The 72,089-nt window shown below is 40.9% G+C and overlaps 1 pseudogene across 1 annotated transcript; it reads right to left on the bottom strand.

The window, feature by feature from the left end:
• Window positions 1-38,710: 38,710 nt before the first annotated feature.
• On the bottom strand, window positions 38,711-65,317 carry LOC310824589 (cytochrome P450 3A27-like; annotated as a pseudogene). The gene is made up of 12 exons: window positions 65,303-65,317; window positions 47,732-47,787; window positions 45,245-45,344; window positions 44,998-45,111; window positions 44,381-44,469; window positions 44,122-44,270; window positions 43,673-43,800; window positions 43,481-43,550; window positions 43,102-43,265; window positions 39,777-39,996; window positions 39,411-39,573; window positions 38,711-38,827 (listed from the first exon to the last, which is right to left on the bottom strand). The product of its transcript is annotated as a cytochrome P450 3A27-like (transcript).
• Window positions 65,318-72,089: the final 6,772 nt, after the last annotated feature.

The raw sequence follows: 72,089 nt of genomic DNA, 5'->3' as shown, positions 1-72,089 counted from the left end.
ATTACCTAGTAGGCCAAGGAAGACTTCCATTGGATAACCAAAGAATGCTCACCATAATTGAGAATCATTTATTTACATCTTGTCAGTCCAAGTACAAGTAAATGGCTCCAAACTCATTGGACAGCATTTCATCATACAGCAGGACAATGACCCAAAACATACTGCCATAGGAACTAGGGAATTTTTCAGGGCCAAAAAGTGGAAAGTTGTTGACTGGCCAAGTCAGTCTCCAGATTTAAATCCTATACAACATGCATTTCATTTGCTCAAGAGGAGACTTAGGGCAAAACATCCTAAAAAAACAACAACAGTCGCTGCAACATAGCATTACCAGAGAAGATACCCAGCGTCTGGTTGGTCACAGACTTTTGCACTTTTGCATACAAAGGATTGGGGACCAAATACTAAACATGAGTGCTTAATTTAGACATTTGATAATGCAAAAGAAGGAAAAATGCTTGGGCACCAAAATGGCTAGAGCCAGCCCTGATTAACAGAACCTTTATCGAGCGCACAACATCACATTAATGCCCATAGGAAGAATGAGAATAGAGTATCAACAAAATAACCAATTTAACACAATTTAAAACAACATACGTCTGTAAGTTTTAACCATACGTTAACGTGCGTCAAGGACAACGCGGGAGAATGATGCCCGTGATGGGCCTAACCCAAAACTCAAAGAATATCTCGCTGTCCCTCTCCTTAAATATCATTCCCAACAAAGGACAAGGTGTTAGATACATTACAATAGCAAAGGAATTGACAAATGGTGAAAGCTGAAAAATCTGAAACATAGTCAAAACCTTAGACTTGCCAAAATCAAGCACTGATGAGCTCAGCAATCGCAAATGGCTGAGGCTTCACTGCAAGATGCAAACCACTAGTTATTCTTAAAAAGGATAGTCAGGTTACAGTTTGCTAAGAAGTACCTAAAAAGCCTGCAGAGGTGTGGAAAAAAGTCTTGTGGACAGATAAGATGAATATTATCAGAGTGATTGCAAGAGGAAAGTTTGGAGAAAAAAGGATCTGCCCAAGGTTTACAGCATACCATCTCATCTGTGAAACATGGTGGAGGGGATGCTATGGTTTGGGCATGTATAGCTGCCACTAGAACTTGCTAACTTATCATAATTGATGATGTTACTGCTGACAGCAGCAGCAGAATGTATTCTGAAGTGTACAGAAATATCTTGTCTGGTCGAGTAAAAGCAATGCTTCCAAATTCATTGGATGGCGCTTCATCATACAGTAAGACAATGACCCAAAACATACTGCCATTGGAGCTAGGGAGATTTTCAGGGCGAAAAAGTGGAAAGTTCTTGACTGGCCATGTCAATGTTTGGATTTAAATCCTATTGAACATGCATTTCATTATCTGATGGTAAGATTTTGGGCAAAAAGACCTGGCAAAAAGATGGCTGGCCTGGCAGAATATCACCAGAGAAGATACCCAGCACCTGGTGGGGTCAATGGGTCCCAGACGGTTATTGCATACAAAGTATTGTCGACCAAATACTAAATATGAGTGCATAATTTCGACCATGTATACCAATACTAGACAAAAGAAAAGAAAAGAATCTAGCAAAAGCAAACTATGTTCTGACAGGGTTTGACTCATCTAATACGACATCAGATCTGGATAGGTTCCTTGATTTCCTCTGAAAGGTGACATAGGCTTGAAAACATGTACACAACATCAAGAAGAAACCATTGATTAAAGCCAAATCAATTGACAGAGGCATGGCAGAAAATGTGTGTTGTCTCTTTAAAAGAAATGTTAAAAATCTCTTTGTTTTCCCTGAATGAAACAAAGCACAGGTGTTTAAAAGGCCAGCCCCACCCCTGATTACAATGATCCACACATGGAGACAGCCAAAGCAACATAGATCAATAAGACATTCCACATGTCACACCAGAATGTGTGTTGGCAAGAGTGTGCCCTTATAGCCAGGATCCACTCTCTGGTCACATCTCCCTGATGTTGGTTATGAAGAACTTTATCAAACGTTTGGATTTGAAATTAAACAATTACTACAAGGTTAAAGTAGAGATTCTCAGCTTTTATTTGATGGTATTTGTATACACATTGGTTTCACCATTTAGAAATTACCCCACTTTTATGCATTATCCCCCTATTTCAGTGTACCCAAAAGTAATGGGACAGACTTATCAAATGTCTAAATGAAGCAGTCATGTTTAGTATTTAGTGGACAATCCACTAGTATTTAGTGGACAATAACTGCCTGAAGTCTGCAACCCACTAACCCCACCAGACGCTGGGCATCTTCTTTGGTGATGCTCTGCTAGGCCTGTACTGCAGCCATCTTTAGTTGTTGTTTGTTTTGAGGTCTTTTTGCCTAAATTCTTATCATTAGGGAAATGTAATGCATGTTCAATTGAATTTTAATCTGAAGATTGACTTGGCCAATCAAGATCTTTCCACTAGTTGCTATGGCAGTGTTTTGGGTCATTGTTTTATTGTATGGTGTGGCTCCATCCAATGCATTTGGAGGCATTTGCTTGCACTCAAGCAGACAAGATGTTTCTGTGCACTTCAGAATACATTCTGCTGCTGCCATCAGCAGGTACAATCATCAATTAAGACAAGTTAGCAAGTTCTAATGGCAACTATACATGCCCACACCTAACACCCCCTGCACCATATTTCACAGATGAGGTGGTATGCTGTAGATCTTGGGCAGATCCTTTTTTCTCCAAACTTTTGTCACTCTAGTCCATGATAATATTCATCTCATCTGTCCACAATATCTTTTACGAGACCTCTGCAGGCTTTTTAGGGACTCTTTTTTAGCAAACTGTGACCATCCTTTTTGATGATAACTAGTGGTTTTTGATGATAAATGTGTCTTCCTCTTAGTTATAAACAAACCAGAATTAAGTGCATAGGTCTATGTATGTATGGATGGATGGATGTTCTCATTGGAACAGCTGGAAGACTTTCTCTGCATCCCCGAAAAAACACATGTACGCAAGCACGCACAAACACACGCACGCACGCACGCACACACACACACACACACACACACACACAGAGGCATGTTTAAGATATGCGTAGCCCATGTTTATTAGTTGACTTAGTTGTGGGGTTAGTTTAGATACAGCGCACGATGCAACAAACAGGTATAATATCAGCACACCTCAGCATTGCTACACCCACGTGCCACCCCAGGGAACTGGTACCCGTATAGTTAGATATGGTGCTGGTCCCACACCAGAGAGAACTGGTATGTTCCAGATCATTATACGAGGTAACTAGGTAGTAAATTATTAATTACTAGAAAGTGCTCAGTAGTCCTAGGCAATGTTCCCTCTAAGCTGCGCGCCTGCGCAATCGCGCACTGCTCGCACATTCTCAGCGCACAAGAAAATCTATGCAGCGCATAAAATAAAATTCACCATAAACGTATTAATTAATATCTAAAATTAGACCTAATCTAATCTAATTAATTAGACCAATAATGTGTTTTTTGTACCATTTTTCAATGTAACACAGTGAGTGACAGGTGTCCAGCCAATGATACGATACGGTTTACTTACGCTACGCAGCCAATCATAGCATTGATAGTGCTTGCATATGTGCCCTGCCCATACGCACCATGCAGGTTAGCTAGCTAACAACAATGCGGCGGAGTTAACCCATTTGTGCCGGATGCTGCGCTACGCACATTTGAATTTGCCGCCAGTTGCTGCGTAGCGCAACTGATTTTCAGATGTGCACAGCGTGCACATCTGATGTTGCTCACAGTGGTCCTCAGTGTGCTCAGGGAGCTTGTGTGTATGCCCAGACACATGAAAAATTAGAGGGAACATTGGTCCTAGGGCTACAAACACAAGCTGACCAACCCTCCTGCTAGTGATGGGCAAATGAAGCTTTTGTGAAGCACTGAACCACTTGTGCCAATTGTTTCGAAAATGGGTTCATTACTCGAAGCTTCAGTTACAGTGACCTCTCCTGGCGAAGTGCAAGGCTGCAGTCAAATTAGGCAGGCTAGTTGGTGGACAGGAGGCTTTTAATTACACGCACGCACGAACACACACACACCTCAATGAGCAGTGTTGGAGAAACTACTTTACTTTTGTAGAAAAGATCTTTTGTTCTGAAGCATCTTTGCTTTGATCAACCTTGGATTTAAAGTATTGTAACGACCCTGTGAAAGGCCCGTTAGCAATTCCGCCAAGGGAGTTACCGCTCTTGGTGTTGTGGCTAGCGCGGCCGGTTTGTAAGCGAAAGATTGCGAGTTCGATACCCGCTTAAGGCAAGCTGCTCTACCACGCCGTTCGCTACAGCATCTTTGCTTTGATGAAATTCTTTGATGCACACACACACTAAGACTGAATATCATGTTCTATTTACAAATAAAGATTGATGAATGTGTGTATTGTGTTATTGAGGAGAGAGTGCTGGGGAAAATATGGCATAGGTTGGGTGTGTTTGTGTAACTATGGCAGGGGGTGATTATGTGGGATGGGGAACACTCAAAGATTACAAGAAGAACACTCAGAGAATACAAACGCAATACCAACAACTCAACAGCAACAACGCACCTACTACGACAATCCACAAATTGTGCATTGTTTAGAGCGGTTATAAAGTGTTGAGGCACTCAAATTCAAAACTGTCGCAACCTTTCACCTGTCAGAATCGAGACGAGGCAGTGCCAGTGAATCACCTGATTGGACCGCGAACCAGTCAGGTGATTCATTCAGGCAACGAAGCAGTTGCTGCTTCGGACGTCATATGTCACGTGATATATGACGTCCGAAGCAAGCTTCGAAGCAGTGCTTCGATAAAAATTGTTGGTCAGTGTTTGAAGCACGTATCGAAGCTTCAGTGTCAAACTGCCATCACTACCTCCTGCAAACAGGGTGCTAATATTTCTCAATATTACCTTGTCAAAGCTAGCCAAGGTTCTCAGCTGTCCGGAAACAACAAGTAACTTAGTTAGCCGTCTGTCCCAAGTGCTAGCTGTAGCCTACACATGTGACCTTGCAAGTTCTAATAATAACCTGAGGAATTATCGTCGAGCTAGGGTTCAACAATAACAAAGAATTGAGAGCTCACAGGTTAGCCTGTTAGCTCAGAGAGTTAACAGGTGCTCAGAAGGTGAAAATCATCGTTGAGCTGAACCGTAGGATTCTATCAGAGACAATCTAACGCCCCGTGAGAATCATAGGCTGAGGTGTAGCCAGCTACAACAACACAACTACAGTACACTTTTCAACCTAACGCCCCATGAGAATCATAGGCTGAGGTGTAGCCAGCTACAACAACACAACTACAGTACACTTTTCAACCTAACGCCACATGAGAATCATAGGCTGAGGTGTACCCAGCTACAACAACACAACTACAGTACACTTCAGACAGTCAGAGAGTGAAGAGTGGAAAGGATGAAATGGTGCGCTTGTAGCATCCCTTTATTGGGACAGGTGATAGGCGTTGCTATCACTTGCAAGTGTGTACGAGGTGTGATTCTGTGAATCAAGATGTAAGTACAGTGCTCTCGGAAAGTATTCAGACCCCTTCACTTTTTCCACATTTTGTGATGTTACAGCCTTTTTCCTCATCAATCTACACACAATACCTCATAATGACAAAGCAAAAACAGGTTTTTAGAAATTGTTGCTAATTTATTCAAAATAAAAAACTGAAATATCACCTTTACATACGTATTCAGACCCTTTACGTTTTTTGTTGAAGCACCTTTGTCATTATTGCGTATTGTGTGTAGATTAATGAGGAAAAAAAATAATTTCATCTATTTTTGAATAAGGCTGTAACATAACATAATACGGAAAAAGTGAAGGGGTCTGAATACTTTCAGAATGCAGAGTATGTGCCTGTTATAGTCCCATTGTGTGATTGGTGTGTGTACTGATTTCTGGCACAGGCCTTAACTGATCCAACAAGTTCACCAATCATCAATGGTGTGATATGAAGTTGATGGATTTTAATGTTACATGCTACACCAGTGCGTGTGTAAAGTGTTGACATTGCGCGGCTGCTGCAGCAGCAACGCAAAATGATTCTTGGAGTGCTGGTATCAATGCTTTTTGGACGCTTAAAAACATATTCAATTAGTTTCATAGTATGGTAAAGTAATAGAAACATAGATTATAGAAATACATACAATAGTGGTACCTGTATGAAAAACAAAGTGATTGTCCTCGTTTATATTTGGAGGTAGAGGACAAACCCCAACTCTAAGATATTCAGACTTGACAAGACTCTCAACATAAAACAATGTACAGAATCCATAAATTAGAAGTTCCTTGCAGAAACAGACTGGGAGGCTATTTCTTCTGCATCCACACGTGCAACTGGTCACGTTTCTGGTGTAAGAGTAAATACTGCCATCTAGGGTTTAGAGATGGTTAACAGGAAATGGATACATTATTTTACGGATGTACTTCAGGCCTACGTTTGAGTAATTTAGCAGAAGCTCTTATCCAGAGCGACTTAAAATAAATAGCTACATCACGGTCATCACAAGTAAGACTTTCTATAATAATAAATGCCACAAGCAGTCACAGTGGTAGAGAAAGGAAGTCAATTTAATTTAATGTTCAACTTAATTTATTGAACTTAAGACAACTATATAAATTGATTTGTTATGTATCCCTAAATAGCGGCCAATTGTGTTGAGGGTTCCAGGCTAACGGTGTCGGCATGTGCAGTCCCCTGTCTTATCTCTGCACCCCCACACGCTCTCAGCCAGGGCCACATCAACAAGGCTTTTGACAGAAAGGCTCGTCCCCTGGTTTGCCTGATTGTGTACCAGCTGAGCCATCAGAGGAGTCGCTCTCAACAAGAACATGAGGGTTGGGGCATATCTGGAGCCATCGTTCATCTGAAATTAAAAAAGTAACATCAGAGGGGAGTGCAAGGTGAGACAAGAATTGGACAAATTCAACTGAGAGTTGAAGGTCATGGACTAAATGCTATAGTAAAGCTAGCAACAATCACCTTCATCTACTTAGTCTATAGGTTCTCTACCATCTCTCTAATCGTCACCATGCTCACCTTCTTCAATGTCTCCCTCTCCTGTTCTAGCTTCTCTTTTTCCAGACTCTGTTTCGCTCTTTCTTCAGCCACCATCACCAGGGCCTCTCTCCTCTTGATGGCCTCTATCTCTTTTTCCATCTGTTTCTTATCCTTTTTAAATGTCTCCTTCTCCTTCCACATCTTGAGCATTTCTCGCTCCACATCCTGCCCGTCTCTTTTGATTTTCATCCACTCCTTCTTTATCATTTGCAACTCTGCTCCGACCTTCTCTGTCTTTCTAAGCATCTCCATTGAGGTCTCCTTTTCCTGCTCTAGCTTCTCCTTTTCCTGGCTCAGTTTAAGTCTTTCTTCGGCCTCCATCACCAGGGCCTCTCTCCTCTTGACTGCCTCCATTTCTTTTTCCATCTGTTTCGTGGCCTTGAGAAATGTCTCCTTCTCCTTCCACATCCCGAGCATTTCTTGCTCCACCTTCTGCCCGTCTCTTTTGATTTTCATCCACTCCTTCTTTATCATTTGCAACTCTGCTCCGACCTTCTCTGTCTTTCTAAGCATCTCCTTTGAGGTCTCCATCTCCTGCTCTTCCTTCTCTTTTTCCTTGCTCAGCTTAAGTCTTTCTTCGGCCTCCATCACCAGGGCCTCTCTCCTCTTGACTGCCACCATATTTTTCTCCATCTCTTTCTCCATCTGTTTCTTGGCCTTGAGAAATGTCTCCTTCTCCTTCCACATCCTGAGCATTTCTTGCTCCACCTTCTGTCAGTCTCTTTGGATTTTCACACTCTCCTTCCTCATCATATTTAACTCTGCCTCTGCCTTCTCAGCCTTTCTAAGTATCTCCTTTGAGGACTCCTTCTCTTTCTCAATCTCCATCATGAGGATCTTGATCCCACTGTCCATCTCCTCCCTCTCCCTATTGAACTCATTCCTGTCCTCCTGCAGTCTTTCTGCCTTTCTGGCCAGGATCTCCTCCTCCCTCTGCCTAACTTTTTGGTCCCTTCTCTTTTGTTTCTCATATTCCTCTATCTTTTTCTCAAACTCTGCCTTCTCTGTCTTAATCCTCTCATGCTCCTTCCTGATATCCTCAATACTCATATATATTTTCACCTCCATTGTTTTTATGCACCTACAGTAGATAGAACACAAACAAAAATGATTGAAATAATCTCCACACACCCATACTATAATGCAACAGGAATGTCAGAAAGATTCCCCAAATGAGAAAGGGATAACAATCTTTGAGTTTGCCCTTCTGAATCAGTCAACAAATACCAGTACACCGATTGGCAGCAAAGAAATGTTATTATCTATAATGTGCGTTCGGCTGGCGTCATAATGGGTTTGGAATGACTATCATGGTAATTCACTGGCTAACAACTCTTATCAGCGTTCGATGCAATGGTTCGAAGTGACTTGGTCCTGTCAGAGGCCTATGTTAGAGTCAGCAAAAGCTTCCAGTGTGGGTTGGCTGGCTATGTTTGTTGACACGCCTTGAAATATAGCCTACAATTGTGGTCAACAGGTCAAATATCAGTGGCCATATAATGGGCACATTTTATTAACTGGAATCGGCCTGGTACAGGTAGGAGCCTATAGGCAAAGAAGCAGAAGACCTCCGCAAAATTAAAATAGCCCTAATTCAATTCATGCATTTAGGTCTCTAATAATAATAAAAAATATATTTGATTTGGAATGTGTTTTTCATTTGTAGCCGACAATTTCAAAGCCTGTGCAGTTGAGTGCAATAGACACACAAACAAAAACACAAACAAAACACTAACAACAACAAGAGGACAGGACCTAAAGGAAGGCCTTTCTAAAGATGTGAGTTTTTAGGCATATAGAAATATCCAACGCTGAATTCGACTTAATGGGAATATCATCTCCTAGTGACAGATATCTCTCAGTGACATTTTTACGCGTCCCTTGTCCAAATGCTGTAAAGGTAGTCGGCCTATGCCGTCTCAAGTATTTACAAATACAAGTGTTATAAAACTATACTATATGTCAACTATACTACATCTCTGGCCTACATTAGCCTACCTCAGTCAGTAGGCTGTGTATAAGCGCCGAATCTTCCGGTTATAATCTCTTTATATCTCACTCTGGTAATACTGATTGCACAGGTCTCAGGTTGCGTCTTAGCTCGTTATGCCACTGAACTAAAAGTTCAAGAACTTTGTGTATTATTGCAGAACATTCTCAATTCTGTGTACATATCAACGTCATAATGATACCAATAGCAACGCATTTTGGGTGGAATCCTAACTCCAAATCCGCGCGCGTAAATCTTGCATTCATGTCAATGGGAAATTGATTCGATTTACACGCGGATCGGATTCCACTGCAATACACATTTAAGTTTAAGTTCATTTGAATTTATAGTGCATTTTACCCACAATATACGGCTTACACAAAAGTAGCCTACAAGACAAATACAACATTTGAAAAAACATATTGCATAGAATCAAATTTGGGGATATACAGGTTTTTTTTCTTTATAAAGTACATTACAAACATAAAGTCTCATAAAGTACATTACAAATACGAAACAATTATTAGTCATATTTTTTATTAGTAATAATAATAAGTATTTTATATTTAATACAAAATAGATTAAATGGTGAAATTGGTGTGTATAAATATATAAAACTTGACTCATAATCCGTATAGTGCTGTTTTTGGAGTAATTACTAATTACTAGTGTGTGCGGACTGAGCTCCCTGTCCCGTCTTTCTGCTGTGGGGCAGCGGAGCACTCTTGCCTCATCGTTGCGAGGGGAACAACGTGAGCGTGATTGGCGTAAGCAGGGAAAACCTCACGCAAATTATATTGGGTATGAATTCTGCCTAGCAACAGGTGGCGAAAAACTATTAAACGCTAATGTCGTTAACGTGGTCTGACATGACAGGAAATAATCACAAAGCAATTCAGTTCATCTACTGTACGTCTATCGCTAATGCTAGCTAGCTAAAGTTTTCACAATGAATCGTGTAGATTATTTGTTGACCATGCGGTTTAGTACATTGCCTTTGGAAGAGAAGTTGGAGATGAAACGTTTAGGGCCAACAGGAATGGTTTGACAAAAAGAGATGGCTAACCGCTACCACCTCGAAACATGCGCTGTTCTGTTTCCCATGTATGATTTTTGGTGGAGACTATTTGGGCATCGGCTGGATTCAAAGACATTATACATCTGTCAGAACAGAACAGACACCAGCGACTGAACGGCCTTGACATGCTTTCCATTGAAAATGCATTGATTCAGGGACAGATGGATTTCAACAGTAAAGTCATCGAGAGGTTTGCTGAAGCAACGAACCGCCGCGCTACTTTCCTATTCAAGTGAGCAGGTCTGTTTGGACATGTATGACAAATGGACAATGCGCCGTTCACTGTAGACTATATTGCTTTTGTTTTGTAGTCATTTTAAACGTTATACTGGCTGTGATATAAAGTGGAGGACTAAATGTTACGTATAGGCCTAATATCTAGACCGTTGATGGGCACACTTGTTACTTGTCGCTTTCAGAACCCTGGACTGGGCTCGGGCTGTATATTCATATAGTTCCGTTAATTAGCCTAGCCTACTTTCCGTGATTTAATGTGACTTTTGTAGTGTGTTATAGCCTCTGCACTGATGCTATTTATTTCACATTTAAAATAATACAATTGATAAAACCTGATTAAACTTTCCTACAAGTTAACGATGTGCCGAATGCTTGTATTTTGATTAAACATGCAAGTTATTGAAGACACGTGTCTGTCTCATCTTTTTACTTTGTTGCAGTATAGGCGTTCTGTGTCGCGCTGAAGCGTATGAAGTGTATTCAGTTATGGGGTTTACTGTACATACTTTTTCTCTGCACTGTTCCTGCTGCAGAGGATGCGTAAACGATTTTCCCATGTTGTTTTTTGGTTGTGGTCTGTGTTTATACATTTAGGCTATTAGTTGTATCCTACTTTTCAGTTTTACAAGTCAAATCTTATGACAGATGAGATGGCACTTCAACCGATAAAATGCAGGTACATTTTGACTACTGCTGCACTACGATACCCATAGATAGACCCAATACATTGGTAACTGCACTACTTATACAGCTCATATACTGCTTATACTGTTCATACTGCATTCTATATTTATTCTGCTTATAATGTTACTGTTAATACATATATTGCTTATACTGCACTACTTATACTGCTCATATACTGCTTATACTGCTCATATACTGCTTATACTGCACTACTTATACTGCTCATATATTGCTTATACTGCTCTACCTGTATATATTGTTCACATTGCACTTTTCTGCTTTTTTGCACTTCTGGTTAGACGCTAACTGCATTTCGTTGTCTCTGTACTTGTACTCTGCACAATGACAATAAAGTTGAATCTAATCTAACACCTATTTATTGTCATGTTTTGATGGCATGTTGTTCATTCTCATGTTATGATTTAGTTTGTGATTATACACACGTTTTTAGCGTGATGATAGAGACCCACTACCAGACGAGTACAAAACATACACAAGTCACATGCAAATCCCTGCACTGCAGACGACAGACAACAACTGTCTCTGTACAACGAGTCCTGGACCTCCACTAATAGACAGATACAAAGAGAGCAGCATACAGTAGCAGCAGAGCCCAGAGGCGAGGCGAGGCAAGGCAAGGCAAGTTTATTTATATAGCACATTTCATACACAGAGGCAATTCAAAGTGCTTTACGTAAAATAGATAAAAAGGAAAGAGCATGAAAGAAAAATTAGAATAAAAACGCATAAAAGACATAAGACTGGTGAGAGTTGACACACAGTTAAAGTATGAAGGAACGAGTAAAACAGATGTCAGCGTTACACTATGAATGTTACCTAATACAGTGTCACTGTTACGTTCGGGTAGCATTGCACTATAAATTCAAATAAACTCAAACTCCTGGACAACCTCTCTTGGGTCGACATACATTAAAATGGCCCTATGAAATCTCGAGGGAGTTTTGCAGAAATACAAATAGCTTTTTTTTAAATCTCACACTTCCATCATTTAGTAGGTAGCCTATACTGAGGATGATTGGCGCCTAGTACTGAAAAATGCAATCTGGGAAATTAAATGGGGAGTACATACTCATGCAGTACGCAAGTACAGAATTGTAGTATGGGGGTTCAAACCCGGGTCTCCCATGTGGAAGACACAAACGCTACTATTAAGCCAAGAGGACATCCTCAAGGTCTGAGGGCGACACTTCAGTTTACATGTCTCAGGCAGGGCTACCTCATCACGCGGTGTGATTCCAAAATCACCTCTGCTACATATAGAAACTGTTAGGAATTATTTTTATGAAAACAGTTGCATTATAATGCTCAATAGCAGACAAGTAAATAAAGCTATTCAGTTCTTTTTTAGTTGATTAAAATAATTGTATTTGATATGTCATGTGCAAATCAATTGAATTAATATGTTTTTAATCATCTGATTCAGGAAATATTTATCTTTGATAATCATTAACTTTTGATTGAAAAGTTGTTACTAATTGTATTTGATATTTCATGTGCAAATCAATTGAATTAATATGTTTTTAATCATCTGATTCAGGAAATATTTATCTTTGATAATCATTAACTTTTGATTAAGAAGTTGTTGATAATTGTATTTGATATTCCATATCCAAATCAATTGAATTAATATGTTTTTAATAATCGGATACAGGGAACATTTGTTTGATAATCATTAACTCTTGATTGAGAAGTGTTGGAAAACATTATTATAAGAAACAGTTTATTATTGCTATAAAAATATATTACTGCAGTGTGTTAAATTTACTAATGTGATGGAGATGAATCAAGCATTAGTTCCATGGTACTTGGATTAATACATGAAGAGGTAAGGGTCAGGTCATCAAGATAGATGCTCCAACACACACATAACATAAGAATGATGTAATGGAAAAATACTAGGGTAGGAAAGGACAAATCAGAGTAGGTGTATGTTTTATTCAACAGGTCAACTCGTCCCTCAAAGGGAACGGACCGGCGATATCTCCACCTGGAACGGATCGAGTGTCAGGGGCTGGGACCAGCCTAAAACACCAACGAGAGGAGAGCCAAGTCTAAACCGCGGCTCCTCCCCAACCAAATAGCCAATCATAATCATTCTGTATACTGTAAAATGTTTTGTTTGACATATTGAATGTATCCATTTTTGGAAGGTTGGTTACAGATTAACAGCTTGCTGACTGTGATTTTCTTCGCCAAAAGTGGTCCTTGTACAAGTCTAGAATTTTGACATATAAATAAATAGCTAAAATTAAGAAGTAGTTTGTCTTCTCTTCAAATAAAGAACACGTTTTCCCACAAATTTGGTGACGTCCCGACGTGATTTGAAGAGAAGAAATTGGACCGAATTGAACCGACGGCGAAGTCCGGGAGACGGAAGCCAGACGGAGTTGTTTTCTTGTAACCCCTCAACACTCACAGAGGCGCCAAAAACAAAAAGGTAAGCAGAAACCTGTTGTTATAAACCGAATTCTGCATAGTTAACTTTGAATACTGTAGACTGTGAGTGTGGAGGAGGTAAGAGTAAACCAACTACCAAATTTAGAAATCTATGTATACGTAATGAAACCGGTAATGAAAATGTAACAATCAAAGCAATATATGTCAAAAATTCTCTTTTATTTGGGTAAATTGTTTTCTTTTATTTGGGTTAAAATCCCTCAGGTGAAAGGCCTGTAAATTGTTTTCTTTTATTTGGGTTAAAATCCCTCAGGTGAAAGGCCTGTAAATAGTTTTCTTTCATTTGGGTTAAAATCCCTCAGGTGGAAGGCCTGTAAATTGTTTTCTTTTATTTGGGTTAAAATCCCTCAGGTGGAAGGCCTGTAAATTGTTTTCTTTTATTTGGGTTAAAATCCCTCAGGTGGAAGGCCTGTAAATTGTTTTCTTTTATTTGGGTTAAAATCCCTCAGGTGGAAGGCCTGTAAATTGTTTTCTTTTATTTGGGTTAAAATCCCTCAGGTGGAAGGCCTGTAAATTGTTTTCTTTTATTTGGGTTAAAATCCCTCGGGTGAAAGGCCTGTAAATTGTTTTCTTTTATTTGGGTTAAAATCCCTCGGGTGAGAGGCCCGTAAATTGTTTTCTTTTATTTGGGTTAAAATCCCTCGGGTGAGAGGCCCGTAAATTCTTTTGTTTGGGTTAAAATCCCTCAGGTTAAAGTCCTGTAAATTTAGTTGTGTGTTAGAATCTTGTTATGAGTGGAGAGCGTATAGCCAGGTTGTGTGAATAGGTAAAGCATTGAAGCTGAGGGAGGTGAGAGAGTTTGGAGAGTAATTGTGTTTGAAAGTAAAAGAAAGTGACATATTGGTGTAAACTGTTATAGAAATTGTGCGAGAGTTGTTGTTGTTGTCTCTAGTAGTTGTTGACTCTACTGTTGTTGTGGTTCAGTAAGTGGGAGGCTGGCCCCACCCTGAAAAGTTTTCTTTGTCCCGTTACTTCCTTAAAATAGAGCAACTAGTGGTTGAATCCATTTAATGTTCAAGCTTAGAAGCTACTGTTTTGGCTCCATCTCGTTTTCATATTTAGCATCTATTGGCTAAGCTACTGTTTTGGCTCCATCTCGTTTTCATATTTAGCATCTATTGGCTAAGCTACTGTTTTGGCTCCATCTTGTTTTCATATTTAGCATCTATTGGCTAAGCTACTGTTTTGGCTCCATCTCGTTTTCATATTTAGCATCTATTGGCTAAGCTACTGTTTTGGCTCCATCTTGTTTTCATATTTAGCATCTATTGGCTAAGCTACTGTTTTGGCTCCATCTTGTTTTCATATTTAGCATCTATTGGCTAAGCTACTGATTGGCTCCATCTAGTGTTCAAATGTAGTAACTATTGTTTGGCTCCATCTACTGTTCAAATTTAGTAACTATTGTTTGGCTCCATCTAGTGTTCAAATTTAGTAACTATTGTTTGGCTCCATCTAGTGTTCAAATTTAGTAACTATTGTTTGGCTCCATCTAGTGTTCAAATTTAGTAACTACTGTTTGGCTCCATCTAGTGTTCAAATTTAGTAACTATTGATTGACTTCATCTCGTTTTCAAATTTAGCAACTATTGGCTAGCTTCATTGACTAGCTCCATTTAATGTTTATGTTTAGCAATTATTGATTAGCTCCAACTAGTGTTCAAGTTCAGTAATTAAGGATTTAGCTCCAATTAATGTTCATGTTCAGCAGTTACTGATTAGCCCCCTCTAGTGTTTAAGTTTGATAATTACTGAATAGCTCCATTTAGTGTTAGAATTCAGCAATTAACCGTCGTACCACACGTCCCACACGTGCACACACACCCTTTGCTTTTCATATACACACCTTAACCACTGGTGACAAACATAAACAGAGATGGCTTCACCTGAACCTAAACGACTGCTAAACATAGGAGAGTTTAAAGCTCAAGTCCTAGATAAACTGACCAAATTCATACTCAGCAAAGACAAAAAAGAAGCAGCCAAGAGATTTGAGAAGTTGTGGACAAGATGGGAAAACCAAGGTCACCTCCCCAAGGAAACCGATCCCATGCCATCATATGCAGCCGTAAATGTGATTCTAAGGGGGGCCATGGGGAAACACAAAGAAGCTGAAGAAGAATGGGAAAGAGACGGAAGGAAGACATGGGGCCCCCGAAAAACAAACGTGGAAAGGTTACATGACAACTTGTTGGTTGCTAGAACTCTCTATTCAGTCTTTACACAAGTCAACCCTTGGAAACCAGCTCCAAAGGAGAAGGAGGAGAGAAAACAACCCGAGGAGAGGAAAGCCAGGGAGGAAGACACTACCACGGTCTCCTCATCTACCACAGCCCCACCCAAGCGACCAGGGATCTACCCTGCCCTGCCTATTGAGCCTCCTCCCTACCAGACCGAGGAGACATGTGCTTCTCCAGCTCAGGCATATCCATCAGCCAAGAACCCTTTCACCACAGAGACAAAGACAGAACTTCCTACAGCACCAGTCATACAGGCACCAATGGCAACAGTGATGGATGGAACCTTGGAGCTCCACATCCCAGAGATGGACGGACTACACAGACTCAGTGACACAACACACCAGATCCTACATCTCGTCACCCAAAACATGGAACAACAAGGAAGGAACATCGAACAGCTCTCCAGGTCTGTCTTGGAAGCGACCGGCAGGGGCAGATCAACCACAGAGAGGCCAAGAACATCTACCCCCAACAATGCCAGTATCTCAAGGGCCTCTACCCCTGCTTCCAGAAACCCAGATGCTTCAAGAATTTCTACACCCAGCTCAAGCATGACAACAGCCGACCTACGAAAGTCCACTACAAGACCACCCCCACTTCTTGATTGCAATTACCCCCCTCCTAGACCAGAGATATCGATGTCCTCCAGTAGCAGAGACTCACAAGATGAGTCAGACGAGGAGGATGAAGGACTTGAAGGAAGATCATATCCAAGCTTTAAGTTGGAAGAAGGACAAGATCCAGATGGATGGATTCAGCAACAAGACACCCCCATACAAGCAGATATTGTTGGTACTATCACCGGTACGCTGATGCCCACAAGACACAGACAGCCATACAACTTCTGCTCCCAGGGTGGACCCGAGACACAGCCACTGCTTGGTAATTACCCACTGAGAATTACACAGGGAGGACAGATGACCTACGTCCCTTTTGGACATAGAGACATGGACGCACTAATAGCCAAGTTGCCACCTATGACATCTGGGGCTGATCCTTGGATCTCCATGGTAGAGAGTCTTACTGCTGGTGAGGCCCTCTGTGTGGGAGACATCAGAGCCCTCCTAGCAAGAACTGAGGGCATGAGAACATCTGAACGAATTATGAAACAAGCATTGATTCGGTCTCGTGTGCCTCACGAGACACCATTCAACCAAGTAAGGAACGATCTCTGGGAGGCCTTACGTATGCTGTATCCCACAAACAGGGACCCCACCGCCTTACAAGACATACAACTGGAAGACGGGGAGAACATATGTGAATACCTAAAGAGAGCAGCGACTTGCTGGGAAGACCAGATTGGTTCAAGACATGACGGCAACAACACCTCCAAGGTTCTCTGGAGAGTTCAGTGTATCAAGGGACTACCCCAATCCATACAAGACCAACTTTCAGACGTTGTGGGGTTAGGAAACATGTCTGACCAAGACTGGAGAGGGAACATTGTCCATTGGCATAAGCGCTACCTGACCAAGAAGGAAAAAGAAGAGGAGGAATTCAAAGCAATGACTAAAAGACTCCTGAAACACCAGTTAGCTGAGAAAGACAATGAAGCTAATAAAAATAAGCCCAAGATCAAACAGATGATAGCAGCTCAGGTAGATTTCAAGACAGAAATCCAGAAAGCTGTGGAATCGGTTCTAGCCAGCCAGCAGCTTGCCACCCCACCCTTGCCTACCGCTCCTCTACCTGATCACCAAACGCTCTCAGCAACAACTCCCCCAGTCAACCCTGACCTGCCTCCCACTACAAACTACCGAGGTTATCGCGGACGTGGAAGCAATAGGGCCAGACCATGCCATGGCTGCGGAGAAGTGGGCCATTGGCTACGTTATTGTCCCTATCAAGAGCCCACTCCGGATTACCAATCAACAGGAGAATACCAGAATAGAAGAGGAGCATGGAGAGGAAGGGGAAGAGGCTACACTCAGTATGAAAACCAGATTCCCCAGAATGCATGGGACCAAGACCAAGCCTTCTCTGGAGGAAGGGGAAGAGGCTACACACAGTACCATAACCAGATGCCCCAGAATGCATGGGACCAAGACCAAGCCTTCTCTGGAGGAAGGGGAAGAGGCTACACTCCGTACCAAAACCAGATGCCCCAGAATGCATGGGAATATGACCAATCCCACTCTGGAGGACCCTTCTGAAGAGGCCCTATGTCCACAGCAGGTTCAGTAACATCACCCATAGAAGAGCCAATGGTAACCTGCTGTATAAATGGTGAGACTTATCGACTAATGGCAGACACAGGAGCAGCAATATCCAGCATAAACACTCCACTACCACTGTCTGAAAAACGACTCACCATTGTTGGATATACGGGAAAGCCTCAAACCCAACATTACACAAAACCCTTGGCTATCAAAATTGGGACACAGACACTAGTACATGAGTTTCTCTACGCCCCACAGTGCCCCATCAATCTACTGGGCAGAGACCTTCTCACCAAACTGGGCATCACCATCTATTGCAATACAGCAGGCCTCCGTCTCTGTTCTGCCCCCAGCACACCTATTATCTCGCCATGCAGGATCCTGTATATGGCCCCTGCCAACACCCCTGATGAGACTCTCACCAAGGTATTCTGGACAAGACTCATTTCAGAAAAAGAAGCAACTCCTTCTATTCAGTTTGCTTACATGGAATGGAAACCCTGGATCCAGACGCAGTTTCCTATCAGGGAACCGACAGACCCACTACACTGCACCTACAATTACATTATCAACCCTGATGAAGTGTATGAAGAGGCATGGGAAGAGGAACAAGAGGGCAAGAGAGAACAGATCACAGCCAAAGACATCTACATCGGGAAAGAGGGTGTGGCTGCCCACTGCCTACTCACACCTTCACAGGACTCATGGTATGCTTTACAAAAAGATGCGGAGCCACACATCACCCTCGCTGTTGGAATTGGCCATGAAGCTCGGTCATTGGGACCCATGATAAAGACTGCCCTGACCCTTAACTGGGAACCTACAGACTCACCCATTCTACTTCATGCTCCCAACGCAAACATGTGGAAAATAAAGAAGCATACCACAGAAGACGGTGTCTTAGAAATGCAAGAACTCCCCAGATTCCATGGCAGAGAAAAAACTGATCATCCAGACGCAGCCGCTATGTTAGCCCACATTCCCCTTGAACTGTGGACAACGGGCCCCTATGATGTTGGTCTGGTACATGATGAGCCGCTCGTTATCCAAATCCAGCCTGATCAAGCGCCTGTGTGGAGACCCCAGTACAGACTGAAACCAGACCAGGAAGCTGGGATTGAAGAGACAGTGACTGGCCTTCTAGAAGCAGGAGTCCTGATACCCTGCTACTCCCAGTGGAACACACCTATCTTACCAGTGCCCAAAGCACAGGGCAAGGGTTGGAGAATGGTACAGGACTTCAGAGCTGTCAATGATGCTACTGTTGCTGCAGAGAAGCCTGTTCCAGACCCTTACCTGGCTCTACAAAACCTAAGCCCCACACACCAATACTTTACTGTCATTGACTTGGCGAATGCTTTCTTCTGCCTACCACTCCATCAAAACTCTCAGCCCATTTTTGCTTTCACCTACAAGGGACAACAGTACACATACACCCGCATCCCGCAAGGCTACAGAGACAGCCCTGGTCTATTCAATGCATCTCTGAAAAACACACTGACACAACTCACGTTACCACCAGGTGTTGTACTCATACAGTACGTTGATGACCTCCTTTTGGCTGCACCTGAAGTCTCTTCTTGCCTCCAGGCCACCTATGACCTCCTCATGGTCCTCTCTGAGACAGGCTATAAGATCAAACAAGAGAAAGTCCAAATCTGCAGAAGACATGTTACCTTCCTGGGCAGGCTCATCTCACCTGAAGGGTGTACTCTCACCTCAACACAGCGCAGTTCCATTCTCAGCCATGGCAAACCGAACACTGTGCAACACATGCTAGCCTTTTTGGGGCTTGCTGGCTACAGCAGAACACATGTGCCAGGATACGTCAACTTAACTCAACCGCTACGTGACATTGTGTCTGAGGCTGGAAACAGAAACCTCACTGCACCTCTCACGTGGACAAAAGACGCTGAAGATGCCTTTACGGCTACCAAACAGGCTCTTGCTCAGGCTACCGCCCTGGCTTCCCCTGACTACACGTTGCCTTTCTACCTGGATGTTTCTGAAAAAGGAGGGATAGTAAATGGTGTCCTTTTTCAGAAAAAGGAGGGAGAAAGAAGAGTACTAATGTACCACAGTTCAAAACTTGACAACATTGAAACAGGTCAAGCCGGATGCTCACGATACCTGGCGGCCCTGACTAAGGCAGTGGACAAAACAAGCCACATTGTGATGTGCCATCCACTAAAAGTCAACACAATTCATGGAGTGGTGGCATTTATGTCCTCAAGAGCATTTATCTTTTCACAAACAAGGAAAGTGAAAATCTCAAACACACTCACCCAGCCACACATTACCTTTGTTACAGAAGGAGTCAACATGGCGTCAGGAATGACAACTGAAACTCACATGCCTCATGACTGTGCCGAAAAAGCTGCCAAAGACATCAAACTCAGACCAGATCTATACTCAGAACCTCTGAAAAATCCAGACCTAACAATCTACACAGATGGCTGCTGCTACAAAGGAGAACATGGAAATGTTGCCTCATATGCAGTAGTGGAACAAAAAGGAGAAGGGTACACTATCAGCCACAAAACACTTGACTCAGGAAAAATACCTCAGCCAGCATCTGTCCAATTGGCAGAAATCATCGCTCTCACCAAGGCACTCCAACTCAGCGAAGGAAAAAAAGTGAACATCTATACTGACTCTGCCTACGGACATGGGGCAGTTCATGTGGATGGACCACAATGGGTGAGAAGAAATTTCCTGACTACAGCAAACACTCCAGTAAGACACAGACAGAAATTGGAAGAACTAGTTGAAGCTGTGTTACTACCCAAAGAAATTGCAGTAATGAAATGCAAAGGACACCAGAAAAACACCACCGAAGTGGCCCAAGGAAATGATGCCGCTGACACAGCAGCCAAAGCAGCAGGAGGATACACGGGCCAGATGATGATGATGACAAACACAGAAGACCCTCTTCCAAAACTAACTGAAAAGGACATCCGATACATGCAAAAGGAAGCAGACGCTTTTGGAGGGTATGGACTCTGGAGATGCCATGATGGAAGAATAGTAGCTCCAGCTAAGCTTTGTCAACTCCTACTGAAGCAAGCTCATGGCCCCACCCATGTGAGCAGAAAAATCACCCAACAGAATATCGAACTTCTCTGGTGGCATCCCTACATGACTAGCATAGTGGAAAACTATGTGACAGAATGTGACACATGCAACAGCCACAACCCAAAAATGGTCTACAAGTGCCCCATGGGAAAATTCCCAGTTCCTGATGCACCATTCAAAGACATCACTATTGACTATACGGACATGGGCGCAGAAAACTGCGTCAGAGGCTACAGGTACCTACTGGTAATGGTGGATAGGTTCACAAGGTGGGTGGAAGCTATCCCATGCAAAAAGGAAACCGCCAGCTCAGTCACAAAGTGGCTGAAGAATGAACTGATTCCCAGATATGGAGTTCCCAGAGTGATCAGATCAGACAATGGCTCACACTTTAAAAACAAACACCTAGAAGAGGTAGAGAGAGCCCTAGGCATAACACACAAGTTTGGGGCAGTTTATCATCCTGCTTCACAAGGATTGGTAGAAAGAGCTAATCAAACCCTTAAGATAAAGATTGCCAAGGTGTGCCACGGCACTAACATAAAGTGGTTAGATGCACTCCCACTGGCTCTAATGTCTATGAGAAACTCGCCCAGTAGCAAAACACACCTATCACCACATGAGTTGTTGACTGGCCGCCAAATGCCTGGCCCTCCAAGAGATGGGGACCACATCCCGTCCTTAGACATATGGCAAATTCACTGTGATGAATACATGACTGCACTAACTAACCTGACTCGAGTTTTGTCTAAACAGGTGCGGGAAGTGGAGGCTGAGCCAGAGCCCAAGCCTGAGACAACCACCCCAGAGACTCCTGTGGTAAAGGTAGGGGATTGGGTACAAGTGAAGGTCCACAAAAGAAAGTGGCCGGATCCCAGGTGGACTGGACCCTATGAGGTTGTAGAGTGTACAACTCATGCTGTCCAAATAAAAGGTAAAACAGGAGCAATTTGGCATCACCTGACACATTGTGTGCCTGCCTTACCACCTTCCCGCACATTAAGAGAAGTTAGAACTGATTTGGCTCAACTGGAGACAGCAGCAGGAAAATGCCTGCCTCAGAGCTCAGTAGACATGGATCAGGGACAGCATTGAGCTGTCTAGTTGTACTGTACATTCTAATTGCCATTCCCTTGCTGTGTCAGCAAACTGAACAGCTAAAAGAAACATCTAACACTACTAATCTTAGACCCAAAAGATCAATGAGAAGCAGTATCACTCCACTTAACCTACAGTTTGTAGAAGGTCAAGATGGAGTGGCACGTTTTGACCTGTGCTCAGTAATCATGTGTGGATCAGATGAACAAAGTTATAAATGGTCTGAGAAATATGTGTGTGAATACTATGGGAACACCGGATACACTAATGATAGGTGGTGTTCCTCTTGGTCCTATGTAATAGCCAACTCAGGCATTGGAAATTGGGGCTATAAACCAATCAAATCATCCGAAGGGAAAGACCCCCTCGGAAATAGACTGACCATCTTTAAAGAATCCTCTCCAGATGATTGTAAGAACGGTGCATGCAACCCATTGATAATCACTTTAAAAAGACCCCTAACCACAGATACTGATATTTATGTGTTGGGAGCATATGAATCTGGTACTGACCCCTTGGGTCAGTTCATGATCACAGTAACAAAAAAGTTTCAGTCCCCAATGACTAATAACTCGCAGAATGCACAGAATATCCCTAGCCCAGAACTCCCTGGCAAGGTAGACCCTAGGATCGAATATCTCACAAATTTGACAGTAAAAGAAACTCTAGCCATAGAAACTGGTTATAGCGACTCAAACACTTGGTTGACTTGGGTCCGGTTTACTGCCAGAAGCATGAATATGACCGATTGCATTGTTTGCTCAAAGGCAAGACCAACTCTATATACCACCCCTGCTCCACTATTGTATGATACAGATAAAGATGGCTTTAATTGCATGATGCGCTTGCATATGGAACCTGATCCTGCTAATTGCTCTACTCTGAGTCTTCTTTTCCCAGCCACAGCCAACCACACCACACCACCAACCTTTCAGCCAAGAAAAGGAAACTACACCTGCCTAACCAGAAAAAGTAGTACAAAGGTGGGTGAAATGAATCCTGCATGGTGCACTCACACTATTGATGTCACAACATGGGCCAATGCCTCCAGACTACTCATAGCCAGAGCAGACCTTCATTGGTACTGTGGAGGCAGAAGGCTGTTGAATTACTTACCCAAACATTGGTCAGGCACATGTACAATTGTTAGGCTAGCTTTACCTCTAACCATGATTGGACATAAAGCAAACTTGACTAGGTAATTTGCGATTTCTGAGCTCACCAGTGCTTTCTTTCCTTTTAATGAAGTTAAATGAAGTTCCAAACTGTTGATTTTGGTAGGTTTAAGGTTTTGGCTATGTTTATTTTTTTTCTGATATTTCAGCATCATAATGGCTTCCCTGACTTTCAATAACATCTCTTTGGTCCTCATGTTGACAAGACACCAATAGCAGACTGCACAAATTATGTGACGGAACACACCTGACGAACACACTTGTCAAGCCAATTGTCCTATCACTTTTGTGTAGCCTGAAATAGGGGGATTATGCATAAAAGTGTTGGAATTTCTGAATGATAAACCAATATGTACATTATATAAAAAATAAAAATCTCTATGTTTTTATTTCAAATCCAAACAGAAGAAAAAATGCTTCACTGTCCCATTACTTACGCACGGTACTGTATAACCTTCTGTGGAAAGGGTTTTACATGGAACCCAAAAGGTTTCTTCAAAGGGACAGTGGAAGAAGAACCCTTTTTGGTTCTAGGTAGCACTTTTTCAAAGAGTGCAAGATCTGTGATGGGTCTGTCTGTCTCTATCTACGGTATATTTGCTTGAATGCCACAGCCTATTTAAGTATTGTTGCTGACCATGTGCATCCCTTCATGGCCACAATTTACCCACCTTCTAATGGCTACTTCCAGCATGATAATGCACCATGTCACAAAGCAAAAGTCGTCTTAAACTGGTTTCATGAACATGACAATGAGTTCAGTGTTCTTCAGTGGCCTTCCTTGTCACCGGATCTGAATCCAATAGAACATCTTTGGGATGTGGCACAACGGGAGATTCACATCTTGAAAGTGCACCTGAAAAATGTGCAGGAATTGCGTGATGCAATCATGTCATCATTGACCAGAATCTCAAAGGAATCAATGTCACGAAGAATTGAGGCTGTTTTGAGAGCAAAGGGAGGCTCTACCTAGTATTAGTATAGTGTTCCTAATAAAGTGTTGGGTGAGTGTATATCTAACTATCTTTGTTTTTGCTGGTCTGTAGGATCTATGATGGCCGTCAGCCCGTCCTGTGTATCATGGACACAGCCATGATCAAAACCATCCTCATCAAGGAATGCTACTCCCTTTTCACTAACAGGAGGGTAATACGCTAAATTGAAGTTGTTGTATGGGGAAAAAAACATAAGGGCTCATTAAATAGATAATATCATTGTTATTATAGCATTATTAATATTCGGTTAATTTTGCAGTATATAATCATTGTTATTTTTCTAGAATTTCTATCTCAACGGGCCTCTGTATGACGCCGTGTTTATCGCTGAGGATGATGCATGGAGACGGATCCGCAGTGTCCTGTCTCCCTCCTTCACCAGTGGGCGGATCAAAGAGGTACAGTCCCATCTCTCCTCTCCTTCTTTTATTCATTCCAACAACACAAATAAATGAATGACTAACAACTCTGACGTGTGTGTGTGTGTTTATGTGATTTGTACTATGTGTATAGTGTGTATTCATTGTTGTTTGTTGTTGTGTGAAGCAGCAACTTTAATTGTCCAAGACAAATTTCCATCCGGGACAACAAAGTATATTTAATCTTATCTTAGATAAGTTCAGTGGTCAGATGACAGAGTTTAGAATAATAGTTCATCTTTGGAGTCACTTATTCCTTGACTATATACATAATGTATCCTGTATGAATGTATATTCTCAGGCTATATAAACATTAAAATAATTCCTGTTTCAAACATGATATTAACCCATGTTTTGCACATATTAATCCATGTATCAATCATCATATTTTTCCATGTATCCTTCCCAACTCAGATGTTCGGGATCATGAAGCAGCACTCTGGTAATTTGGTCAGCAATCTGAAGAAGACGGCCGATAACGAAGAGCCCATTGAACTAAAAGAGTGAGTATTTCTCTCCGAGAAGATATGGTGAATTTGTAATTTCAGTGAACTCCCCCTTTAATTTTGTGGTTGTGGTTCTGGTGGTCAAAGATTTTGTGGTTGTGTTCCAGGTTCTTTGGACCATACAGTATGGATGTGGTCGTCAGCACTTCATTCAGTGTCGACATCGACTCCCTCCACAACCCCTCTGACACCTTTGTGACCAACATCAAGAAAATGCTCAAGTTTGACATCTTCAGCTCACTGTTCCTCACAGTCGGTACAACTGCCTCCATATAGCTTTCAGTCTCAATCATTTTGTGCTTAGGTTAATCTTGCAGTATATAATAATAATTATTTTTCTAGAATATCTATCTCAACGGGCCTCTGTATGACGCCGTGTTTATCGCTGAGGATGATGCATGGAGACGGATCCGCAGTGTCCTGTCTCCCTCCTTCACCAGTGGGCGGATCAAAGAGGTACAGTCCCATCTCTCCTCTCCTTCTTTCATTCATTCCTTTATACAACACAAATAAATGAATGACTAACAACTCTGACGCGCGCGTGTGTGTGTGTGTGTGTGTGTGTGTGTGTGTGTGTGTGTGTGTGTGTGTGTGTGTGTGTGTGTGAGAGTGTGTGTGTGATTTGTACTATGTGTATAGTGTGTATGCATTGTTGTTTGTTGTTGTGTGAAGCAGCAACTTTAATGAATTAATCCAAGACAAATTTTCATCCAGGACAATAAAGTATATTTGATCTTATCTTCGATAAGTTCAGTGGTCAGAGGTCAGAGTATAGAATAATAGTTCATCTTTGGAGTCACTTATTCTTTGACTATATACATAATGTATCCTGTATGGATGTATATTCTCAGGCTATATAAACATTACAATAATTCCTGTTTCAAACATGATATTAATATATGTTTTGCACATATTAATCCACGTATCAATCATGATATTTTTCCATGTATCCTTCCCAACTCAGATGCTCAGGATCATGAAGCAGCACTCTGGTAACTTGGTCAGCAATCTGAAGAAGACGGCTGATAACGATGAGCCCATTGAACTAAAGGAGTGAGTATTTATCTCCGAGACGATAAGGTGAATTTGTAATTTCAGTGAACTCCCCCTTTAATTTTGTGGTTGTGATTCTGGTGGTCAGAGATTGTGTGGTTGTGTTCCAGGTTCTTTGGACCATACAGTATGGATGTGGTCGTCAGTACTTCATTCAGTGTCGACATTGACTCCCTCCACAACCCCTCCGACCCCTTTGTGACCAACATCAAGAAAATGCTCAAGTTTGACATCTTCAGCCCACTGTTCCTCACAGTCGGTACAACTGCCCCCATATAGCTTTCAGTCATTTTGTGCTTAATAAATGAAGCTATCGATTTTATTGATTAGACTGACATAAACCACACTGCCAATGGTTTGCGCTCTACTCATTTGACAAACACATGGGCCCTGTCCAGAACCAACCTCTAGTTCCTAAATGCTGGACACTTGGAGATCTGAGTGGATTGGATACAGAACTGTCTAGGGATAGAGCCTAGGAGTTGTTTCTGGACAGGGCTGTGCATTGAATAGGATTGGAGTCACGTATCATGGTATTTCCTGTTCCTGTTTGTAACCGTGGCATTTCCTGTCCGTCCAGCATTCTTCCCCTTCATGGGTCCTGTTATGGCAAACATGGAGGTATCCCTATTCCCTGCCTCGGTCACAGATTTCTTCTACGCTGTCTTTCAGAAGATCAAGTCCAATTGCGTGGCTAGCACCAGGAAGGTATGTAAATATAACTGATCAAATATACGATCTTCAGCCAGTATTGTGTAATACAATTGTAGAGATTTGGTAGCATCTGGTAGTTCTCATGTGATTTTGATCTGACGTAAGCCTGCTTCCAGAGTCGGGTAGATTTCCTGCAGCTGATGATAGACTCGCAGAAAGACAGCAACTCAAAGGGAGAGGAGCAGAGTAAAGGTGCCTGCCTTAAACACACACACACACACACACACACACACACACACACACACACATACACACACACACACACACACACTGTATACTTGCATCTAACACACACACATACAGTACCTGCCTCAAACACCTATACCTACAAACACACCTACCACCCCATTTCTCCCATCATCATAGGATTGAGTGACCATGAGATCTTGTCCCAGGCAATGATGTTCATCTTTGCTGGCTATGAGACCACCAGTAGCTCTCTGTCCTTCCTGGCCTACAATCTGGCAACCAACCCTCACATCATGACCAAGCTGCAGGAGGAGATAGACACTGTGTTTCCCAACAAGGTAACCCCTCTGCAGACTCCTATATAGTACTATTCATGTGGAACAGGTGATAGTGACAGTGTGATAGTGACATGATAGTGACAGTGTTTTAGAGGGTACTGATGAGTGTGTAACCCCTGTGCACTGCAGACTCCTACAGATGGTTAGATAGGTGACAGTATTTTGCAGTGTGCTAATGTGTCTGTAGCATCCCTGTGCAGACTTCTGCCCAGTATTATTCATTTGAAACAGGAAGTAGGTGTTGTTGGAATCTTCAGAATAGTTAAAAGGCCAGTACCTGAGGACCTGAGGGATCTACAGGGTATATACCTTAAAAGCATGTCTGACATGCAGTGGTGTGCATGACCATAGAGTGATTTCTAAACTAATACAATTATCTTAAAATAAATTATAAAACTAACAGGTAATCAGTGCAGAGACTTGTGTGATATGTGCTCTCCATCTGACTCGTGCTGCTGCATTTTGTATCATTTGCCAAGAGCTTTCTTTGGTCGACCAGACAGGAGAGTGTTACAGTAATCAAGGCTGCTAGTGATACAAGCATGCATTCGTCTCTCAGTGTCAGCCTGGGAGAGGAAAGGTTGCACCTTTACAGCTGTGTTCTGTAAAGGTCCATGTAATATTCAAGCTTTCTAAAAGCTTCCTAACGGTTGTAATGACTATCTTTAATCGGTAGCGATCAGGGAACAAGATCCCTTATAATAAATCCCTTATGAATAAATATTTCATTTATGAACGCTGTTTTGGTTCGGAAAACACGCTTTTTAAAATGCAGTGTCCTACCTGACATTCGGTTTGCATATAAACATGTTGTGAGTGCCAGGGGTGTTCTAGGGGAGTAGACTGACCTTTCTCTGGTGGCTGCCTCTCCCAATTGTGTGTGCATGCAGAAACACAACAGCTAATGTCCAACAGTGCAAGTTCATTTCGGGGGGATATATTATTATTAGGGAGGATGTTGTTGTTTGGACAACTTCAGACAGAATTTCTCCACGATGGCAGATTTCCGGCAAACTTACTTACTCTTTTTTAAGTGATACAAATATGTTTTAGTCACATTCTTGATATGGGTTTCAAAATTAAGATCTGAGTCAATGGTAACACCTTGTTTTTTTGCCTGGTGCTTAGTGTTACTGTAAGTAGTGTCTTTAAGTGTGCAGACAGTTTGACCAGGACAAGGACAAAGAGCATTTTGGCATCAGCATTAATTAATTAATTCTAAGGTCATTAAGAACCTAGTTAATAACTTAACAACATAGTGCTATCTCAGTGCTATGATCGGCACAAAAGCCAGATTGGAACATGTCAAAGGTACAGTTGGGAAGAAGGAGATTATTTAACAGTTTGAACACCTTTTTTTCAAGAATTATTATTTTTTTGCTTAAAAAGGGAAGGTTGGAGATTGGCCTAAAATCGCTAAGGACTGAAGAGTCTAAGTTACTTTTCTTCAGGAGGGGTTTCACCATGGTAGTTTTAGGTGCAGATGAACAGACCCCCACTTTGCTGAGCATTTCTGTATGACCACTGCAAAAGAGTTCATAGTGCTTCCATGTGGTGGAAGGTGGGGTAACAAGTCATCAAACACATCTTCAGGTCTTGCCTGAGTGATCCTCCTCACCTAATATTGGTTCTCTTATCTCAGAAGTATGTTGCAAATTCCTCACATTTGTAGGTGGAGAGCAGATCACCAGGTGTCTTGTGGGCGGGATTTATAAGGCTGTCAATCGTTGAAAAGAGCACTGTTTGAGTTGTTATGATTCATTATCAATTTTGAGAAATGATCCCGTCTGTCTTGGCGTTTATTTATTGCCTTATTAAAAGCAGAAAGATGCTCTCGAAGAATATCAAGGTGGACCTGCAGTTTTTGTCCGCTCAGACTTTCTGCAAATTCTTTTAAATTTGGCCACAGCCTTTTTCAGTTTGACTGGTGCTACAGAGTCGATAGTTGCCCTTAGTTTGGTGTTGAAGCTGGTTGCTAAATCATTATCACAGGAGGAAGCTGTTGATGGTGTACTATTCATATTCATATTCATCATGAAATTCTCATCTGCTCAGCGACATGGCTAGATAAATAATAGAGTGAAAATATATTTTTTCCCCACTTCTAATAGACTGACATGCATTCATGTTTAGCCAGGTTTCAGATAAAAACATTACAGTGCAGCTTTCGCTCTGAGATAAGATCAATAAAGGTTTTGCCAGATAGGGACCTAATATTCAAAAGCACCATGGTAATGTTCTCTGGGCTGTTCGGTGCTGCCCGGCCACAGTTAATGGAATGGATACCAAGTTATTCACATTTGAACCACCTGACAGTTTTCTTGTAGTCTGTCGACTGTGATAGGAAATAATAGACTGTAGCACATTCAGTATTCCAAGCAGTCAATCCACTAAAAGCAGCCCAGTTTAGTGGCATTTTGACTTCTGATTGATCCTTGTGTACATCTATCATTTACATTGTTCAGTGGAATCTAAATGTATTTTCTTCTAACTATCAAGATAACATTTTTTAGCGATTTTTTTGTTTATTCATGTATAACAAAAAAGCAAGACACTATTACACACGTACATTGAAAGTAATGGCGTTCTGTATGCGGGTGTCATGAAATTAGGCTATGCAGATTAGAATAAGTATAGTACTGTGTTCATTTCCCCCCCAAAAAACACAAAAAACTAACAGCTCTTCAGATTTGCGACGAAAAAGAGTTAGTTCTGGGCTACGGCTACATGAACGACCAATCACTAGTGCTCATGTGAGTGTAATATCCCTGTGCAGGCTCCTATCCAGTACGAGGCTCTGATGCAGATGGACTATCTAGACAGCGTGATCAACGAGTCTCTCAGGTTGTACCCCATCGACTTGAAAGAGTCGCCAAGAAATCTGTTGAGATATGCGGCATCACCATCCCCAAGGGTATGGTCATCATGATACCCATCTGGACCTTGCACCGTGACCCCGATGTGTGGGAAGACCCAGAGGAGTTCAAACCAGAGAGGTAATGGGCCACATCTTAACCACAACCACAATATCAATCACAACAGCAACGATAAGAGCAGTGTTCCACAAACAACCATAAAACAAACCTAAATGCGACGACCAAACACAAACAGGTTTCTTCAACCATGTATAACCATCATATTACTGTGATTTAATTGATATGTTCTTTAACCCCTCCTCCTCTGAACTCTCCGTGTGTAGGTTCAGTAAGGAGAACAAGGAGAGCATCGACCCATACACCTACATGCCGTTCGGGTTGGGCCCACGGAACTGTATCGGGATGCGATTCACTCTGGTATTGATGAAACTGGCGATGGTGGAGATTCTACAGAGGTTCAACTTCACCGTCTGCAAAGAGACAGAGGTGAGACAAAATAATGATACAATGATTGTAAATATAATTTTGTACCTATGACTTTGTTGCGTTTTGTGGGAAAACGTGTTCTTTATTTGAAGAGAAGACAAACTACTTCTTAATTTTAGCTATTTATTTATATGTCAAAATTCTAGACTTGTACAAGGACCACTTTTGGCGAAGAAAATCACAGTCAGCAAGCTGTTAATCTGTAACCAACCTTCCAAAAATGGATACATTCAATATGTCAAACAAAACATTTTACAGTATACAGAATGATTATGATTGGCTATTTGGTTGGGGAGGAGCCGCGGTTTAGACTTGGCTCTCCTCTCGTTGGTGTTTTAGGCTGGTCCCAGCCCCTGACACTCGATCCGTTCCAGGTGGAGATATCGCCGGTCAGTTCCCTTTGAGGGACGAGTTGACCTGTTGAAGAAAACATACACCTACTCTGATTTGTCCTTTCCTACCCTAGTATTTTTCCATTACATCATTCTTATGTTATGTGTGTGTTGGAGCATCTATCTTGATGACCTGACCCTTACCTCTTCATGTATTAATCCAAGTACCATGGAACTAATGCTTGATTCATCTCCATCACATTAGTAAATTTAACACACTGCAGTAATATATTTTTATAGCAATAATAAACTGTTTCTTATAATAATGTTTTCCAACACTTCTCAATCAAGAGTTAATGATTATCAAACAAATGTTCCCTGTATCCGATTATTAAAAACATATTAATTCAATTGATTTGGATATGGAATGTCAAATACAATTATCAACAACTTCTTAATCAAAAGTTAATGATTATCAAAGATAAATATTTCCTGAATCAGATGATTAAAAACATATTAATTCAATTGATTTGCACATGACATATCAAATACAATTATTTTAATCAACTAAAAAAGAACTGAATAGCTTTATTTACTTGTCTGCTATTGAGCATTATAATGCAACTGTTTTCATAAAAATAATTCCTAACAAATCCCTCCTTTCACACCTTTTAAGGTAAAAAAAACAACAACAGTCGCTGCAACATAGCATTACCAGAGAAGATACCCAGCGTCTGGTTGGGTCAATGGGTCACAGACTTTTGCACTTTTGCATACAAAGGATTGGGGACCAAATACTAAACATGAGTGCTTAATTTAGACATTTGATAATGCAAAAGAAGGAAAAATGCTTGGGCACCAAAATGGCTAGAGCCAGCCCTGATTAACAGAACCTTTATCGAGCGCACAACATCACATTAATGCCCATAGGAAGAATGAGAATAGAGTATCAACAAAATAACCAATTTAACACAATTTAAAACAACATACGTCTGTAAGTTTTAACCATACGTTAACGTGCGTCAAGGACAACGCGGGAGAATGATGCCCGTGATGGGCCTAAGCCAAAACTCAAAGAATATCTCGCTGTCCCTCTCCTTAAATATCATTCCCAACAAAGGACAAGGTGTTAGATACATTACAATAGCAAAGGAATTGACAAATGGTGAAAGCTGAAAAATCTGAAACATAGTCAAAACCTTAGACTTGCCAAAATCAAGCACTGATGAGCTCAGCAATCGCAAATGGCTGAGGCTTCACTGCAAGATGCAAACCACTAGTTATTCTTAAAAAGGATAGTCAGGTTACAGTTTGCTAAGAAGTACCTAAAAAGCCTGCAGAGGCTTTGCAAGAGGAAAGTTTGGAGAAAAAAGGATCTGCCCAAGGTTTACAGCATACCATCTCATCTGTGAAACATGGTGGAGGGGATGCTATGGTTTGGGCATGTATAGCTGCCACTAGAACTTGCTAACTTATCATAATTGATGATGTTACTGCTGACAGCAGCAGCAGAATGTATTCTGAAGTGTACAGAAATATCTTGTCTGGTCGAGTAAAAGCAATGCTTCCAAATTCATTGGATGGCGCTTCATCATACAGTAAGACAATGACCCAAAACATACTGCCATTGGAGCTAGGGAGATTTTCAGGGCGAAAAAGTGGAAAGTTCTTGACTGGCCATGTCAATGTTTGGATTTAAATCCTATTGAACATGCATTTCATTTTCTGATGGTAAGATTTTGGGCAAAAAGACCTGGCAAAAAGATGGCTGGCCTGGCAGAATATCACCAGAGAAGATACCCAGCACCTGGTGGGGTCAATGGGTCCCAGACGGTTATTGCATACAAAGTATTGTCGACCAAATACTAAACATGAGTGCATCATTTCAACCATGTATACCAATACTAGACAAAAGAAAAGAAAAGAATCTAGCAAAAGCAAACTATGTTCTGACAGGGTTTGACTCATCTAATACGACATCAGATCTGGATAGGTTCCTTGATTTCCTCTGAAAGGTGACATAGGCATAAAAACATGTACACAACATCAAGAAGAAACCATTGATTAAAGCCAAATCAATTGACAGAGGCATGGCAGAAAATGTGTGTTGTCTCTTTAAAAGAAATGTTAAAAATCTCTTTGTTTTCCCTGAATGAAACAAAGCACAGGTGTTTAAAAGGCCAGCCCCACCCCTGATTACAATGATCCACACATGGAGACAGCCAAAGCAACATAGATCAATAAGACATCGCACATGTCACACCAGAATGTGTGTTGGCAAGTGTGTGCCCTTATAGCCAGGATCCACTCTCTGGTCACATCTCCCTGATGTTGGTTATGAAGAACTTTATCAAACGTTTGGATTTGAAATTAAACAATTACTACAAGGTTAAAGTAGAGATTCTCAGCTTTTATTTGATGGTATTTGTATACACATTGGTTTCACCATTTAGAAATTACCCCACTTTTTATGCATAATCCCCCTATTTCAGTGTACCCAAAAGTAATGGGACAGACTTATCAAATGTCCAAATGAAGCAGTCATGTTTAGTATTTAGTGGACAATCCACTAGTATTTAGTGGACAATAACTGCCTGAAGTCTGCAACCCACTAACCTCACCAGACGCTGGGCATCTTCTTTGGTGATGCTCTGCTAGGCCTGTACTGCAGCCATCTTTAGTTGTTGTTTGTTTTGAGGTCTTTTTGCCTAAATTCTTATCATTAGGGAAATGTAATGCATGTTCAATTGAATTTTAATCTGAAGATTGACTTGGCCAATCAAGATCTTTCCACTAGTTGCTATGGCAGTGTTTTGGGTCATTGTTTTATTGTATGGTGTGGCTCCATCCAATGCATTTGGAGGCATTTGCTTGCACTCAAGCAGACAAGATGTTTCTGTGCACTTCAGAATACATTCTGCTGCTGCCGTCAGTAGGTACAATCATCAATTAAGACAAGTTAGCAAGTTCTAATGGCAACTATACATGCCCACACCTAACACCCCCTGCACCATGTTTCACAGATGAGGTGGTATGCTGTAAATCTTGGGCAGATCCTTTTTTCTCCAAACTTTTGTCACTCTAGTCCATGATAATATTCATCTTATCTGTCCACAATACCTTTTACGAGACCTCTGCATTCTTTTTAGGTACTCTTTTTTAGCAAACTGTGACCATCCTTTTTGATGATAACTAGTGGTTTTTGATGATAAATGTGTCTTCCTCTTAGTTATAAACAAACCAGAATTAAATGCATAGGTCTATGTATGGATGGATGGATGGATGTTCTCATTGGAACAGCTGGAAGACTTTCTCTGCATCCCCTAAAAAACACATGTACGCAAGCACGCACAAACACGCACGCACACACACACACACACACACACACACACACACACACATACACACACACACACAGGCATGTTTAAGTTATGCGTAGCCCATGTTTATTAGTTGACTTAGTTGTGGGGTTAGTTTAGATACAGTGCACGATGCAACAAACAGGTACAATATCAGCACACCTCAGCATTGCTACACCCACGTGCTACCACAGGGAACTGGTACCCGCATAGTTAGATATGGTGCTAGTCCCACACCAGAGAGAACTGGTATGTTCCAATTCATTATACGAGGTAACTAGCTAGTAAATTATTAATTACTAGAAAGTGCTCAGTAGTCCTAGGGCTACAAACACAAGCTGACCAACCCTCCTGCAAACAGGGTGCTAATATTTCTCAATATTACCTTGTCAAAGCTCGCCAAGGTTCTCAGCTGTCCGGAAACAACAAGTAACTTAGTTAGCCGTCCGTCCCAAGTGCTAGCTGTAGCCTACACATGTGACCTTGCAAGTTCTAATAATAACCTGAGGAATTATCGTCGAGCTGGGGTCCAACAATAACAAAGAATTGAGAGCTCACAGGTTAGCTTGCTAGCTCAGAGAGTTAACAGGTGCTCAGAAGATGAAAATCGTCGTTGAGCTGAACCGTAGGATTCTATCAGAGACAATCTAACGCCCCGTGAGAATCATAGGCTGAGGTGTAGCCAGGCACATTTTATTAACTGGAATCGGCCTGGTACAGGTAGGAGCCTATAGGCTAATAAGCAGAAGACCTCGGCAAAATTAAAATAGCCCTAATTCAATTCATGGGTTAGGTCTGGGTTAGGTCATTTAGGTCTCTCATAATAATAATAAAAAATATATTTTATTTGGAATGTGTTTTTCATTTGTAGCTGACAATTTCAAAACCTGTGCAGTTGAGTGCAATAGACACACGAACAAAAACACAAACAAAACACTAACAACAACAAGAGGACAGGACCTAAAGGAAGGCCTTTCTAAAGATGTGAGTTTTTAGGCATATAGAAATATCCAACGCTGAATTCGACTTAATGGGAATATCATCTCCTAGTGACAGATATCTCTCAGTGACATTTTTACGCGTCCCTTGTCCAAATGCTGTAAAGGTAGTCGGCCTATGCCGTCTCAAGTATTTACAAATACAAGTGTTATAAAACTATACTATATGTCAACTATACTACATCTCTGGCCTACATTAGCCTACCTCAGTCAGTAGGCTGTGTATAAGCGCCGAATCTTCCGGTTATAATCTCTTTATATCTCACTCTGGTAATACTGATTGCACAGGTTCAGGTTGCGTCTTAGCTCGTTATGCCACTGAACTAAAAGTTCAAGAACTTTGTGTATTATTGCAGAACATTCTCAATTCTGTGTACATATCAACGTCATAATGATACCAATAGCAACGCATTTTGGGTGGAATCCTAACTCCAAATCCGCGCGCGTAAATCTTGCATTCATGTCAATGGGAAATTGATTCGATTTACACGCGGATCGGATTCCACTGCAATACACATTTAAGTTTAAGTTCATTTGAATTTATAGTGCATTTTACCCACAATATACGGCTTACACAAAAGTAGCCTACAAGACAAATACAACATTTGAAAAAACATATTGCATAGAATCAAATTTGGGGATATACAGGTTTTTTTTCTTTATAAAGTACATTACAAACATAAAGTCTCATAAAGTACATTACAAATACGAAACAATTATTAGTCATATTTTTTATTAGTAATAATAATAAGTATTTTATATTTAATACAAAATAGATTAAATGGTGAAATTGGTGTGTATAAATATATAAAACTTGACTCATAATCCGTATAGTGCTGTTTTTGGAGTAATTACTAATTACTAGTAATTACTAGTGTGTGCGGACTGAGCTCCCTGTCCCGTCTTTCTGCTGTGGGGCAGCGGAGCACTCTTGCCCCATCGTTGCGAGGGGAACAACGTGAGCGTGTTTGGCGTAAGCAGGAAAAACCTCACGCAAATTATATTGGGTATGAATTCTGCCTAGCAACAGTTGGCGAAAAACTATTAAACGCTAATGTCGTTAACGTGGTCTGACATGACAGGAAATAATCATAAAGCAATTCAGTTCATCTACTGTACGTCTATCGCTAATGCTACCTAGCTAAAGTTTTCACAATGAATCGTGTAGATTATTTGTTGACCATGCGGTTTAGTACATTGCCTTTGGAAGAGAAGTTGGAGATAAAACGTTTAGGGCCAACAGGAATGGTTTGACAAAAAGAGATGGCTAACCGCTACCACCTCGAAACATGCGCTGTTCTGTTTCCCATGTATGATTTTTGGTGGAGACTATTTGGGCATCGGCTGGATTCAAAGACATTATACATCTGTCAGAACAGAACAGACACCAGCGACTGAACGGCCTTGACATGATTTCCATTGAAAATGCATTGATCCAGGGACAGATGGATTTCAACAGTAAAGTCATCGAGAGGTTTGCTGAAGCAACGAACCGCCGCGCTACTTTCCTATTCAAGTGAGCAGGTCTGTTTGGACATGTATGACAAATGGACAATGCGCCGTTCACTGTAGACTATATTGCTTTTGTTTTGTAGTCATTTTAAACGTTATACTACCTGTGATATAAAGTGGAGGACTAAATGTTACGTATAGGCCTAATATCTAGACCGTTGATGGGCACACTTGTTACTTGTCGCTTTCAGAACCCTGGACTGGGCTCGGGCTGTATATTCATATAGTTCCGTTAATTAGCCTAGCCTACTTTCCGTGATTTAATGTGACTTTTGTAGTGTGTTATAGCCTCTGCACTGATGATATTTATTTCACATTTAAAATAATACAATTGATAAAACCTGATTAAACTTTCCTACAAGTTAACGATGTGCCGAATGCTTGTATTTTGATTAAACATGCAAGTTATTGAAGACACGTGTCTGTCTCATCTTTTTACTTTGTTGCAGTATAGGCGTTCTGTGTCGCGCTGAAGCGTATGAAGTGTATTCAGTTATGGGGTTTACTGTACATACTTTTTCTCTGCACTGTTCCTGCTGCAGAGGATGCGTAAACGATTTTCCCATGTTGTTTTTTGGTTGTGGTCTGTGTTTATACATTTAGGCTATTAGTTGTATCCTACTTTTCAGTTTTACAAGTCAAATCTTATGACAGATGAGATGGCACTTCAACCGATAAAATGCAGGTACATTTTGACTACTGCTGCACTACGATACCCATAGATAGACCCAATACATTGGTAACTGCACTACTTATACAGCTCATATACTGCTTATACTGTTCATACTGCATTCTATATTTATTCTGCTTATAATGTTACTGTTAATACATATATTGCTTATACTGCACTACTTATACTGCTCATATACTGCTTATACTGCTCATATACTGCTTATACTGCACTACTTATACTGCTCATATATTGCTTATACTGCTCTACCTGTATATATTGTTCACATTGCACTTTTCTGCTTTTTTGCACTTCTGGTTAGACGCTAACTGCATTTCGTTGTCTCTGTACTTGTACTCTGCACAATGACAATAAAGTTGAATCTAATCTAACACCTATTTATTGTCATGTTTTGATGGCATGTTGTTCATTCTCATGTTATGATTTAGTTTGTGATTATACACACGTTTTTAGCGTGATGATAGAGACCCACTACCAGACGAGTACAAAACATGCACAAGTCACATGCAAATCCCTGCCCTGCAGACGACAGACAACAACTGTCTCTGTACAACTAGTCCTGGACCTCCACTATTAGACAGATACAAAGAGAGCAGCATACAGTAGCAGCAGAGCCCAGAGGCAAGGCGAGGCAAGGCAAGGCAAGGCAAGTTTATTTATATAGCACATTTCATACACAGAGGCAATTCAAAGTGCTTTACGTAAAATAAATAAAAAGGAAACAGCATGACATTTTTTTTTGAATAAAAACGCATAAAAGACATAAAAAAAGAATAAAAGTCACAGTGCATTTTAGGGTCACAGTGCAATTATTAGCGCCAATTTAGTTTCAATTTAAGGCAAAAGCGAAGCCCTTTTTTTTTTTTTTTTCCCATTTTTGAAAGTAGCCAGTGTTGGGGCTGATCCTAGATCTATGTGTAACATAATAACTGAGAGACCTGCAGCAGGGCAGGTCCTCATCACTGGCTGTCTGCTTTGAGCTGGTTGTCGTTGGACTCCTGGCAGCGGAACAGCAGCTTGAGTTTGATGGGCCGTATGGGCATCAGAGTGTTCTGTAGGTCCATCTCAATGGGGATCTGGTGAGAGTTGACACAGTTAAAGTATGAAGGAACGAGTAAAACAGATGTCAGCGTTACACTATGAATGTTACCTAATACAGTGTCACTGTTACGTTCGGGTAGCATTGCACTATAAATTCAAATAAACTCAAACTCCTGGACAACCTCTCTTGGGTCGACATACATTAAAATGGCCCTATGAAGTCTCGAGGGAGTTTTGCAGAAATACAAATAGCTTTTTTTTAAATCTCACACTTCCATCATTTAGTAGGTAGCCTATACTGAGGATGATTGGCGCCTAGTACTGAAAAATGCAATCTGGGAAATTAAATGGGGAGTACATACTTATGCAGTACGCAAGTACAGAATTGTAGTATGGGGGTTCAAACCCGGGTCTCCCATGTGGAAGACACAAACGCTACTATTAAGCCAAGAGGACATCCTCAAGGTCTGAGGGCGACACTTCAGTTTACATGTCTCAGGCAGGGCTACCTCATCACCCGAGTGTGATTCCAAAATCACCTCTGCTACATATAGAAACGCAACAAAGTCATAGGTACAAAATTATATTTACAATCATTGTATCATTATTTTGTCTCACCTCTGTCTCTTTGCAGACGGTGAAGTTGAACCTCTGTAGAATCTCCACCATCGCCAGTTTCATCAATACCAGAGCGAATCGCATCCCGATACAGTTCCGTGGGCCCAACCCGAACGGCATGTAGATGTATGGGTCGATGCTCTCCTTGTTCTCCTTACTGAACCTACACACGGAGAGTTCAGAGGAGGAGGGGTTAAAGAACATATCAATTAAATCACAGTAATATGATGGTTATACATGGTTGAAGAAACCTGTTTGTGTTTGGTCGTCGCATTTAGGTTTGTTTTATGGTTGTTTGTGGAACACTGCTCTTATCGTTGCTGTTGTGATTGATATTGTGGTTGTGGTTAAGATGTGGCCCATTACCTCTCTGGTTTGAACTCCTCTGGGTCTTCCCACACATCGGGGTCACGGTGCAAGGTCCAGATGGGTATCATGATGACCATACCCTTGGGGATGGTGATGCCGCATATCTCAACAGATTTCTTGGCGACTCTTTCAAGTCGATGGGGTACAACCTGAGAGACTCGTTGATCACGCTGTCTAGATAGTCCATCTGCATCAGAGCCTCGTACTGGATAGGAGCCTGCACAGGGATATTACACTCACATGAGCACTAGTGATTGGTCGTTCATGTAGCCGTAGCCCAGAACTAACTCTTTTTCGTCGCAAATCTGAAGAGCTGTTAGTTTTTTGTGTTTTTTGGGGGGGAAATGAACACAGTACTATACTTATTCTAATCTGCATAGCCTAATTTCATGACACCCGCATACAGAACGCCATTACTTTCAATGTACATGTGTAATAGTGTCTTGCTTTTTTGTTATACATGAATAAACAAAAAAATCGCTAAATAATGTTATCTTGATAGTTAGAAGAAAATACATTTAGATTCCACTGAACAATGTAAATGATAGATGTACACAAGGATCAATCAGAAGTCAAAATGCCACTAAACTGGGCTGCTTTTAGTGGATTGACTGCTTGGAATACTGAATGTGCTACAGTCTATTATTTCCTATCACAGTCGACAGACTACAAGAAAACTGTCAGGTGGTTCAAATGTGAATAACTTGGTATCCATTCCATTAACTGTGGCCGGGCAGCACCGAACAGCCCAGAGAACATTACCATGGTGCTTTTGAATATTAGGTCCCTATCTGGCAAAACCTTTATTGATCTTATCTCAGAGCGAAAGCTGCACTGTAATGTTTTTATCTGAAACCTGGCTAAACATGAATGCATGTCAGTCTATTAGAAGTGGGGAAAAATATATTTTCACTCTATTATTTATCTAGCCATGTCGCTGAGCAGATGAGAATTTCATGATGAATATGAATATGAATAGTACACCATCAACAGCTTCCTCCTGTGATAATGATTTAGCAACCAGCTTCAACACCAAACTAAGGGCAACTATCGACTCTGTAGCACCAGTCAAACTGAAAAAGGCTGTGGCCAAATTTAAAAGAATTTGCAGAAAGTCTGAGCGGACAAAAACTGCAGGTCCACCTTGATATTCTTCGAGAGCATCTTTCTGCTTTTAATAAGGCAATAAAAAAACGCCAAGACAGACGGGATCATTTCTCAAAATTGATAATGAATCATAACAACTCAAACAGTGCTCTTTTCAACGATTGACAGCCTTATAAATCCCGCCCACAAGACACCTGGTGATCTGCTCTCCACCTACAAATGTGAGGAATTTGCAACATACTTCTGAGATAAGAGAACCAATATTAGGTGAGGAGGATCACTCAGGCAAGACCTGAAGATGTGTTTGATGACTTGTTACCCCACCTTCCACCACACGGAAGCACTATGAACTCTTTTGCAGTGGTCATACAGAAATGCTCAGCAAAGTGGGGGTCTGTTCATCTGCACCTAAAACTACCATGGTGAAACCCCTCCTGAAGAAATGACTTTTCAGTCCTTAGCGATTTTAGGCCAATCTCCAACCTTCCCTTTTTAAGCAAAAAAATAATAATTCTTGAAAAAAAGGTGTTCAAACTGTTAAATAATCTCCTTATTCCCATTTGACATGTTCCAATCTGGCTTTTGTGCCGATCATAGCACTGAGATAGCACTATGTTGTTAAGTTATTAACTAGGTTCTTAATGACCTTAGAATTAATTAATTAATGCTGATGCCAAAATGCTCTTTGTCCTTGTCCTGCTGGACCTGAGTGCAGCTTTTGATACTGTGGACCATGATATCCTTATTGATAGACTTGAGAAGTGGGTTGGCCTCTCTGGTCCAGTTCTTAACTGGTGTAGGACCAACCTAACTGGCCATTTTGTTTCCCATTGGTGACCACACCTGTGGGGTTCCTCAAAGTTGAATTTTAGGGCCTGTACTCCTCGTCAGTGTCATCAGGAAGCACAATATTAATTACTGCAGTTACGAAGATGACACCCAGCTGTACATTTCTGTATCACCCAACAATTTCAGTTTGATTGATTTCCTGGTGAAATATGGATGTCACAGAACTTCATACAGCTCAACCAAGATAAGACAGAGGTACTAGTCATTCGAGCAAAAGCCGAAAGAGAGAAACTGTCTGCACACTTAAAGACACTACTTACAGTAACACTAAGCACCAGGCAAAACAAGGTGTCACCATTGACTCAGATCTTAATTTTGAAACCCATATCAAGAATGTGACTAAAACATATTTGTATCACTTAAAGAAGAGTAAGTAAGTTTGTCGGAAATCTGCCATCGTGGAGAAATTCTGTCTGAAGTTGTCCAAACAACAACATCCTCCCTAATAATAATATATCCCCCCGAAATGAACTTGCAGTGTTGGACATTAGCTGTTGTGTTTCTGCATGCGCACACGATTGGGAGAGGCAGCCACCAGAGAAAGGTCAGTCTACTCCCCTAGAACACCCCTGGCACTAACAACATGTTTATATGCAAACCGAATGTCAGGTAGGACACTGCATTTTAAAAAGCGTGTTTTCCGAACCAAAACAGCGTTCGTAAATGAAATATTTATTCATAAGGGATTTATTATAAGGGATCTTGTTCCCTGATCGCTACCGATTAAAGATAGTCATTACAACCGTTAGGAAGCTTTTAGAAAGCTTGAATATTACATGGACCTTTACAGAACACAGCTGTAAAGGTGCAACCTTTCCTCTCCCAGGCTGACACTGAGAGACGAATGCATGCTTGTATTACTAGCAGCCTTGATTACTGTAACACTCTCCTGTCTGGTCGACCAAAGAAAGCTCTTGGCAAATGATACAAAATGCAGCAGCACGTGTCAGATGGAGAGCACATATCACACAAGTCTCTGCACTGATTACCTGTTAGTTTTATAATTTATTTTAAGATAATTGTATTAGTTTAGAAATCACTCTATGGTCACGCACACCACTGCATGTCAGACATGCTTTTAAGGTATATACCCTGTAGATCCCTCAGGTCCTCAGGTACTGGCCTTTTAACTATTCTGAAGATTCCAACAACACCTATCTACTTCCTGTTTCAAATTAATAATACTGGGCAGAAGTCTGCACAGGGATGCTACAGACACATTAGCACACTGCAAAATACTGTCACCTATCTAACCATCTGTAGAAGTCAGGGGTTACACACTCATCAGTACCCTCTAAAACACTGTCACTATCATATTTCCTGTTCCACATGAATAGTACTATATAGGAGTCTGCAGAGGGGTTACCTTGTTGGGAAACACAGTGTCTATCTCCTCCTGCAGCTTGGTCATGATGTGAGGGTTGGTTGCCAGATTGTAGGCCAGGAAGGACAGAGAGCTACTGGTGGTCTCATAGCCAGCAAAGATGAACATCATTGCCTGGGATAAGATCTCATGGTCACTCAATCCGATGATGATGGGAGAAATGGGGTGGTAGGTGTGAGAAAGGGACGAAGTAGAGTATTTCCACGGTGTGTTTGTAGGTATAGGTGTTTGAGGCAGGTACTGTGTGTGTGTGTGTTAGATGCTAGTATACAGTGTGTATGTGTGTGTGTGTGTGTGTGTGTGTGTGTGTGTGTGTGTGTGTGTGTGTGTGTGTGTGTGTGTTTAAGGCAGGCACCTTTACTCTGCTCCTCTCCCTTTGAGTTGCTGTCTTTCTGCGAGTCTATCATCAGCTGCAGGAAATCTACCCGACTCTGGAAGCAGGCTTACGTCAGATCAAAATCACATGAGAACTACCAGATGCTACCAAATCTCTACAATTGTATTACACAATACTGGCTGAAGATCGTATATTTGATCAGTTATATTTACATACCTTCCTGGTGCTAGCCACGCGATTGGACTTGATCTTCTGAAAGACAGCGTAGAAGAAATCTGTGACCGAGGCAGGGAATAGGGATACCTCCATGTTTGCCATAACAGGACCCATGAAGGGGAAGAATGCTGGACGGACAGGAAATGCCACGGTTACAAACAGGAACAGGAAATACCATGATACGTGACTCCAATCCTATTCAATGCACAGCCCTGTCCAGAAACAACTCCTAGGCTCTATCCCTAGACACTTCTGTATCCAGTCCACTCAGATCTCCAAGTGTCCAGCATTTAGGAACTAGAGGTTGGTTCTGGACAGGGCCCATGTGTTTGTCAAATGAGTAGAGCGCAAACCATTGGCAGTGTGGTTTATGTCAGTCTAATCAATAAAATCGATAGCTTCATTTATTAAGCACAAAATGACTGAAAGCTATATGGGGGCAGTTGTACCGACTGTGAGGAACAGTGGGCTGAAGATGTCAAACTTGAGCATTTTCTTGATGTTGGTCACAAAGGGGTCGGAGGGGTTGTGGAGGGAGTCAATGTCGACACTGAATGAAGTACTGACGACCACATCCATACTGTATGGTCCAAAGAACCTGGAACACAACCACACAATCTCTGACCACCAGAATCACAACCACAAAATTAAAGGGGGAGTTCACTGAAATTACAAATTCACCTTATCGTCTCGGAGATAAATACTCACTCCTTTAGTTCAATGGGCTCATCGTTATCAGCCGTCTTCTTCAGATTGCTGACCAAGTTACCAGAGTGCTGCTTCATGATCCTGAGCATCTGAGTTGGGAAGGATACATGGAAAAATATCATGATTGATACGTGGATTAATATGTGCAAAACATATATTAATATCATGTTTGAAACAGGAATTATTTTAATGTTTATATAGCCTGAGAATATACATCCATACAGGATGCATTATGTATATAGTCAAAAAATAAGTGACTCCAAAGATGAACTATTATTCAATACTCTGTCATCTGACCACTGAACTTATCGAAGATAAGATCAAATATACTTTATTGTCCCAGATGAAAATTTGTCTTGGATTAATTAATTAAAGTTGCTGCTTCACACAACAACAAACAACAATGAATACACACTATACACATAGTACAAATCACACACACACTCTCACACACTCTCACACACACACACACACACACACACACACACACACACACACACACACACACACACACACACACACACACACACACACACGCGTCAGAGTTGTTAGTCATTCATTTATTTGTGTTGTATAAAGGAATGAATGAAAGAAGGAGAGGAGAGATGGGACTGTACCTCTTTGATCCGCCCACTGGTGAAGGAGGGAGACAGGACACTGCGGATCCGTCTCCATGCATCATCCTCAGCGATAAACACGGCATCATACAGAGGCCCGTTGAGATAGATATTCTAGAAAAATTATTATTATTATATACTGCAAGATTAACCTAATATTAATAATGCTATAATAACAATGATATTATCTATTTAAGGAGCCCTTATGTTTTTTTCCCCATACAACAACTTCAATTTAGCGTATTACCCTCCTGTTAGTGAAAAGGGAGTAGCATTCCTTGATGAGGATGGTTTTGATCATGGCTGTGTCCATGATACACAGGATGGGCTGACGGCCATCATAGATCCTACAGACCAGCAAAAACAAAGATAGTTAGATATACACTCACAGAGCACTTTATGAGGAACACTATACTAATACTGGGTAGGGCCTCCCTTTGCTCTCAAAACAGCCTCAATTCTTCGTGGCATTGATTCCACAAGATGTTGGAAACATTCCTTTGAGATTCTGGTCCATGATGACATGATTGCATCACTCAATTCCTGCAGATTTTTCAGGTTCACTTTCAAGATGTGAATCTCCCGTTCTACCACATCCCAAAGGTGTTCTATTGGATTCAGATCCTGGGAAGGCCACTGAAGAACACTGAACTCATTGTCATGTTCATGAAACCAGTTTAAGACAACTTTTGCTTTGTGACATGGTGCATTATCATGCTGGAAGTAGCCATTAGAAGATGGGTCAATTGTGGCCATGAAGGGATGCACATGGTCAGCAACAATACTCAAATAGGCTGTGGCATTCAAGCGGATATATACCGTAGATAGAGACAGACAGACCCATCACAGATCCTGCACTCTTAGAAAAAAAGTGCTACCTAGAACCAAAAAGGGTTCTTCTTCTACTCTCCCTTTGAAGAAACCTTTTGGGTTCCATGTAGAACCCTTTTCCACAGAAGGTTATACAGTACCGTGCGAAAGTAATGGGACAGTGAAGCATTTTTTCTTCTTTTTGGAGTTGAAATGAGAACGTAGAGATTCTCATCTTTTATTTGATGTTATTTGTGTACATATTGGTTTATCATTCAGAAATTACAACATTTTTATGCATAATCCCCCTATTTCAGGCTACACTAAAGTGATGGGACAATTGGCTTGACAGGTGTGTTCGTCAGGTGTGTTCCATCACATAATTTGTGCAGTCTGCTATTGGTGTCTTGTCAACATGAGGACCAAAGAGATGTTATTGAAAGTCAGGGAAGCCATTATGATGCTGAAATATCAGAAAAAAATGAAACATAGCCAAAACCTTAAACCTACCAAAATCAACAGTTTGGAACTTCATTAAAAGGAAAGAAAGCACTGGTGAGCTAAGAAATCGCAAATGGCAAGGAAGACTTCCAGTGGATAACCAAAGAATGCTCACCATAATTAAAAAAAACAACTAAAAAAAACTGCCCCATAGATTAGGAACACTCTCCAGGAGGTAGGCGTCAATGAGTCAGAGACTACCATCCGCAGAAGACTTCACCAGCAGAACTACAGAGGCTACACTGCAAGGTGCAAACCACTACTTAGCCACAAAAACAGGCTGGCCAGGTTACGGTTTGCTAAAAAGTACCTAAAAGAGCCTGCAGAGTTCTGGAAAAACATGTACCGGAGAAAGTGTGGAGAAAAAAAGGAACTGCCCAATATTCACAGCATCCCACATCATCTGTGAAATATGGGGGAGGGGGTGTTATGGCTTGGGCATGTATGGCTTCCACTGTAACTGGCTCACTTGTCTCCTTTGATGAAGATGAATTCAGAAGTGTTCAGAAACATCTTGTCAGTCCAAGTACAACTTAATTGCTTAATTGCTCCAAACTCATTGGACGGCATTTCACCATACAGCAGGACAATGACCCAAAACATACTGCCATAGCAACTAGGAAATTATTCAGGGCCAAAAAGTGAATCCTATAGAATCCTATAGAACATGCATTTAATTTGCTGAAGAGGAGGGCAAAACATCCTAAAACAACAAACAACAATCGCTGCAATATAGGTCTGGCAGAGCATTACCAGAGAAGATACCCAGCGTCTGGTTGGGTCAATGGGTCACAGACTTTTGCACTTTTGCATACAAATACGAGTGCTTAATTTGGACATTTGCATAATGCAAAAGAAGAAAAAATGCTTGTCCCATTACTTACGCAGGGCACTGCAAATGGAACCCATAAGAGTTATTCAACCAAAGAATCCTTTTAGAACCCTTTTTTTCTTTATTTTTTTAATTACATTTTTGCCCTTTCAATGACATGGAGGGAAGACACAATCACTTCCGATTTGAATTCTGACATGTCGTGGCTCCTCTTTATTCATGCAGTTTGAGACGTGCTCAGAGGCAATATAGGAGCCTCAACCAATGAGAATCCAGGATGTTGTCAAACATTGGCAACGCACAAGTTGTGTTTGGGACCATACTACAGAATACTTAAAAGCTTAAAACTTAAATCGCTCAATAACAGATTCAAATTATTAATGTGGAAGCATGAAATTGTTGCTTGGGCAGTGTACTTGCATCAAGACAGATCATTTGTCTTGGTGTATGAGACCATTTCGTCGGTTGGATCGTCTGTGTTTGTGAAAATCGCACAGTGTCCGCCTGGTTTAAGAGTGTATACTGTAGACACTGAGAGATATATATATCCATCATAGTTAACAATAACCAGGATCAGTTTAGCAGACTCACCCCCACAGTTTCCCATATTTCTGGAAGCTCTCTGTGTCAAAATTGGTGAAACCACCCTGGGAACAAAAAACAAAACAAAAAAATAGCCAGATCATAAATGCTTGTCATAAACCTGAACTGTGGCTTAGTTTATGATGGCCCTTTTCCACTACAGACCGGCTCCCACTCCTCTCTTTTCGTTTTCGTTCAAAAGCTTTATTGCCCATTTTTCTGGGTAAAACAATTCATATTCAGCTCCCATGGCTTTCACCACAACAACACACATCATGGATGAGTCTACAATGTTGTTGTTTATGGGCTTAATCTCTACAAACCTTCTTATATCCCATCATCGTCCCGAGGAAAGGGATGGGTTTGAGACAAGGAATGCCTAGTTTTTTTAATATTCCATATGGCCAGTATCCATACCTGGTCAGAACAAATATAAATCAACAATCTGACTTGAAACAAAAGCAAAACGATCAAGTCATAGGTATCATTGAAACTGTTAGATAACTGTAATTATCAATACTATCATTTGTATGTATTATCACAACTAAAACTGCATGGAGCGTACAGTACAGCAGAGCTTGGAGTACCAGACATGAACACACACATCGGAGCTGTCACAGTGGTATACCTTGGATCACACACACACACACACACACACACACACACACACACACACACACACACACACACACACACACAACACTGTCTCAACAGCCCCTTCCTTCACTCTCACTGTCTCTCTTTGTAGGTGGGTCAGGCTGCGTATTCAGCCTCTAAGGGGGGTATTGTTGGGATGACTCTACCAATCGCCCGAGACCTGGCACCCATGGACATCCGTGTGGTCACCATCGCACCCAGTCAGTAAACACACACACATACATACGCACTCTTTCACACACTCCCCCCCCACCCCCTTCCTCTCCATATCAGACAACCTCTCTCTCCCTCTCCTTAGGTCTGTTCTCCACTCCTCTCCTGGCGGGTTTACCTGAGAAGGTGCGTTCATTCCTGGCCCGCCAAGTGCTCTTCCCCTCGCGCCTGGGAGACCCTGCAGAGTTTGCCCACCTGGTGACATCACTGGCTGAGAACCCCATGATCAATGGAGATCAAACTGGATGGAGCTATCCGCATGCAGCCCTGAGAGAGAGTGAGTGTGTGTGTGTGTGTGTGTGTGTGTGTGTGTGTGTGTGTGTGTGTGTGTGTGTGTGTGTGTGTGTGTGTGTGATCCAAGGTATACCACTGTGACAGCTCCGATGTGTGTGTTCATGTCTGGTACTCCAAGCTCTGCTGTACTGTACGCTCCATGCAGTTTTGTTTTGTTTTGTAAACTGATCCAGTAATAAACTTCTAATGAGTTTGAGTCTCTCCTCCTCTGTGTCTGTGTAAAGTGAGGTCAGTAGGAGCTAATAGGACAAATGAAACAAGAATGAGCCTTATGAGGCAAGTGTACCTTCATTTGTCCTATTAGAAGTGAATAGAAGGCCTGAACACAGGAAATGCTAAATGCTAAAGCTCTCATAACATCACACCTGCATCAGTGTGTGGCTTTATGTACATGTCATCCACAACATTTGAGTGAAGGGAAAGGGACACATTTCTTTTGGAATGGAAAGGAGTCGAGGTACAGTATCTTGGTATACACACGTTTGCTCCAGTTTTGTACCCATTGACTCTGACCCTGTTTGTGTAAGAGGCTAGGGCTGACCCATTCTGATTCAAGATGTTTGTGTAAAAAAGGTATTTATTGCATATATTGTCCACTAAAAAGCAGATGATGGTACAAGTGTAAGGGACCAAGTGCTCCAACCTCAGTCTAGCCTGAAGATCATTCCATATCTGAGGAGCACAGCAGCTAAAACGTTCTTCTCAATTCTGTAATCACTTGTAGCACATTAAATAGTAACAAGCTGCAAGTTTGATCGCCAATAAGTCGCCATAAAAGCAATGATGTGAGGTAAAATGGGAGTTTTAAAAGAACTGCTTTATATACAGATGAAATCCAATGATAAGCCCTTCTCAACGTCAAAGAATCCCAACCCACAGACAGATACAAAAGACAATGGTGGGTACAGAAAACATGCCTACAAATGAACTGCAGAGCAGAGTGATAAATCGGGTCTAGTGGTTTAAGAATTGAGGCTGTCGTGTGATTTTAAATTGTGTCACCATAATCACGAACAGGGAGGAGCGTTGCCAAGACAATCTTCCTCCTATTATCAAAGGTGAAGCAAGACATTTCTTTACAAAACAAGTACAAGTCTAACTCGCAAACTGTTGATCACTTTTTCAACATGTATTTTAAAAGTGTATCATCTATCTAAATGCCCAGGTACTTATAATGGGGAACTTGTTCAGTTTGGGTTCTTTTCAGGGTACAAATATGTTGATCATTGTAATCAATATTATGGGATATAGAGAAAAACATAACAGACCTCATGCATACCTCTTCAAATTAAGGTTTACCCAGATTGTTTCTAATCTAACCCATGTGCATACATGTGCCATGTTTTTTCTTCCTCAACTTGTAAATGTAAAAAACACAAACACCACCACTTTGTCTTTTTGTGGTGTTAGGAATACAGACCTCACAGATAAAAATGTTTTGATAAAGGTCATAAACCGAAACGTCGACACAATAAATAAGCAGAGGGAACAATCGTGTGTGCAGGAGTATTCATTTTTTTACATACCTTTTCTTCATAAACTCATCATCACTCAACATAGTTTACAGCTATGCAACTTGTAAAATACAGCATTTCAAACATGACACACAGTTTGCCTTTGAATATGACTTTAATGAAAGAGAATTGAAACGGCAAGTGTAGTTATAGTGGTAGTATGCAGGGTAGTTATTGTGGTAGTAAGTTTGGGATAGTTGTGGATTTCCAGAATTGTCTCTGTGTTGAAATATCTGAAAGAGAAAAATTGTCTTATCATTTGTATAGATAAAATCTAAATTATTTTGAGGTGATTTGAGAAGCCAAAAGGATCATGATTAGAATGCTCTGTAAGCAGATAATGGAGGGCATACCTGTATTTTGTTTCCCTTTATGGAAAGCCCTCTCCATGCTCTCTCTGGCAAACTCCAGGTTCGCCGCCATTACTCTTTTCTTTTCAGTCTTCTCCTTCTCTCTCTCCATTTCTGTCTTCATCCTCTTCACGACATCTTCTGTAATCTTTGTCATCAACTCTTTCACTTCCCTCTCCCTCCTTTCCACCATATTATTTATCATCCCATCCATCTCTTCTCTCATGCGTTTAACGTCATCTTCTTTCTCCTTCAGGATTTTCTCCATCTCTTTCTCGACCACTTCTACTCTCTTCATTGCCTCCAACTCCTTTTTCACCCATTCAATATCCTTTTCTTTCTCCTGTTCATTCCTGTTTCTCTGTCTCTCCTCCTCTGCCCATTTCATCACCTCCATCCTCTCTTTCACTTGTTTCACCTCCATTTCTTTCTCCTCCAGCATTCTCTCCATCTCTTTCTCGGCCTCCTCTACTCTCTTCATCGCCTCCAACTCCTTTCTCATCCATTCAAAATCCTTTTCTTTCTCCTTCTCACTCCTGTCTCTCTCTCTCTCCTCCTCTGCCCATTTCATCACCTCCATCCTCTTTTTCACTTGTTTCACCTCCATTTCTTTCTCCTCCAGGATTCTCTCCATCTCTTCTACTGTCTTCATACCCGCCTCCATCTCCTTTCTCATCCATTCAATATCGTTTTCTTTCTCCTTCTCAATCTTCTCCATCTCCCTCTCCATCTCTGTCTTCATCCACTTCACGACATCTTCTGTAATCTTTCTCATCTCCTCTTCCACTTCACTCTCCCTCCTTTCCAACATATTCTTTATCACATCCATCTCTTCTCTTACGTGTTTAACGTCACATTCTTTCTCCTCCAAGATTCTCTCCATCTCTCTCTCCATATCTTCGACTCTCTTCATCGCCTCCAACTCCTTTCTCATCCATTCAAAATCCTTTTCTTTCTCCTTCTCACTCCTGTTTCTCTCTCTCTCCTCCTCTGCCCATTTCATCACCTCCATCCTCTCTTTCACTTGTTTCACCTCCCTTTCTTTCTCCTCCAGGATTCTCTCCATCTCTCTCTCCATCTCTTCTTCTCTCTTCATACCCGCCTCCATCTCCTTTCTCATCCATTCAATAACCTTTTCTTTCTCCTTTTCAATCTTCTCCCTCTCTCTCTCCATCTCTGTCTTCATCCTCATCTCCTCTTTCACTTCCCTCTCCCTCCTTTCCACCATATTCTTTATCATCACATCCATCTCTTCTCTCACACGTTTAACGTCGCATTCTTTCTCCTCCAGGATTTTCTCCTTCTCTCTCTCCACCTCCTCTACTCTCTTCATCGCCTCCAACTCCTTTCTCATCCATTCAATATCCTTTTCTTTCTTCTTCTCATTCCTGTCTTTTTCTCTCTCCTCCTCTGCCCATTTCATCACCTCCATCCTCTCTTTCACTTGTTTCACCTCCATTTCTTTCTCCTCTAGGATTCTCTCCATCTCTCTGTCGACCTCTTCTACCCTTCTCTTCATCACCTCCATTGTTTCGGTCTCCTTCTCACTCATCTTTAATCTCTCTTCGCTCTTCTTTACCTCCTTCTCTCTCTCCTGCACCACCCTCTCTCTCTCCTCCCCTCCTTCTCTTCCTTTCTTTCTTTAGCCATTCTGGCCCTCTCTCTCGTGTGCCTGGCCCGTCTTGATGTCCTCTGTGGGAGTGGGGTGTAGGCTGCGAAAGCTGCCGGTCCTGCTGCCTCCATCATCAGGGCAGCCTGATCCTCTTTACACTCCTGTGGACATACAGTGAACACACTACAGGTGCAGACTCGAGAATGTCTTCCTGACGCCTTTACGCATACAGCTTTGTGATGCTTAGACAGTAATGACATAATTCATGTTTACATTTCTTTAATTTTCGACGCATTGTCGTTATTCGTGACGCATCAATGACCAATTGATTATCTGGCAATGCAATGAAAAAAGCGTGTGGAAAACAGTCGTTAATGATGTAGTGGAATTTAAATCATGGTATTTTGAAATAACATACCGTTAACCAGAGCTGTTGATTCATTCAGAGACTTTATTCACAGAGAACAAAGCCGGGTCAGGTTTGCAAAGTTGAACACACTTTTCACTTCCGTTACCTGTCTTTTTATAGACTTCACATAGGTCAACAACCTTCATTCAACAAACGTCTACTTCCTGTTTACATACACCAATAATATTCAAGAACTACATTTCGTCATCCCGGGGCTACGCCCCCTTTGGCTTGGCGCCGATCAGTCTACTGTAGAGATCAATTGATCTAGGCTGTTTTCTAAAGCCCTTTTGTCTTGGCTGTTTACAACTGTGTTTATCACCCATCCATCCTGTCCCCAGATCACCTGATCATGTTTACACAGCTGTATACCACTCTACTTCAAAGCATCCATACCCCCTAGTCAGCCCCCACCTAAGTGATCTCACCCCTCTGAGATGTTCCAGGACCATCTGGTGTCCTTGTGACCTTTTCCCCTAGGTGTGGGATTACTAAGGCTGGTATTTGTCTTTAAATTTACTATATATTCCCCCCTTTGGGACTTAATAGTCCCACATCAATGACACAGCAATAAAACATATAAGTGATTTCAAGACAACATACATAGGCGACTCACAGAAGTAAACATAACCTGTATGACATCAACAGCATGACATTCTATTAGCTCCTGGGGACACGCCTCCTTTACAGGTGGGGGCGAAAAACCCATTCTTTCATTAGGGAAAATTCCCCCACGGTTCTCACCATATCCAATCATTGAGCAACCACTTTACAGGTCTGCAAACGAGCACCCGTCCCCATGAGCAACAACTAAACTACATTTAAATGATTACACAAATTGTTAATTAAAATAAAACAACACACAACACATCAACCTATAATGGGACTTTATGTCCAACACAGGGGACCATCCCCTGTCTCTGATCCATAGCCATCCCATTGTGTCTCTATGCATACATTCAACATGGTCATTCTATCAGTACTACACACAATAATTGTCACACATAAGACTTTAAAACACGTCAATGTCCATTCAAATTGTCAATATTCCCAAAGGGAATATAGTCCTTGTATGGCCAGGGTTTCGTCTTTCTTGAGGATTGTAGCAATGCTTCTCCCATGTAGGTGTAGCTGTTAGCGCTGGCTAGTCCTGGCTGGGAGTGTAGACGATCTCGTCATCATCGGATGAGGGGGCAGAAGACTCACTGCTGCCTCCCCAGTCGAGAACAGGATATAGGTCTAGTTGGCCTCCCATTCTGTTGAGTGCCATTGGAGCTATCCCTCTGGTTACACTCATCTGCTTAATTGTGCTCTGTATAAAAAAGGATCTCAAAACAGGCATTATACAACAAAATAACAGTCCTAACACTACAATCACTATCACAACCATTATTCCCATTTTCGCCAACATTCCTCCCCATGATCCTAGGATGTTGTCAAACCAGTCTAATTTCCCAAAGTCTGTGCCCTCATTCCTTCTGTGCTCCTGTACGATCTCACCCATTCCTTCGTCTTCTTCTCTGGTTTGCCTGAGTTCTTGCCTCGGGACCCTGGTGCTGTGGTTCTAGTGGTACCAGGTTAGGCTCCCTCGATCTTGTATTGCAGTGGGGGTGGCTCTCACTACCTCGTACAGTCCCTCTCTCCTTGGCTCGTTCCACTTCCTTCTGAAGACTTTGATGTACACCTGGTCTCCTGGAGTTCTCGGATTGGGCAGGGGTGTCTCCGGCTCCAGCTGCTTGTCTTTTTCCTGTGAACATATAACTTTGTGTATCTCAGTTAATCAATTCATATATTGTATCAATTCTATCTGGCGTTGTTCAAGCGGTGGTCCTTTGTAAGGTCCTCTTATTGTTGCATGGCAATGGCATGGGTCGACCCGTAAGCATTTCATGCGGCGTTAAATTCGTGTTTCTGTTAGTCTGCATGCGATAGTTCATTAATACAAGTGGCAAGCCATTTACACAATTAAGCTTTGCGCTGGCACATATCTTATTCAGCTTTGTTTTGAGGGTACCATTTATTCATTCTACCATTCCTTGTGATTGTGAATGGTAGACACAACCCAATCTTTGCATTATTCTTAACTGCTGTATGACTTGTTTCACAGTTTTCTGAATAAATACTGCACCATTATCTGAGCTAATCTCATTAGTTATTCCAAATCTGGGTATTTCTTCTCTTGTTAGAAATGTAACCCCTGTTCCCTGCTTCTGCCCATCTTCTGAATCTATCTATATCAACAAGCATGTATCTCTTCCCAATTACCTTTTTTATCATGTCTCCATATTCCATTACCAAATTTGTAATTTAAATGTTTTTAATAAATTAACCTATAAGTTTAAATGCATTTTCTACCATTGCCTGTACATAGGGTGCCCAATACCCTTGGATTTTTATCTTTCTCACAACTTCCCCCCTTGCGCAATGGTCAAAACCATGCGCACCAGTGATCAAAAATCCCCAGTAGCCCAGTAGGCGCTACTATAGTACCCTCATATGATCTCCACAATCCTGTAGAGTCCACCTTCGCCCCCCTTCAGAGCCACATGGATTGCTCAAATGGCCCTGCAATCCGATGCATGCGTATCATATCCTCTAGTTGCGTTATTGGTTCTATTTAATTGATTATCTGACTTTTCTTTCATCTGAACCTGTTGTTCAACCAATATGGCTACTTCCTGTGGTATATATTATTTTTATGAATTCCTTATCCGCAAAATGTTTTACCAATGGGTTACTTGTTTCTTTCCAAATACTTTTTAATGTGGTTCTCATCATTGGTCCCAAGACTCTTGCTCTATACCCTTTATTTACCATTTATGACCCATGATGAGCAGCATTAGGTCTATTATACCACTTTTGTACGAATTCTAATTCATCTATTTGTATAGCTGCTCCCTGTTTTCCCCTATAATATATTGTGACATTAATGGGACAACCAGATTTTTGGTTTGCTCCTGCCAGATTTGTTCTTGGCAGGAGTTGCAATTTAAGTCAAATCGTGGTCTCCTTGCATCTGGCAATTGGGCTTCAATAAATTTTCTCCATCTTAACCAATTTTGCTCTATTTCATAATTTATTTCCCTTAACCAGTAAACATTTGCGCTTGCAGTTATTGGTATTTCTTGTATCTTTATTACCATATTATCTACATATACACCTTCTGGGGAACACCATATTTTCATCCCCAGCATGCATATTGCATCCCTCCCCAAGAGATTCACCGGAGTCCGGTCAGAGATCAGTATGGGCAGGGTTGTGGCTCTATCTCCTATCTTCTATTTGAACCTACAGCATTGGTTCTTGATCAGCTTCTGTGGTTAATACTGGAAGCTAGTAACCATAATTTAGTCCCCTATATGGATTGGCCGGTCCTTGTGGAGGCCTCTGCTGTTGCTGACTATAGCCCTGTTTACTATTCTCCCTCGATTTCGGATTAGTACAATCCCTTTGGAAATGTCCAGCACATGTCAGATGGACCTTTTGGGTTTGTTCTTTGGAACCGTCCTTGGGGTCTCTTTCTGCCCTTCCCTGGCTTAAACTGCTGGGGCTGCTGCGTATGCACCTGAACTACAAGTACGGTGGGTTGCTCTTGTCCCTGAGGTCTCAGCACTGGAAGTGGTTCTGGTATGGCTCTGTATGGAACTGGTTTCTTGGTTTCGGCGCCCATTACGCCTTGTTTTCGTTTTGTGAGTTCCCCCAGCTGGAGCTGTGTTAACCTTCTCTGGTCCCCCTTTTCTTGCTCCTTTAGCCTTGACTCATCCTTGTGTGTTTTGGACGTGAGTCCCACCACATCCTCTAACCTGCTTTTCACCGGAGGGGACATGGCATCTACCACTGCGGTTCTGAACAGAGTTGTCATCAGTGGGTCTCCCTCTGGGTCGACTTCAGTCTCTAGTTTCCACTTCTTTGGTTGCTGGTGCAGGTATGTGGCAGGATCCTCAGTCTCTCCCAGTGGGTCTCCCTTCAGGGTCTTAATATCCATCCTTTGTGGATATTCTTCTCTCAGGGTTGTCCACCTCTCATTTCTGGTCTGGTCAAATGACATCCCATCGGCTCTGGTATTGTCCTTTGCTTCTTTCAGTCCACAGCTTATGAGAACGTCTTCCATCTTTGCCTCCCCCAGTACCTTGGCCAACAGGGCTATGAGGTCTCCCACCGCCAGCAGTTTCCCTGCAGTCTCTTCCTCAAGGCTTCTAATCCCTTTACCTGCTCCATCATGTATGTTAAGTAATCCGCTAACTATTCCCTGCACATCCTGCATACCCCAGGGCACATAGTGTCCTTGATTTCCTTTTATCAGGATGGGGCAATGATATCTATCTGGGTGACCTATCTTTTCCCTATTCCTCAACTCTCGTTCAGTATTCCTGGATCTTTCCTCATGTCTTCTCCTAATATTTCTCTCTTACTCCGGCTTCCAATGGTTTAGTCCTCTTCTCTTGCCTTGACTCTGACCTCCACACACCTTCTTCTAATTTTGCATAACAATCCAGCTCTATAGGGCTTCTAGATCCCTTTCTCACTTCACTTCCCTTCTCTTCTTTTAACATTGCTTCTCCTTCTGTTTTGAACAATTTTAACATATCTATTTCTCTCTTTCTTGACTTTACTCGAGTTTTGGGGTTTCTTATCAGTGTTCCCATTTCCTTACCCACTGCAACATCAAATGTCCCTTCTTTTGGCCACTTAGTATAATTCTTACTGGTTAGTTTTTCCCATTTTTCTGACATCTCTTTTATTTGGTTATTTAAAAGAGGGTTTTTATTCTCTAATATTTCTACTGGAGTTACCAGGGTAATCCCTTTCTCCATTTTTCCTTTTGCAGTAATTATTTTTTAGGGTTATTGTAAAATGTCTTACTTTTCACTCTTTTCTGTAATTTGTCAAAAGAGAACAATATTGTATTATTGGTTATCTAGGATTCTACTGTATAATTAAAGAAATATGTTAGGCAACCACTTTGGACTCAACTTGAGATATCCTAATCACAATTGGTGTCTTACACCTTGGGAATCAAATATAGATATAACCAACAACTTATGTACTTGCATGTATGTATATGTGTTTGAGAATGTGGTTGTATGTATGACAATGTATGAATGAGTATGTGTCTATATTGGTATAATTATGTGTATGTGTCTATGTCTTTATGGGTAAGACTCATGTACGTGTTCCACCGCGGAGGCCAAAGGTCCAGGGCGATCTATACAAATTTTCTATACTAAAAGCACGAATTCTGCTTACTTTGTTTTTGAGCTCATTAAATTTGTATAAATTGTCCGGTCCCCTTCTCAACGATAGTTCACGATGCGAGCCTTATTTATCCATCCTGTTCGTGACGCCAAATATGTAGTGGAATTTAAATCATGGTATTTTGAAATAACATACCGTTAACCAGAGCTGTTGATTCATTCAGAGACTTTATTCACAGAGAACAAAGCCGGGTCAGGTTTGCAAAGTTGAACACACTTTTCACTTCCGTTACCTGTCTTTTTATAGACTTCACATAGGTCAACAACCTTCATTCAACAAACGTCTACTTCCTGTTTACATACACCAATAATATTCAAGAACTACATTTCGTCATGCCGGGGCTACGCCCCCTTTGGCTTGGCGCCGATCAGTCTACTGTAGAGATCAATTGACCTAGGCTGTTTTCTAAAGCCCTTTTGTCTTGGCTGTTTACAACTGTGTTTATCACCCATCCATCCTGTCCCCAGATCACCTGATGATGTTTACACAGCTGTATACCACTCTACTTCAAAGCATCCATACCCCCTAGTCAGCCCCCACCTAAGTGATCTCACCCCTCTGAGATGTTCCAGGACCATCTGGTGTCCTTGTGACCTTTTCCCCTAGGTGTGGGATTACTAAGGCTAGTATTTGTCTTTAAATTTACTATAATGACAGATTTGAGAAGCACATTTCTTCAATGGTGGCCGCATGGCATTCCTGTGCAGGTGACAATGGTCATTTTTCAAAACGACAAGGATATTTAAACACCTGATTATTTGTTTGGTATGCTCTATGGCCTCGGCTACAGACCTCATCGAAGTGACACTTAGATATCTTAGGGTGTACATATCAAGTCTTCCCAAATGGTCTAGCGGATAGGAATCTGCCTTTTAACGCAGGGCGGCCCGGGTTCGATTCCCGTCATGGTAAATGATTCTTGTAGAAAAATAAAATGAGTCACAACGTGTGCAACAGAACAGTTCGAAATCTCTTTACATTTGCATCGTCATGAACATGAGTTATATCAGGCTAGCTCATTTTTTCTTTGTTCATTTTAAGTGTAGAAACAATATTTCGTTTGTGACCATTTTTTTCTGCCGTTTTGACAAGTCTCATGACTAAAGAACACAAGGCTGTCTGCTGAAGGACGCTTGACTGTAGATTTTTGCTTCGTGTCAAAAGCACTCCCTGACGCACACTTTTTCAAAGCAGGTGAATTCATCAGATCTGTTTGAAACATTGCATTTCATCCAGTCAATACGACTGCTTAGATACTCGCAGCACAGTTGCCCCCTATAAATTGCCCATGAGCGCGGAGCTTGTCTTTGTCAATGTAACAACTTTGCTCCATCAAGGGGAGCCGCCGGTTCGACGCCCCTGTAAGCACATGTGTCTCCAATTTGTAGCCCTATGGAAAATTAGGCCTAACTATTAAAAGTTCTTTGATTAATAAATAGGAACTAATAAATAGTATAAATAGAATAAGTTCATTAATAGAATACATAGGACTTAAAAAGGGTAAAACTATTACTATGTTTGATATTGAATAGAGTTTCATGGGTTAAGTTCATGTATTGAATTATTTACCTGATGTAAAATGTATTTTGTTTTCTTAAATACTGTGTTCACAATGCTGGCAATATTGTAAAGGAATTTATTTTTGATTTCTGTGAGAAAAGATTCAAATGTAAAGTTTGTGCATTTTGTTTATTTTCATGAGCCAATGAAAAAGTGAGATGAAGGTCAGGTGTCAGGTGGATGAGAAGGAGAAGTTAGATTCGGGATGGCGAACGAAGAGAACGCATGGAATATGCTGCTGTGCTGAGTAAGGTTAATATTGTGGAAATAGGTAGCCCACTTATTTCTGTGTTTAGAACAAGGTAATAATGCGAGTGCACAACCCGTGCATCTTATAAGTTATTACGTTCGGCGTATGACCTGTTTTGGAACAATTTCTCTGCAGAGGAGTAACCGTTCCGACGGTCAACCACCTGGCTTAGCCTAGCCTACAGTGAGAGAGCTAGTTTTTCTTCGGAGGCTTATGGGCTGTGTGTTCGACCAACACGGGAGTTCAAAACGTCGATAGCCACCGGGAGAGACAGTAGTACCAAAGATTCCTGCCGTTTGAGAGAACTACCCCGGTTGCCGAGAGAGGAGCTTCGCGAGGCTGCCGGCTTAAGGAACTGGGAGTTTGGTTTTTGTCGTCTAGCTCGTGAGAGTGAAGGAGCCGCCATTTTAGGTGAGCTACAACGCACGCAAGCTACACGCGCCAGGCCTGCAACGCACTGGACTTTGGTATTGTTGTCGTAGTTATCATTGCCGGCTTTAGAATAGGTTTTATTTCTTTTCATTGAGGTTTACAGTGTTTACCATTTACATTTGGATATTTGTGTGTGCACGTTAAGTGTTACTGTATTTCATTTCATGCAATCTATTTTGGGGATTTCATATAAATGAAAGAGGACTGATTTGAATAAAATAACAAAAGACAAGTAATTGGTGGGACTGTGTTAATATATAATAGACAAAGTAAACATACAATAATAGGTAGAGATACCATTTTATTTAAAGAATTCAGGTTAGCCACCCCTATTAATTGCTCAGACCAGCAAAGGGGCGCTACACTTATATATACAGTGCCCTCCATAAGTATTGGAGAGAGGAAGCATTTGTCTTCTTTTAGTATTCTATACTCCAACAGTTTGGATTTGAAACATTAATTCAATGTTTAATTTTTTAAGATTGGTTTGACCATTTAGAAATGACAACCCTTTTATGCATAGTCCCCCTATTTCAGGGCACCAAAAGTATTAATTGGCTTGACAGGTGTTTCTGGTTAGTCAGGTGTGTTCCGTCATAATTTGTGCAGGCATAAGAGAGCTGTCAATGTCTAGTCTTGATTCTCGGCTTGCATTTGTCTTTGAAGTCTGCTATTGCTGTCTGTCAACATGAGGACCAAAGAGACGTCAATGAAAAAATCTGTAAACATAGCCAAAACCTTAGACTTACCATAATCAACAGTTTGTAACTTCATTAACAAAGAATGAAAGCACTGGTGAGCTCAGCAATTGCAAGATTTTCAGCATACCACGTAATCTGTGAGCCATGGTGCTATGGTTTGGGCATGTATAGCTGCCACAAGAACTGGCTAACTTGTCTTAATTGATGATGTTACAGCAGCAGCAGAATGTATTCTGAAGTGTAAAGAAACATATTGTCTGCTCGAGTACAAACAAATGGCTCTAAAATTCATTGGATGGCACTTCATCATACAGTAAGACAATGACCCCAAACATACTGCCATAGCAAATAGGGAGGTCTTCAGGGCCAAAAAGCGGAAAGTTCTTGACTGGCCAAGTAAATCTTCAGATTTAAATCCAATTGAATATTTATTGGACATTATATGATTTTTCCAATACTTTTGAAGCCCTGAAATAGGGGGACTATGTTTAAATTGAATTAAAGCTGAGAATCTCTACTTTGACCGTAGTAGTAGTAATTGTTTGATTTAAAATCCAAACTGTTGTATAAAAACTGGAATATAGAGCTAAAAGAAGACAAAATGCTTCCTCCTTCCAATACTTATGGAGGGCATTGTATATACTTATTTAAATGAAGCCCACATATTTGGGTAGGTTGGGAGCCAGTTTGAAGTCATGATAAACGGGAGAATGAGAGGCGCATAGTTTGTCTGTCTGCCTATACTGTTCGAATCACGCCTAGTACTCAGTGCCATGGGGAAAATGTGCTTACAGAAAAGTTTTGTTTCCAAAATAAGATTTTCTCTCCTGTCCCATCCCATCTCTTGCTATCGAGGGATTGTTGCCTCTTGAAGGCCATGTTGTTGTGTTTATTTGATTCATTTGGAGCCCAGGGATAGTATTCAAGCATCAATCAATGTATATTATTTTTGTAAACCGAAGGAGCTATTAGTCATCTGTCCTACAGAGTCTGGCGTCCAGTTAACCCACATTACGTGCCCTATAAAGCTTTGATGATTTACATGACTGATTCTTTGATTTGTGTGGATGTAGTGATTTAACCTTGCTTTAATAGCATTATTTGAAATCAGCCCACAGTTTTGGGTAATATGGTAGTCATGATGAGAGCACTGTTTGTGTGAGGGACATTACTATATTCGTAGCCCATGGCTCAGCCTGTTTAATTCAGTATCAACCTTGCTTTATTTTAACATTAGGTCTACTTGAGAGGAATCCCATTGAGCCTAAGCATTTCAGGGTTAGTTTGGAGTTGAGGTGATAGCTCGACCTCATCTGCACTCATCTGTCTTGTTCCTGGTGGTCATGGGACAGATCAAAAGTAGTCAGTAGTTTAGTCAGCACTTAAGAATCATTGGAATACCACATTTTGTATTTTAAAGAGCAAATAAAAGCTTACATATTGAATATAACTTATCGACAGATATAATTGGTGTAACTGTACAGTACAAATAACACAGTAAAATGTGAAGCACCAATACTTGATAACAAGTAAAGCAGAACACAAATCTGAAGCAATAATGACATGTGCAAGAAGGTTTGTACAATTTGCTAGTGTAAAAAAAAGTGAAAAAAATTAAAGTGGACACAAAATCGCTTCTTCTTTCATTGGCTATGCGCCTTTACGCAAATGTGTCTGTCCACAGACAAATCCAGCAGCTCTTATACTCCACCATGCAAACCACATTCAAAACAAATATTGATGTTTTCTGCTTGGTTATAACAAGCAATTGAGTTATATGCAAAAGTGTTCCAAATGTCTGTAATCGTGACAAATTTGTCCATCTCCACGCGCATGGATCTCGTGCCCTTTTCTGTAGCCCATATACTGTACACACACAGGTGGGGAACAATAAGGTCTAATAGGCTGAAATGGGTAAACTGTTCATAACAGTGCCATTTAGCTGACGCTTTTATCCAAAAGCGACTTACATTGCAGTGAGTGCATACATTTCAGTATATATGGTCCCAGCAGGAATCAAACCCACAACCTAAGCATTGTTAGCACCATGCTCTACCAACTGAGCCACAGAGGACCACATTTTGGGTGGGCCATTTTGGCCATTGTAAGGACCATTTTGAAATTGTAACAACGGTATTATGTTAAAAACAGGGTAAGTCAGGGAAGGAGTGGGACATGGGTTTCACAATGACTTATTTTATTATACAGTGGGCCAGTGGTTAATCGGTTCACGCCACTATCCCAGCGGTGGTCTACCTCAATGGCGCTGCTGGAGGAGACACAAGGTTTGAAGTGCTGCCGAAAGCCACCACAAGGCGGTGACAAGAGCTTTGAAGGATGTTTTTTTAGCAGCTCATGAATTACAGAGTCGAAATGGTTAAAATATCAGGTTATTTTAATGAGGACCAAGCAATGGGACAAACTCCTATCCACTCATAACATTGTCACACATTCTCTTTCAGCACAGACAAGTTTTAGCGCAATCTGACATGAATAAGCCTGAGTCGACTTTAACCCATTTGTGCCGAATGCCGCGCGACATCTACCGCATTTGAATCTACCGCCATTTTTGATTTGTCGTAATTTTCATGAGTGCAGCATATAATGCACTGTCATTGGTTCAAATACACATGAGGTGGGTCTTGTTGATTTTTTAAAACCACGTGAGCGGCCAAATGTTCGCCGAAAATCAATCAGACATACAAGTGCGTTCGGCGAACCACACGACATTTGGGTGCTCACGTGGTTTTAAAAAATCAACAAGACCCACCTCGTGTATTTGAACCAATGACAGTGCATTATATGCTGCACTTGTGAAAATTACGACAAATCAAAAATGCTGCGCTACGCAGAAACTGGCGGTAAATTCAAATGTGCGCAACGCAGCATCCGGCGGTAGATGCAATGCTGCGTAGCGCAGCATCCGGCACAAATGGGTTAATAATGAAGTTAGGGATTTTCATGCCAGACAGGAGTAAAGATTTTGGGTTTCAGTGGGATTGAGACTGGATAGAAAAATTGTTGTTGAAACAGTTGTTATCATTAAAAACATCATAATACTATGTGAATTTTCAGCAAGGGCAGCCTTCTCTCGTCCACTCAATGTAATAATAATAATAATGCAATTATTTTGTATAGCGCTTTTCATAATACTCAAAGATACTACATTTCAAACATTTATCATAACTGGCATCATGATTTAATATTTGGCGGATATTAAATAAAAATGTACCAGCTATTGATAACTGACAAATCCACTATTGACAGTTGAAGTTAATTTTTTATACTTTTTGACTAGTCAAACAGCAGAGAGATGCACCACCGCTAGCTGCCTAAACCAGCTAACAGTAAGGGATTGCAGTAGGCCTCCCTAACATTACATGGAAAGAAACTTGCGAGCTGGCCAAGCGGATGGCTCTCTCAACTAGCAGACATTACTTTGTTGCGAACGTATGGCGACTGTATGAATTTTCCAACAGACAAATTCGCTCACCTTCCCCCACTCCACACCTTCCCCCCCTATTTTGTAATCCACTGCCCATCACCGAAATTTTAAAAGACAGTTTGTTCTGTCAGTATAAATTACAGAACCCCCATCATCCTGATTGCCCCACTTATGGCAGCAGAGATGTTTGTCATGCTTCTGTGATCTGTCTAATGTTAGCCCACGTATGTTGCCATATTACGATGCAGTTGTCATAGAGAACACAAGTCTTTCTGTCTTAGCTCACTCCTTAATATACCGATAGCAACTTGCGCTTTGATATCACACTGGTTAGACTACTCCTAAAACCCATGCTTCCAAGCTGGGTAACCTAAAAATAATTTGAAATCCATAAATGAACACAACCATTTTATTATTTCCGTGATGTAAAATGGAATTGATTACCTGTTTTCTAAAATATGCATAATTTTGCCTACAGTAAAATCAATGTTTGCATGTCAATCTTCTATGAACTAACAGAATTTGTTAAATGAAGAACATTACTGTACTCAGCATTCAAATTGTGTCTCTCAAAGACTGTCTAGTGGCTAGATAAATTGTCACACATTTGTTTTGTTTGGGAAACGATTTGAGCTTGTTGTAAACGGAGCTCAAGGAAGCACACATAGTTTGTAGCCAATTATGATACATGATATGATGGACAGGGTCGAAAAAGAACAGCCAAATACAGACAGTAGGCAACTACAAATGACTTGTTGGATATGGGCAGTAAAACAGTGAATGTAATTTGTTAACAGATTAACAGTTGTGAGTTTTATATATAAGGCTATAGCCTACAGAATAATATGAATAAAAGCATGTCAACATGACAGCTTAATGTCCCTCACCTGCCTGTTCGACATTATCCCTTGACTTCTCAGATTTATTCTCATCATTGTAAATGGCATGTAAACATTTTTGATTGATTCATAAAAGCTCTCATTTCAATCATGTGAAATATGTTCAACGTGAACTTGCAGTGCCAGAGTGGAAAATTAATGTCACAAACTGCGCTCTTTGCTTTGTGAGCGTGCTGTGTCCATATAGCCTATAGAAATGCGCGGAATCAACTGAGAAACATTATATCGCTATGAGTTAATTAATATGCAATTTCGCAGACACACTGCCACATATATTTCATGTCTTCACATTTGATGAAGAGTTGATTGATTTATTCAAAATTAAGGTTTATCCAAGAACATAATTTCTCCGACCAGACAATAATATGCCCTTTTCCAAATTGAAACAACAACTCAAAAGCTACTCTTCACATAATTCATCAGGCGGCAATGTTTGTAAACACAGAAAGGCCTCGAAAACACACTGTAAGCATATCCATTCAAATTCCTCCTCAACGATGCCTCCTGGTGGATGTTTTGCCAAGGTTAATTACCTGAAATAAAACATGGTAAATAGTCGTCGCGTGAAGCTTTTAAACTCTGACATACTACCCTGTGGACCTCTGACGACTCGTGTTAATGACATATCCATGTTACAGGACAGCACACAATGATATTATCTTATCATAAAAATGTTAAAGGTACAAGATTGTAAAAAAATAGCACTATACAAACTACTATATATATACTAGTATATTCCAAGACAAAACACCAGTGCAAAGAAGTCATCACTGAAGCTAATGTGATACTTTTTATAATGTGAAAAAATATGATTTAGGTCTGCAATATCAATACAATATAGTATAAATATTACAAATTAAGAGGGGTTCACATAAGCAATATGCAGGTACGCATGCATGGTCAAAATCTGAAAAGCATACTAGAAACATTGTGCACCTAAACTCCTAAAGAAGAATTGTTTTGCCATTTGTTCTGAAGATAAACTACATTGGGCAAGCACATCCAGAGACAGGAGCGACAGCTGTAGGCCTAGGATAGTTTACAATCTCAGCAAACTCTAAGTAGAAGAGTAGTAATATTATTATAGGACCAATACGTTTGACTTCTATAAGTCCCCTCGTCATTGAAACACAAACTGTAGTATAATACAAGGCACAAAAAGCAGAGCTTGCACTGACTGTTGAACTTTGGTTCTATGGAAAATAGAATCGAAGCTTTTAATGGTGAAGCAACACTATTGTCAGTATATGAACTGTTAATGTGTCTGCCATATGTGTGGTTTTAATGTATTATTTAATTTACAATAAATTAATTTAATTTATTGTGCAAACACAATTCTGACTTTTGGGATAGATACACAAATGCATTCTACAGTGCAATGTCTAGGAAATTGTGGCATGGCTATTGATAATATGTAATAGTAACTAGAGTCATTTGATCACCTGACGACCACAGTACAATGAAAAAATGGTAAACTAATGCTCTCTGTACTTTTAAAATATATTTATTTTATAATAAATGATAATGCATTATATGTGTGTGTCTCATAGAAAGTGTTAGGGGTATCTATAGGATGTGTGTGTGTGTGTGTGTGTTGTAAACCCTGGCACACAACCACAGCTCTGATGAATATGTCTTTGAGGTCCTATGTTTGGCAGTCAGCATACCCCTCAATAGACCCTAAACAATGGCATCAGAAGGTGCCAAATGGCCAGCACAGGCCTTACATTGGGACCAGCACACATTTCAAACACACCCACCCTCCTGATGACAGGAGAAAGGCATGAAGAGTTTTTGCTCAATTTTAACAACAGAGCAGTAACCAGCTCTGCACAACTGAAGACGAAGGCAGCTTGCTCTCTACCAGGGAGAGGCCCAACCATGAAGCAAGCCCACTAATAATAATAAGAATAAGTATGAGCAATAACAATAGTTGGACTTGCTGAAGCAAGCCCATTAATTCTGATCTACCATGCAACAACGGAACACTGCAACCCATTAAACATTGTTATTGGAACAACAAGAAGAGGCCACATTTTATAGGGATTCCATGAGAAAATCAATGGTTTGAGATCATTGTGTAACACATAAATTGTGATTGTAATGTGATGATATGTAGGTAATTGTCCATGTGTGAGGAGTCCTCCTCATCCTGCTGCTTCCCCTACTCATTGTTTTCCTTATTCTTCTCTTTTAGTTAATTGTCCTCACCTGTGTCTTGTTATTCTGCAAGCTTATAAGCCTGGTTTTTTTGCTTCACCTGTCGATCAGTCGTGAACTAATGTTCCATGGGTGTACCTGTACCTGTACCTGTACCTGTACCTGTACCTGTACCTGTACCTGTACCTGTACCTGTACCTGTGTCCGTCCGTCCGTCCGTCCGTCCTGTGACGGTTTAAAGTAAAGCTACATTTGAGTTTGGTAACTCTTGAGTCCTGTCTCTCTACACTTGGGTCCACCTTAAGCCATCTGTTACACCATGGACAGGATAGAGTGTGGTGAATGACTGTTTGTATTATTTCTATGTTTTACTATAATGTTTTACCTTATTGTTCTAGCCTGACAAAGAAATGAATGAAGATTAGGCATGAGATCTATTAGCTTAGGGGACAGTTAGTGTAGCCAGGGGCAACTATGTGACTAACCAAGCTATTAGTCAACTTGCTTTGGTGGCCTGCATGGCTAATTCCTCTCTCAATGTCATGCTCCAAGAAAACTGAACAGTGTAAATGTTTATATCCCTACGACCAATAACATAGAATAAGAGTGTGTTATGGTTTGGAAATGTTAGCCCTTATTCAGTGGGAATAATTATACGTGCACATGCAGCTAGAATGAAAGATTGAGTGTGTTGTCATTTGAAATGATCACGCATGTGACAACTGCTTACTCTGGTCCATGATCGAATTAAACTTCTATCAAATGTGCACTGGGAACCGCAAACTCATTCAAACCTGCACTATGGAAAGAAACATTTTCCACTCTGCAAACTGCCAAGACCAAATGAACATGTGGTTTTGGATGGACAGGATTTCTTTGCACTGTGGGTTTCCTACAGTGCTGGTTTCATTGAACAGCGTTTGACTGCTGGTGTTCCAGCCTTAGATAGCATACATGTGATCAATTAGCATTACGTAACATACAATAGAAGCGCTTTATGATTTAGAAATAATAGTATATGGTCCTGGAATGCTGTGTACTGCTCATGATTACACAACACAATTACACTCACACACACTATAAAAATATGTATGGAGCGATTTCGCAACATTAGAGGTTTTTAATGGGGAATAACTTTTAGCCAGACCTGGCAACCCTGCTGTGCGGTAAGCCACAGGCTAAAAGGCTGGAAATTAAATCAACACAAGACGTACAGCAAAGTGAGTCTATAAATGCAGATTTGTATGTGATTGTCTCACCGAAGAAAATCCCATTCATAGTGTATTCATTATTAAAAGGCCAAAAATAAAATCACATCTAAAAATTATCATTTGCCTGTACTTTGTGCACACCTCAAATTTGTTTTTTCTTTTTTTTACTACTTTATAGAGGAGGCTTTTCATTTTGTCGTTCATTTGTAATTGTGTGTGTGCAATTCAATAAATAAAATAAAATCACACCTTGTAAGACACTTACTACACTAGTAACTTTACTCATGACTCAAAAAGTACATCCAACTTCTGAGCATAGAGAAGAGAATATTATACTGATAACTTTAAATACAAACAAAACAAAAGTATGAAAAAAATTAAATTCAAATATTTAATTTAATACACAACACTTAATAATCAACCCAATTAACAAGTCTAGACTATTCAGAGACTAAATAACCAAAACTATATTCATGCACTGGCATATCCAGATTATTACAGTTCCCACAACAAACCACATGTCCAACAGACAATTCAACACTTCAGACATTTTACTGGTCAAACACCTCCTTAGAGTAGGGGATCAAATTGAAAACAAATAGTCTCCACGCAACTGTTAGGGCTTTGAATCTAAATACATACTCTTCATTGGCACAAAGAAGGAAATTTGACATATTAATGAGTTAACTCACCCACGAAAAGACTATCCAGGGGCTGACACACTGAGAGAACTTGCCACTGAGCCTTTCAACATTCTGACAGTGAAAGATTATGGAATGTAAACTCCCCCCTGATAAATGATTAACATGCACTGAGAAAATGGTTTTGAGCAAACGCATACGTACAAATACTTTAAAGTGTTGAAACTTTATATTTTAAACTTATAAACTTTCTTTTTATTTTATTATAAACTTTCATAAGAGTATGAAAGTTTCAACACATGATAGTATGTTATGGAAGATTTTGCAACTGAGAATGCTCTTCAGCCAAAAGGGTCATGCCTTTGGCCTGGAGGGCTAACCACATAATTGACCTCCTCCTGTATGTATGACCCCACTGCCATCTCCTTGACCCTCTCCTGACTCTCTTTGACTGGCATCTGAGAGGGAGCAACCACATCGGCTAGAGATATTCCTTCTCCACGGCCTCAGATTCTCACCCTCGGAGTCACACAAACATGCACCCCAGCCAGGTCATTACACAATAACAAACTCATCCCCCTAACTGGCAACAGAAAGTCTAAGTTTGCTTCCTGGAGTAGTATCAAGTGTCAAATTCGTCATCAAATCATTCAAGTGTCATAAACTGCAGAATGTAAACATAACTGGAGACACTCTTGTCCATTTTGGAGACAGGCCGGACTGATAAATAATTAATGGTAAACATGTCTATTACTATTCTAAGAGGACTGTTTCGCCACAAGAATAACAACGTTTTCAAGCTATATACTGTATTTCGTCATTCACTTGTATTTTGCCCCCAAGGTTAAGTTTGCCATGTAAATATTACAGGTCACAAATTAACTCTGTTAGTAGAATCACCCTGAATTTACGGTGGATGTTTCTCCCCAAGGTTAAAAATGTTTTCAAGCTAAATATTTACCGAAAGGGCCACACCTTGCAATGTCCATGAGCATCAGCCTTTCTTTCTAAAGTTTTTAGCCTAAAACGAAGGATTGTCTGGTTTAATGAGGCAATATATTTATTTGTATTATATCATAGGAGTATGATAACTGTAAAGCCAAGGCTCAAAGTCTGAGGTTAATCGTTTAACAATTAACCTTCCATAGTGTACTTTTAAAGGGGCAATCTGGGATGAAATGTATAAATCACTCATGACCCTAACCCTAACCTTTACCCTTAGTTCAACTATTTTACCCCATCAGAACCCAAAATATAAATTAGTTTTACTCCATTGTATGTAAACAATGCAATTGTAAAACTGTATAGCTTCAAAACATGGTTAAAACTATCATTTTGATCTCATGGATGGTCAGTCCTTGCATCCATAGCTGTCATATATGTCTATGTAATTGTCGTAGAATTTAAATAATAGTATTTTGAAATAAAATACCGTTAACCAGAGCTGTTGATTCATTCAGAGACTTTATTCACAGAGAAAGAAGCCGGTTCAGATTTGCAAAGTTGAACACCCGTTCCTGTCTACATACACCAATAACATTCAAGAACTACATTTCGTCATCCAGGGAGCTACTCCCACCTGACCTGGCATCGGTCAGTCTGTTGAAAGATCAATTGGCCCAGGCTGTTTACACAAGCCATCTGTCCTGGCTGTTTACAACTGTGTTAATTATTCATCTATCCCTGGCTGCTAATCCATTGTACTTATTGTATTCATTGTATTCACACCCTCTAGGTGCGAGGACCCCTCTTTTATTGCACTCTTCAAATATTTTAAGACTATCTGTTGTCCTTTGATCTCTTCACTGGGTGTGGGATTGCTAACCCTGCAATTGTCTTTAAATTTACCATATAATTGAGAGTGGTTACCACTGTGTTGTTGTTTGTATTCCGGATTGCCCGTTTAATTATAGTATTAGTCTAATTAGTCTACTTATACTCACTTGCCCCTAACCTCATGACTGCTTTGCCCACTCCTCTATTCCACCAGGCCAATTTTTGTTTGGTCAGTCTCACATGGATTCTCTCTGTTGGCACTATCCATACTGTAAAGAAAAACTAAAAAAATCATTGCATTTAATCACTGATGTTTCGGTCAAGACCTTCAGAGTGTGCAGGTAAGCAGTGTTGCATGGCTTTTTTTCTATTCCTCTCTAACTGCACCTGCAGTTAGCTAACCCCCTATTATCAGTTATGCCCACGATCAGCTGTTTTCATTCACTGTTTACATTCATTTGAAAAAGACCAGAAAAATAACGGTAAATTCTCTCCTGCATAACCCCAAGGTATCTGATTACCAACTCTCATAACAATTCATTAACATTTAGCTAAGTTGTGAGTTTTAAAATATATCATGTTTTAAAGTAATGCGGGACTTGCTGCGAATCTTAAAATGTGACATTTGCGACAACTTTTTTTAGTTACTATTTAGTCAACCTCTGTTACAGATAAAAATCACATTTCATCATAGAAAGGTGGGTATTGCTTTCAGTTTGTGAAACCAATTATCATAATGATAAATTGTCATCACACTAACATACCACAAATTACATTTCATATATATATAATATATATATATATATATATATATATAGAGAGAGAGAGAGAATTTATATATATATATATATATATATATATATATATATATATATATATATATATGCACACTATTAATTTCCTATTTTCTGCATAGGTCCATGGAGTGTCGCGGCAGACCCTGTTGGACAGGATCAGTGGCCGGGTGACTCATGGTTGCTGCAGTGG

Source organism: Argentina silus, assembly GCF_951799395.1.
Source record: "Argentina silus genome assembly, contig: scaffold_122, whole genome shotgun sequence".
Taxonomy (NCBI): domain Eukaryota; kingdom Metazoa; phylum Chordata; class Actinopteri; order Argentiniformes; family Argentinidae; genus Argentina; species Argentina silus.
Note: the sequence above shows the minus strand (reverse complement) of the source record. Positions and strands in the feature narration are given on the sequence as shown.